At 37.6% G+C, this 62,574-nt stretch overlaps 1 long non-coding RNA gene across 1 annotated transcript; it reads right to left on the bottom strand.

Annotated features, from left to right (window-relative positions):
- Positions 1 to 3,200: 3,200 nt before the first annotated feature.
- LOC118852737 lies at positions 3,201 to 41,745 on the bottom strand. The gene is made up of 3 exons (XR_005010622.1): positions 41,535 to 41,745; positions 31,798 to 31,913; positions 3,201 to 3,351 (listed from the first exon to the last, which is right to left on the bottom strand). It is a non-coding gene; the product is annotated as an uncharacterized LOC118852737 (long non-coding RNA).
- Between the last annotated feature and the right edge of the window lie 20,829 nt (positions 41,746 to 62,574).

The following is a 62,574-nucleotide window of genomic DNA, read 5'->3' as shown; positions in this document are numbered from 1 at the left end:
ACAAATATAGAAATATGTACTCCAATATCTCCATTAAATTTCTCTAATTCTTAACATCTGCCAGCAAAAGAGCCTTTCAACATACACAAAATAACTAGTCATTAATTTGCACTCATCACTCTGAACTAATCCACCTCTGTTGGGAGTGCCATTTTCATCCACGTCAACAAGGCTCAAAACTTCACACTTATCTCAGTTCTTCCTTCTTCCTTACTACTCATATAACCAAATCCCATAAATTTCTCCTTCCATAACATTTCTCACATCTGACTCACACTGTTGCCACCTTAGTTCAGGCCCCATCACTTCTCATCTCCTTCCCACCTTTCTAATCTATTTTTTATACAGCTGTCAAAAATCATCTTCCTAATGTGTAAACATAGTCCACTTCCTCCCTGACTTAAAAACCCTCAACAGTTCCATGCATCATCACAACAAAAGTAGAAGGGACCTAGAACATGGATAAACTGAGGTCCCTATAGGACATGATTTTAACTAGATCACATGGATAGTAAACAATAGAGCCAAAATTTTAACCTAGGTCCTTTAACTCCCAATATGGTACCATCTCTAAGATAAAATGCAAATGCATTAGTCCAACAATTAAGGTCCTCTACAATATGATTCCATTCTCCAATATTATTAGGTATTCACATGCTCTGTGTTCCAGACAAACCAGAGAGTCATACAATCTCTCTGTTCATTTGTTGCACCTCCACTTCCTGGATCTCTGGCTTTTGAAATCTTTCACCTACTTCCTGGAATAGCACAAGTACCAATGAAGCCCCCTCATCCTCTCTACTGCCTCCAGCTCAGTCTAGTATTCCTTTGTTACATTTTCCTCTAGCACTTTGTCTTGATGCTTCCGTTTCCCTTATATCATTGTTTCTTTAAAAATAAAATATGCAAATCATACCCAAAAATATTGCATAAAGGATGACTTATTAAAAGACTAAAAAATTATTCAATAATTTTTTAATTAATGTGGGATGTTAAATCTCCATTGGCACATTGAAAAGAGATGGGGGAAAATAAAGTAAAATTTAAATTATATTAAAAAGAAAAGAAAAAATCAAAGAGCTAAGGACTTGGAAAGTAGAAAGATAAGGAATCAATGTGACATCTCAGTCAAGAATTCTTGCCTCCAACATAACTTTTCCTGATCCTATCATAATGCTTTGATTAACCAACACATTAACATCTAACAAAGGGGAAAAAAAGAACATATTTTTGGGACAGATCAAACTTTAATTCTCATTGGAACCTAATTCTTTCCTTCATTATTAGGAGGTGGATATACCCACAGGCACAAACTATTCTAATATTCTGGTAGATCTGTGATCTTATCAAGATGTCTTTTTCCCACGAAGCAGTAAGCAACAAAGGTACACGCAATATTCTTTGAATATAAAGGCAACCATCCAGCTACTCTCAAACAATCAGGAAATCCACAAGTCTTTATCGAGTACTTTCTACACGCCAGGAACTATGCTGTGCTCTATCGATAAAAAGATAAAGATTAAAAGAGTTCTTGCTGTCCCGGAGCTCACACTCCATTAGACAACTCTTGGATCTCCTGGCTCTCATCATGAACTAAAGAGAAAACTAGGCAGAAGCTGAATGATGACAGTAGAAGGAAACACATGTGTTTCCAGGGCAAGGGTCAAACCAATAGTTTTGGCTCTCTCTGCTAAAATATGAAGAATAAACTTGTAATAAAGAGCTTGTATTCATGAATACTAGTACCTAAGATTTATATCATTCTTTAAGCCTTACAAAATATTTTACTATATTTTAAATCACTTTTAAAATGGTCCTCACAACACCAGGGAATAGGTTCTATCATAATCTCCATTTTACATATGATGAAACATAGAGTGAGAGAAGATAAGCGACTTACTCTGGGTCCCACAATTAGGAAAGGTGAGAGGCAGGATACAAATTCAGGTCTTCCTGACTCCAAGTCTACATACTATCTATCATTCCATCTAAGGGCCTCATTTATTGAATTTTTATTGAATGAACAAACACATGAAAACGTCAAAATATTTATTCCATGCCAAGGAAGGGGTTAATAAAATAAAGTGGTATAGGGAATGAGTGGGAAAGGATGCAATTATGGGAGCACATAAATAAAACAAGGATCAGAAGAGATCAACCTAGAGCCAGAAGAGTCTTTGAAGCAGTTTAGATATATTTAAGGAATAGTTCGAATGCAATTTCATCTATAAATCTGGGGGTGGTATAAAAAGAAAATTAGGATTTGTTTTTCACCAATATTTCTTTTCTTTATTAATTTCTCATTTCTCAGGGTGATAGTGTTTTTGATTTGTAAATTTTTTTAAATCACTCAGTCATGCACTCTCTTCAGAGGACTTTTGAACACATACAGCAAGATGGCAAAGGAAACACTGGAAGGCCCATATATGGAGGTTTGTTGAGAGGAAGACTGCAGTTTCAGTTTTTGTTTTTCTAACACCTGTAGTCATTCAGTAACAAGCATTTATTAAGAGCTTACTACATGGGGGCAGCTAGTTGGCACAGTGAGTAGAGCACCAGCCCTGGAGTCAGAAGGACCTGAGTTCAAATCTGGACTCAGACACCTGACACACTAGCTGTGTGACCTTGGGCAAGTCACTTAAGCCCAATTGCCTTGCCTTGCCCCCTCAAAAAAAAAATTTAAAAAGAGCTTACTACATATCAGGCACTGTGCTAAGTGCAGAAGATATAAAAAAGGCAAAAGCATAGTCCCTGCTTCCACATTCTAAAGGGGGAGATAATGTACAAATTATATAAATATATATATATACATACACATACATATATATGTATGTATATATATACATATGTGTGTGCGCGCACATGCACACACACACACACACAGAGTATAAATGGAAAGTAACATCATAAGGAAGGGATTAGCAGCTGGTGGTGAAGGAAAAGACTAGGAAAAACTTTCAATAGAGGTGAGATTTCAGTTGAGATTGAAGGAAACCAAGGAATCTAGGAGTCAGAGGCAAGGAAGCAGAGCATTTCAGGCATAGGACAATAAGGATAGACTTCCAGTTTAAAATCTTTTTGTTTTTCTCATAACTCATAAAATAAAATTGTCTAGAAGTATCAGAACAAGATGACAAAGTACAGAGCAATAGAATCCATAGGAAAATACCAGAGAGAAACAACAGGTTTAACTCACCCAGAAATATGGTTGCCAAGATCCACAGCTCCCAAATCAAAGAGAAAATTTTGCAAGCAGCCAGGAAGAAACAGATCATGTGCCAGGGGACTCCATTCAGACTCTTCCAGTTGGCCTCCAGCTTCCCCAGGTAGCCATCTACCACTGGCACCATACTGCAGGAGATGAGCACAAGAGGGCACTGAGAGTGAAAACATAGGTTGAGTGGCAGGGAACGTTTTAGCTGAATTACTAGGTCAAGTTGTTATTGCAAAACTCCATATAGGCTACATGGTGGTAAGAAGTATAACAATACAAATACTGCTTTTCCATCTAGTAATACAACTGATAACAGGAGAAATGATCGTCTCTGACTAGCCATCCAATTGGAGCTGAAAGGCAATAAATATACGTATCTTACCCTAAAGGGGAAAGAATAAGGCAAACCAACATCATGACACATTCGAGGTCCCAACCCGATGTGAGACGGGATGAGAGGTTATGAAGGTATAAAATTGAAGCCAAAACATATCAAAGTCAAACCACATCAATGTGCTACAGCGGAGTTAGTATGGAAGTTGAAAGGAGCCATTTTTATGAGGATACTGGTTACTAACAATATGAAATTATACCCTTGCAAGAGCAGTAACCCCCAAAGACCTGCTGAGTTTGGGATTTTCCCTGCTGAATCTATCACCTGTATACATTGTTCACAAGACAGAAATACCAACTAATATGGAGCTAACATGATTTCCATACAGTACTGTGGAAGGTCTTGACTAGCACTGTATTCTCTGTTGTCAAGGAACTGTGGTATAACCTCAGTATCCCCAATCAAGTGTTCAGGGGTTGGGGGAGGGAACCTTTTATGACACATGGAGCAGTAATAAGATATTATCCCTCGATTTGGTGGGGAGTTTTCTTTACTTAAAAAGTAAAATGATAGACTGTGAGAGTAGGTGCTCTGAGAGTATTGTCAGATGACCTTGATAAGATCTAGATAGGGTTGATTGACTATAAAATTTTCTGGACATAATATTACTTGCATGAGTAGTATTGATCAGGTGGTGAGCATTCTGTTGTTCATGGTAGGGGATCTACTCACTGATTGCAGTGGCCTGGAATACTTATTATGGGGGGGAGGATGGGAATAACTCCAGGTAAAGAAAGGTGCTCTTATCTATTACTAATTAAGTTACAAGACCTCTAGCTTTTTCTAAATCTGACTTCACCTTCAAGACATGAAGTCAAACTTCAACTTCTATCTTGACATTCATCAGTTCTTTTCTCAAATTGTAAATTGTTCCTTTTAGCTACAGATAACTTCTGTGAACAAAAATATGTATGAGACCCACGTACTTTGTGTGAAAGATCCACTAGTCCCCATTGCTGTATTAGAAGTATTTATTTCCACAAATTATTTCCCAAACAGGGAAAAACAGAAAAAGGTAATAGGATTCAATATTTGGTTTGAAATATTACAAATTTCCAGAAGATAAGAATATCCAAATTCAAGTCTAAATTTTAAGAAGCCATTATAAAATAGGCAATCTGAAAATATTCTGGAATGATTTTGTTTTGTACAGATCCCCTCCGTGAGTCTGTGTATTCAAAGGTTATTTGTAATTTGACCAAGATCAGACATTGCAAATTCTGTTTTCCAATTTCCATTTCTTAGTTTTATCTCTTCTTAGAATAAGAGGCCATGCTAAGTGATATGAATTGTTCTGTGGGCATGCAGGGGTTTTACATTTATATTCATTCACTGAACTTATAAGAAGAAGTGCCCCAATGAGATTTCAGCAAAAGCTAAAGGTTTTTGGAGGTTACAAAACAGAAACTAAACTATAAAGGGAAAAGCTGGAAGATGCAAAAGACATTCTCACCCTAAAAATGGGAGGAAGCTTGAATACCTCAATTGTTTATGAAGAGGAAATAGACTGCATTCAAATCCTTGTCCCTAGTCACAGCTACTGAAGACTCAGAAAAGAAATATCTTGATACCAAAGTCCTTGTCAATGCCAAATGGTTAAACATCAGAAATTGATATCATTTTATCAGTGAAAATGACATTAAAGAAGGTTAGTATCTGCTTTGCTGCTGAATGCTAAGGACCATGGGACCTTTCCACCTGACTTTCACATGTGTTTTCCTCCCCATGAGAATGAAAACTACAACAGTAGGGAATATCTTCTCTATCTGTATCTTCAATACATAGCAGTGCTTACGAATTAATGAATAAAGCATTTATTAAGAAATAATTTTATTTATTTATTCATTAATTCATAAGATTCATAAAGAAATATGAAGTAAAATTAACTGAAATAAGTCACCCTAAGGAAACAAGGAATGCTTTATAGAGGGAAGCAGGTTTGAGCCAGGAAAAAAACTGTCAAATATGAGAGGCAAGATCTTCCCCATGTCCTGCATAAAAGTGACAAACCACCTCCAAGCTGAGAGAGTCAGAGCTTTTGCCAAAGCTATTCTAAGGTTTGCTGCCCTTGTTGAAACATTTCTGTAGTAAGCTTGCTCAAAAAAAGGCAAAGTATCACCTAACCAAGCCAGTGGATGAAACTGAGAAAGACTGCAGCTTCCCTTTCAAGGACAGGCCTAGGGAACCAATAAATCAACCTGTCTAGTAGGGATGCCGGCACTTTGAGAAGAGCCCAATGGCTGAGCTACCTGCCTGACCCAGCCTGGTAGAAGCTGCCCAGTGTCAGAGAAGTCTGCCTTGCCTCAAGATACTATATTTCGAGAACTCATAAATGAAAAATGCCCATATTAACCAGAACCCAGGGGCAAAGTGAAGATGAAAATGATTTGCCACCTCCTGAAATAACGCCTAAAATAAAAACTCTCAAGAACGTCACAGCCAAAATTCAGAGATTCCAGGTCTAGAAGAAAAAACTGCAAGCAAATAATGAGTTCAAATGTGAATGAACCACAGCCAGGATCTCAGAAGACTTGGCAGTACTAATATAAAGGAGAGAAAATCTTGGAATATGATGCAATATGACATTCCAAAATATAAAAGATGAAGGCTTAAAGCCAAGAGTAAGTTATCCTAGAATACTGAGGGAATCCTACATAGTAAAAAGTTCACTAAGTAATAGAATAGAGGATTTTTAAGAATTCCTAAGGAGAAAACAGATGTCAGTAGATGCCATAAAATGGTAAATATATTTTAGCAAGAAGAAGGGGCTAACCAACAATAAAGTGCTTATTTATATTCTAATAGGAGGAAAAGAGAAAATATCTCTTTAATATCTTCAAGTGTCACAGAGAGAGCTAGATAAAACAAATCGGGGACTGGGTATGATTTTGTTCTGTTTTGATAATATTGAGAGGAAAGAAAAAGGAAGGGAAAAATACACTAGGAAAGAAATAAAGAAGAGGATGGAATTTAGTAGATCTCATACTTTGAGTGAGAGAGAATACAAACATGGAAGAAAGGGGTAAGATTGGAGTGAGATTCACATGAACTGCTCATTTTTATCTGAAGCAGATGAACAAGGAGGGAGGGAGGGAGGAAGGAAGGAAGGAAAGAAAGAAAGAAAGGTTTGGTATAATAAATAATACAATAAACAAATCAGGAAAAATGGTCTGGATTGGGTTAGGGAGGAGAAGGTTTACAAGGTAGGGGAGAGTCAGAGAGAATTGCTGTGAATCAAAGGAACTTCACCTTCAGAACACCTGGCAGTTCACATGTGATACTGTAACCAAGTGAGATGCTCTAAAGTCATTTAACAGTTAACAACAGGATATTTACTTAGCCACAGCAGAAGGATATTCAACAATATGCAATGAGGACACCTGGAGTTGCTGAGGGAAGTAGTTCCTTTGTTGCATTGCTGGTCACTTTCTGCCAGCCAAGCATTAGTGGCTATCTTGTACTCAAGACAACCAGGAAGCAGTGTCAATAGCCTGAGACTTTAGGCTGATGAGCCAATCAAGTTGCTGGGAGGGTATCAATGTCTTTTAAGGAAAAACTAACTTAACCTGAATGAGGGCAGGTGTTAGAATATTGTTCTTATCACACCCGGCTAAGTGACTTGAGTAAGATCATATAGATAGTACACTACAGAGCAAAACTGAATCTCAAAGCTTATTTTTTTTATTAATTCATTTAATTTATTTAGTTTTAGTTTTCAACATTCAGTTCCACAAGTTTTTGAATTTTAAATTTTCTCTGCCTCTTTCCCCCACCCCCACCCCAAGATGGCAAGCGATCTGAAATAGGCTCTACGTATACACTCATATTAAACATATTTTCATATTAGTCATGTAGTAAAGAAGAATTAGGGATGAACCATGGGATGAACCATGAGAAAGAAGAAACAAAACAATACAAAAGAGAGAAAGAGCAAATAGTCTGCTTTGATCTGCATTCAGACTCCATAGTTCTTTCACTGGATGTGAATGGCATGTTTCATCATGAGCTTTTTGGAGATGTCTTAGAGCTTTGCATTGCTGAGAAGAGTGGAAGACAATGTGAAGAAGAGGGATTTGCTCCTAAAGAGGACAGAAGAAGGAGGAAGACTTGAGCAGAAGTATCTGAGAAGGAATAGATGAAGGAAGAAATGAGGGACCTGAGAGGAAAGTTAGATATCACAGGGAATAGTAACAGTATAGAAAGAATACTGGTTGAGACACCTAGAAGTGAACAGGAGACAAAAATTTTAAAAAGGAGACCAAAAAAAATCCTCAACTAATTTTGATAGACTTGGCTCCTCTCATCAGTGCAAGGTTCAAAGACAGCTCCAAAAGACTCATGATGGGAAAAGCTATGCACATCCAGAGAAAGAATTATGGAGTCTGAATGCAGATTGAGGCAACTATTTGCTCTCTTTTTTGGATTTGTTTTTCCTTTCTTATGATTCATCCCATTGCTTATAATTCTTCTTTACAACTGGACCATTATGTAAATGAGTTCAGTATGAAGGTATATACAGAACCTACATCAGATTACATGCTGTCTTTGGGGGGAGGACAGGGAGGGAGAGAAAATTTGGAACCCAAAACTTGTGGAACTGAGTGTTGTAAACTAAAAAGTAAAAAATAAATTTCTAATTTAAAAAACAAAAAAAAAATGGAAAAAATCCTCAGCCTAAGATCCATAAAGTACCAATCAATTTACAAGGTTTATTAAGTACTCGCTATGTGAAAGATGGCAGAGTAACAGGAAGCTCCCCTCCCCAAGACAAAAAAAAAAACCCTCTTCCAAAAAGATCTAGAAAATACACCAAACCAAATCCTGATGGAGAAATACAGAAAAAGCCACAGTGAGTAATTTGACCAGACAAGATCAACATATCGAAATAGACAAAGAGGTCTGCAAACACTAGGGACTAGGAGCACTAGGAAAGTGGAGCACTCTAACACTCAGAGAGGAAGGGTGCACCAGAGCAAGATTGATTCCAGACCTATTCCAGTGCAATGAATACAGGATGCAGAAACAGGTCAGCTTTGTTGCCCGCTACGCAGTTCCACATAACAAATTCAAGGGGATTAAGAAGGCGATCTGAGCTCGGGGTAACATTCCTGGACCAAGAGGTCCTGGGCAAGTTCAGAAGCAAGCAGCAGCTGTGTGGCTGAGAACCCATGAGCAAATGAGAGTGTCCCTTTCAGCATCCAGCCCACCCTGAAGCCCGCAGAGAAATAATCACAGAGCAGGAATCACTGCAGTTCTGTCACTCTGAACCAACAAAGCTATCCAGCTGTCTGATTGGAGCTGACTTGGATAAACAGCATCCTAATATTGTTTAGACCCCAACCAGGTCAGGAACTTGCAGAGCTCAGACCAGAAGGGCAGTGATCAGATTTTTCCCTGGATGAGACCCCTCTGGGAGCCCTAAAAGCTGTCGGGTCCCCAGTGTCTCCCTGTGATCCTGAAATAACACAACATTCAACTTACAATTTTCTCCATCTTCTGCTGTAAACACAATATTGTGTTCTTTTACTTTAATCTTTTGTTTTAAGGTGGCCCTATTGCCACTGACTTGCTTCCCCTCATCCCTGATCTCTTGTTTGTTACCTCTTTCCCTTTAGGGTTTTGTTTATTAGTTCCTTTTTCTATCTAGCTTTTATTTGGTTATATAATCCTTCCCCCTCTTTTTTCCTCTTGGTTAGTCAAGTAGGTTCCCTTTTCCTCTCCTTCCCCCTTCAGCTAGTCCTGTTCATCAGTTCCTTTTTTTAAAATTTCATTATGTAGTGCCCCTTTCCCAAAAGGATTTTTCTCACTCTCTTCATTATCTATCTTCTCTATTTACTCTAGATGCTCATTCTCTTATGACCCCTAGTCATGACCTTTGGTATCTCTTTTCTCTGTATTCTTCATGCAATCAAAACTTCTATGGTATCCTTTCTAAGTTCTTCCATCTAGGCACTTTCTACCACTGCTTTGTGGCACTTACAATCCATGGATTCCTTTTTTCCATTGTGCCTCACTCCCGGAATAATGTCAGTTTTAGCAGATGTCAGAGAAGACACTATTCAATGGTAGGGATCTTCCTCCAGCACTGATATATGCCCTATCTTGTTGACCATTTTGTCTACATGTGCCTAGAAATCTTCTCCCTCTAGCCATGCTTTTCCAATCCTCCAAGTGCCAGTTGCTCCTAGGGGTTCTAACTCCACTCCCTACTCTTCCTGACACCACAGAAATCACCTTCCCCTTAGTGTTAGCTCTTGATTTGACCCTGGTACATCACACATTCTTCTCCATGCCCCTGCTCCCCTTTTATGTACCTTTCCATGTTGTAAGGTAGTCCCACAAAAGAAGCATTAATTCTCCTGTAGGCAGGGTGTCACCAGGTTCTGTCCATAAACCCTACTGCCTCTTCATGTTACCTCAATTAGATTTCTACCACACCCTTGTGTCCCCCTGCACTTTTAGAAAGTCTCTCACTGGCTTCTCAATTGTCACTCTCTTGCTGTTGCTATCCTTAGTGGTTGCATGTAGTCACTCTTTCTGCATTTCTGTTCTTTAGGGTATTCAAGAAGGAAATAATCCCTTCAGTGCTCATTTCTAAAAATGTTTCAAGTTCTTCTTTATTATTGAATATCTGTCTTTTGTTCCATATGGTTAAGCTCAGACATGAAAAATAAGTCACCTTGGACTGAATCCTGAGCACTATTGCTCTTTAGAATGCACTATTTGGGGGCAGCTAGGTGGCCCTGGATTCAGGAGGACCTGAATTCAAATCTAACCTCAGACACTAGCTATGTGACCCTGGGCAAGTCACTTAACCCCTCGATGCCTGCCCCCCCCACACACAAATGAAAAGAATACATTCCATTCCCTCATTTTCTTGAGGGTGAGGAATAGTCTTGCATTATTTGGATATCCTGTCTTTTTTATTTGAAAGTTTTTCTCCTGATGACTTTTGATTGGAATTTTATTTTATTTATTCAGAAGTTCTGGCAAGTCTCTTACATTATTTCCTTCACTATGATGTTAAAATTTTTTTTTGTCCTGCTATGTTGTTCTGGGGTACTTATGATTCTTAAGTTGTCTCTACACATCCTGTCTTCAAGATTATATGTTTTGCTTACATAGTTAGCATATATTCTTTTAATGTTATTGTTTTTTGTTTCTCTTATTTTAAATTGTACTTGACTTCTAGATATTTGCATTTCCAATCTATTGTTCTCTTGTTTCTTTGGTAAGGCTTGCCATTGCAAAGTATTGTAATATTTTGGCTCTGCAGGAAATAAATTATACTCTTGTAATTCTCATTTTTCTTTTAAACCACCCAGGCATGTTGTAGTTCCATAGTCTCCTCAAATTCCACAGAGTCCTCTGTCTCATGATGTTTGATTATTTTCCCTTTTTTTCTTTCAATATTTACTCTTAGATGTCTGAACTTGTTTACTAGGCCTGAAGGATATATTTCCTTCTGTAGATACTATTTCTGTTGATATTATCTGTTGATATTATCTGTTTATGTTCAAGGTCTTTAAGTTTTCTTCTTCCTGAAATCTTTGGTGTTTTTAGTCTTATCCCTTATTTCCTTATTGCTCACTTCTGACTCCCTCCCCTATCACTGTGGTTTCCTTTGGGACTGGATCTCAAAGCATCTCAGCCTCTTCCCACACTGGGCATTCATGGTTCACCAACCTAGGGCTCTGCCCCAACTGACTTCTGAGTGGTTAGATCTGGCCCTAGCTAAATGCTATGCTGTTCCCTCAGGCTTGGTGGAATGTTTCATAGCACCCCTCATACACAGTGTGCTGTCCTGGTGACCTCTCCTACTTCCTATTTTTCTCAGTTCTCTAGCCTGGCACTGAAAGTTAAGAACTTTTGGTGCTTCTGAGTTACAGCCCCAAACAGGCTTTGACTCCTAAAGGGCTATAGCCAAGCTGGCGGTTGAGGCCCCAGCAAACTTTCACCACCTCCAGAGGCAGGGTCTGTATGGCACTGGAAACAGGGAGGTAAGACCCAGGATATAGGGGTGGGTTTTGATGTAAGCTTATGTGAGGTCCTTGGATCTGCTATTACAGCCTTGCTGGTATGGGAAATGGGGGAAGGGTGCTTCTTTTTCTTCTATTTTTCTATCTCCTATTTATTTTCTTCTATTTTTTCAGTCTTTTGACTTTGCTTTAATATTTCTTGTTGCTTCATGGAGTCCTTGACTTCTATTTCGTCCATTCTAGTTTTCAAAAACTTTGCTGCTTGGACAAAGTTTGTATGTCTTATACCAAGCTGTTAATTCCCTTTTTAATTCTTTCTTCTATAGGCCTCATTTCTTTTCCAACTTTTTTCACTGCCCTCTTATTTTATTTATAAAAACATTGCAAACACTTTTTATAACTCTTGCTTCATCTCTTCTAAGAATTCTACTTGAACTTTTGTCCAATACAATAGGTTAATACAAAATAGATACAAGATTATTTTGAAGGGAAAGCATTAGCAAATGGAAAGTAGGGGAAGACAGAAAAGTCTTCATATAGAAGGTAGTTCCTGAACTAAGCTTTGAGGGAAACTAGCAAGTCTAAGGGATGGAGGTTACAAGGCAATGCATTCTAGTCTCAGGGGACACAGAATAAATGCAAAGATACATAAAGAGGAAGAGCACTCTGTATTAATATGCTGTTTTCCCTCATTAGATTATAATATCCTTGAGGGCACCATGTATGCGGAACAGTCAGAAAAGACAAATTTGGATTATTGCCATGAAAGGCAATAATCTGTAATAAGACTGGAGGTCAAGTTATTAAAGGCTTTAGATGCCTGAGAGGTATTTATATACACTTCTAGGGAAAATAGGGAGTCACTGGAATTTATTGAGTAGGAAGCTATTTTATTGGGGCAGCTAGGCGGTACAGTGGATAGATTGCCTGGCCTAGTGTCAGTAAGACCTGAGTTCAAATCCAGACTCAGACACTAACTATGTGAGCCTGAGTCAGTCACTTACCCCTGTTTGCCTCAGTTTCCCCATCTATAAATGGGGATAATAATAATACCTACCTCTCAGGGTTGTCAATGAGGATAAAATGAGATAGTGTTTGTAGAGAACTTGGCACAGTGCCTAGAACACAGTTGGTGCTATAGAAAAATGTTAGTAATTATCATTATTAGATACTGATATTGTCAGACCTATCCTGCAGGAAAATCACTTTGGCTGCAATATGGAGATTAGATTGGATTAAGGTTTGAACCAGAAGAAACCATTGCAGTGGTTGAGACAAGAGCTGATAAGTGCATGAAGTATGACTGACAAACAAAATAAACTAGAGATGCTAGTCTAGGAAGCAATTTGACTTTGTAGGTATCATTAAGACTTAATGGGAATTCCATTGACTGAAATATAACTCTAGAAAGATATGATAGTTAAAAATTGGTGGGAGGGACAGAATGAGGAAATATGGTATATACTGGGTTATGGAGCAATTTTGCTGTTGGAATATACTAAAACCTGGACAGAAGTAAAAAAAAAAAAAAACACATAATAAGCAAAGGAAATAAATCACAAGGTTGGCACAGAGGCAGGATGTAATAACCAGGAACCAGACATCTGCTAGTGGTCTCTCTGCCAAAAGCAAAGCAGCTAATAGGTTTTTCACTTTGTTTAATGTTAATTTCATCCTCTAATGAGTAGAGAAACAAACACTGGGGGATTTTATTCAGGACCTCTACTCTTGCTCTGATTCATAACAATTCATAATAAAGGGGAAACTTATGGTAGCTTTGTGGCATGGCAGAATAGGAAGTGAACACTGCATCTTGGAATTTAGGATAGGCAACAAGAAGAAATTAGGCAATATTCTAACGTGCACTTAATTTCTGAGAAAGAACATTTCAAAGAATTCACAAAAAAGGATAAATACACCAAGAAAAACATAAAAAGGCATACATAGATGTTTAAGTGAAAGGAAATACATAGGGATGAATTGTTTATAAGTTAATAGGGAGATAAGAAATAGCTGTCTTTTCAAAACCATATCTTTCTTCCTTCCTTCTTTTCATTCTTTCATTGCTTTTTTTTTGCTTGAGTCTTCCTGTACAAAACCACTAATATGGAAATATTTTACATAATTGCACATGTATAACCTATATCAGATTGCTTACCATCTCAGAGAGTGGGGAAAACAGAGAGGAAGGGATAGAATTTGGGTCTCAAAACTTTAAAAAAAATTGTTAAAAACTGTTTTAACATATAATTGGAGGAAAAATATCATTTTAAAAAAATTTTAAGTGACAAAGGATCTGTGGATAATTTTGTTCTATTTTAATGATCTTAGCAAAAGAAAAAAATGGGAGGAACAGAGGACTATATCAAGGAAGGAAATCACTATCATCTAATAGAGGTGTATAAGAGAAAGAATATATAAACATAGGGGAAAGAAAGGGGAGAATGGGCACCTGTGAGCCTCACTTTCATCTGAATTAGACAAAGGAATATTGAACACAATTAGAGATTTCAAAATAGAAATACATTAAATTTTAAAAGGAAATAGTTGAGGACCAGAAGAGAGAAGGGAAGGGAATAACCATTTGTTAAGCATCTGCTATGTGGTAGGAACTGTGTTAGGTACTTTACAAATATTATCTGAATTGATCCTCACAAACCTGGGAGGCAGGGATATGACAACCCCCATTTTCATCTGAGGAAACAAACAGATGAAAATTATTTGCCCACAGTCACTCTGGTAGGAAACATTTAAGGCCAGATTGGAACTCAGGTCTTCCTGACTCCAGGTCCAGTGCTCTATCTATTGTACTACCTAGGTACCACTATAGAAGCAAGAAAAAGGGAGGTATAGAAAACAGTCTAGGAATGCAGGATAGGCAAGGGAATAATTAGAAGCAAAACAAATTCAAATGTTGGAGGGAAGAATAAGAAAAGAGGATTATAAGGAAAGGAAAAAAGTTTTAAGAAACCTCACAGTGATCAAAGTCAGGGTAAGGAGAAAAGATAAATTGTGAGAAAGACTAAACAGGGCATTTCACCTACAATATCACAAATGTCAGGCAAATTACTTCTCTTTTACAACTTTCTTATTTGCAAAGAGAAAGGTGAGAGCAAAAAGAGGAGAAGGTACAAGAGGACAGGATGCAGGGAAATACACAATTAAAAATCTTAATTGTGAATGCAAATGGGATGAACTCACCCATAAAATGGAAGAGAAGAGTGCAGTGGATTAAAAAGCAGGATCCAACTATATATTGTTTACCAAAACGCTTAAAATATAGATTCACTTGGAATCATAACAATGAACTACAGCAAAATCTATTATGCTTCAGCCAAACTAAAAAAAAAAAAACAGAGTAATCATGACTTCGAATATGTATATGTATCTATGTGTATAGATATATACATACACACACACGTTAAGTTAAGCAAGCTGGAGGAAAAATAGTAAAAAATATTAATTGTGGGAGATCCTAATATGCCCTTTTCAAACTTAGACAAATCTAACCAAAAGGTAAATGAGAAATAAGGAAAGGACCTGAATAGGACCTTAGAAAATTAGATTTAATTGAGCTCTGGTGTTTACTGGCCAGAAAGAGAAAAGAATTTACATATTTCTCAGCTATATATGGCATCTTCATAAAAAACTGACTATGGTTTGGGGACATAAAGACTTTGCTAAAAAATCTAGAAAAGCAGAAATATAAAATATGGCATTTACTGACCACAGTGACATAAAAATTTATATTCAATAAAGAGTGATTAAAGAATTAGAAAGCATCTTGGGAGTAAAAAACAATTTTAAAGAATTGATGGGTCAAAAGAATGATTTTAGAAGTGATAGGAAGTTCATCAAAGGTAATCATAAGAATGAGACAATATACCAAAACTTAAGAGATTCAGCTTAAAGCAGTTCTGAGGTTAAATTTTATGTCTCTAAACACATTTATCAACAAAAGAAGAAAGAACAGATCAATGAATTGGGCATGCAAAGTCAAAACTTGAATAACAAATACAAAATCCTCAACTAAATAACAAAGTGGAAATTATAAGGTCTATAGAAGATATTAATTAAGTTGAAAACAAAGAGATCACTGAATTGATCAATGAAACTAAAAGCTGGTTTTTTGGAAAAACTAATCAAACATATAAGCAACTGACTTGAATTTTTAAAAGAGAGAAAACATGAATTTTTCATATGAGAATGAAAAAAGAACTCAGTAATTAAAGAATAAAGGAAATAAGAAATTATTTTTTCCAATTATGTGCAAAAAACTGATAGAATAAAGTAAACAGATGAATATCTATAAAAATATGATACCCAGATTAACATAAAGTACAATATTTAAATAATCCAATATCAGAAAAAAATCAAATAACTCACAAATTACTTGACCAAAAAAGGGAAGAGAAGGGGGAACTCAAGTGCCAGATTTACAAGTGAATTCTATCAAACATGCAAGGAAAAATTAATTCCAATACTACATAAGCTATTTGCAAAAATAAGAAGGTATCTTCCAATCTCTTTGTAAAATACAAATGTGGTCTTGCTACATAATCTAGGGAGAGACAAAACGGAAAAATACAAATCCATCTCTCCAATGAAAAAGCATTTATTAAGTGTTGTGTCAAGTACTATGTTTGCAATGGGGATAGAAGTAAAAAGCAAATTCTTGCTCTTAAGGAGCTTACATTTTAATCGATGGAGATAACACAAGTGGGATGGTTCAGCTACAAGCAAGAATGAAAATCCCAGTGATCTTTAGGGTGTGTCAGCTGAGCAGCTAGAGAATCCCTATCCTAGATCCCTGGTCCCTTCTCAAATTGATAAAAGAGACAAAACAAAACCAAAAATATATCTCTTTCTGCATTTTTAATCTATTACTCTCTGACAAGAGGTAAGTACCATGTTTCATCACATCTAATCCTCTGGATTCATGAACAGTCATTCCATTGATCAGAGTTCTCAAATATTTCAAAATTGTTTTTTCTCTATAATGTTGTTATGTAACTTATTCTCTTGATCCTGCTCATGTCACTCTGTATCGATTAATACAAATAATATCTACCAAAGCAAAAATATTCCATAACATTCATATACTGTCATTAATTCACTCATTCCTCAAATGATGGGCATCCATCTTTTAACTTTCTGTTTTTCTGAATTTTTTATGAGGTTTTTATGCCAACAAAACATGGATGATTTTTAAAGGTTCCAGGCATGCCTAAGAAATATGTAAACTGCCTTCTATTTTGATTTATTAGATATTAGAGGTCTATCATATCTAATGTTTCTTTTTTAAATGCATTTTATTGCTATCTTTTGTTTTTACACTGTCAAAATTTCTTCCAGTATCCTTCCTCTCTCACACAACTATCCCACATAATAAATAATATTTTTCAAGAAAAAAATAGAAAGAAGAGGAAGAGAAATCAGTAAAGCTGACCAATATAAAACCCTGTGTTTGGCTTTTAAAGCCCTGACCTCTTTTCAGTATTCTTATGCCTTACATCAGATACCCTGTAATGGAAGGACACTGATTGTTTGCTGTTCTCCACACAAGACTTTCTATTTCCTAACTCTATAGACATTTTCATCGATTGTCCTCCTTTCCTAGAACTTTCTCCCTCCTCAGTTTCTCCTCTCTAGCTTTCTTAAAGTCACAGATAAAGTCCTACCTTCTGCAAGAAGACTTTCCCACTCTTCCTTAATCTTTGTGCCTTCTTGTTGAGACTACCTCCCATTTATGCTATATAACCTTGTTTGTACATTGTTTGTATGTTTGCCTCTCTCATTAGTCTGTTCTGCCTTTCTTTGTAGGTCCACAGTGCCCAGCACATAGTTGGTGTTTAATAAGTTCCTGTTGACTCAAATGTAGTGGAAAAAATCTGAAAATTTATGCAATGTTCCACCCTTGTGAATTTCTTACTTCTGCAAAGGAGTAAGAGGGGGATATCATCTTATATCTCTTCTTCCTGCTAGTTTTTTACAAGTTTGAAACATTCACTGTTGATTATTTTGCACTTCCATCTACATTTTTTTAATCATTGCATTCTTAGCTCTGTTTACTTCACTGTGCATCAGTTCATATAAGTCTGTCTAAGTTTCTCTGTATTCATCATACTCATCGCTTCTTATGGCATAGTAATATTCTATAACATTCATATACATTAACTTGAGGCCATTCACTGTGAGCTCCTCTATTCCCCTCCTTCTTACTACTATTACTCAGGTGCCTTCTGCCTCTATCTCTTCCTCCACCCTGTTTCACACGATCAAGTAACCTTATTCCTTACCAAGGCTAATCCTGTTCAAAAGATCCCAATCCATCTTGTATCCGCAAATAGATTGCCCCTCCTTTTGTCCTTATTTTTTCACTTATTTTCAATCTCTCCCATATATTGGTGTGCATTCCATATTTCCTACAAACAAGCTTACCTCCCCCAACCTGATATAACCTTCACTTGATCTTTCCATCCCTCCTAACAATCATCATATATCTCTTCTGCCCTTTGTAGCTAAATTTCTCAAAAAGGTTGTCTACAATAGGTGACTCCATTTTCTCTTTTCTCACTCTCTTCTCAGCCCCTTAAAATCCAGCTTCCAACCTTATCGTTCTACTGATAATTGTTCTAAGCTCTCTCCAAAGTTACCAATGATCTCTTAGATACCAAGGTCTTTTCTCAAACTACATTATCATTGGGTTCTCTGCAGCCTTTGACGGTGTTGCTTACTGTCTCTTCCATGATTTTCTCTTCTAAGTTTTCAGGACACCATTCTTTCTTGGTTCTTGTCCTACCTATCTGACTGGTCCTTCTCAGTCTCCTTTGCTGAATCCTCTTCCAGATCATACCTACTCTTCCTACGTATTCCTCAGGGCTCTGTCTTGGGCCCTCTTCTCTCCCTCTATACTACTTCATTTGGAAATCTCATTAACTCTCATAGATTTAATCACCATCTCTATTCTCATGATTCTCTAAAATCCTGTATTTTACTGAAAGCCTTCCCCAATCTCTATTGATACTAGTGGTTTCCTTCTGTTACTTATTTCCTGTTTATCCTATATATAGTTTGCCTTGTACATATTTTTTGCATGTTGTCTCCCCTACTAGACTGCAAACTTTTTGAGGGCAAGGACTGCCTCTTTTTTAATACCTAGCACTTAGTACAGTTCCTGGCACATAGCAGGCACTTAATAAATATTTCTTGATTAACTGATGTACTTTGGTTTAACCATTTCCCAACTGATGAGCATCTACTTTGTTTCTGGGGCTTTGCTACCCCAATAAGTGCTGTCATGCATATTTTGGCATATATAGAGCAGTGGACATCTGCTTGTGGGCATTTTAGCCACTTCATTTGTATAATTCCATATTGCTTTCTAAAAAGGATTTACAAGTCCCCAGCTCTACCAACAATGTACCAGTGTGCACAGCCCCTCCAATAGCGACCATTCCTCAACTTTAATCATCTTCGCCAATTTGCTGAGTGTTAAGTAAAACCTCAAGGCTATTTTCATTTGTTTTTCTCTTATTATTATTAATACTTTGGAGTTTTAATTATTATTGCCAGATTTCAATTGCATTGAGAACTTCTGCTGCTATAAATATTTTGATGTGCTTTGGGACTTTTTTCTTATTGATGACATCCTCAGAGTTTCCAACTTTTTCTAAAGTTCTATTTAAGAACTTTTTTCTGGTTAGATTTGTCAGAGATTGAAAGGAGGTACAGTGGAATTCCCAAATGATACATTTTATTGTCTATTTCCTCTAAGTATTTATATAGTGAATACCATTAACCTTTCCTTTAAGTATTCATGTGGTATGTCATTCAGTTTGTGATAGATTATCTTATTAACAGCACTCTCCAAAACTGGCTGGCCACTCCCTTTCATTCTTAGCTAACTGAATATTGGATTCAGCAAGGAACCAAAGTAAAAGCCAAGAGACATCCACCAAGAAGGATGAGTAGCTTGAATATACCATGGATTAACTTTTTTCATATCATTATATTCTTTAATCAGACTTACACCATGATTCTGATAAATTAAAAGTATCATGTTAGAAATAATTCAAAATGGGCTAGAGAAACCTCAGCCTTTTGGAAAAAAAAACTTGCTGAAGAATGGGAGAATGGATTTTAAATTTAAAGGATTTTGGCAGCTCTCAGCACAAAATTTCCATCCATCTGACTGCATGTCTGGTTCTTTAAGTACAAAAAATGGGACACTTCAGTATCAGAGCTTGAATACAATTTATTAAATACCACAGATACCTGAAGACTTGCTGGGCCAGAAGCAGTGTGAGCTATTGCTCTGGTTAAGAAGTTATATATTATTATAAATAAACTTTCATAAAAGTTATAGCCATAACTAGTATGTCTGCTGAAACGTTCTTTAGTTTGGGGCTCATCATTATTCCCTTCCTCCTTCTCCTCTGGTTATGTGCATGTTTTGACAACTTTATAAGACAATTTTTCATTTATTGCTCTATAAAATACAATGCTGAAAATTAGTAAAAGTATTTTTACTGGTATAAGAAAAAGCACAATGCAGTTTTCATGTTTATCTCTTTTTATCATGTCTATTTCTATTGTTACCTTCTCTGAAATCAGGATTGCTACTCATTTTTTTTTTAGTTCTCTTGAACGACAGTAGATTTTGATCTTTATTTTAGTTCTGGGTGAATATTTCTTTTAGGAATATTTCTTTTAAAGTATGTATTTTGGGATTCTGCTTTCTAAGCCATTCTACTTTCCTTTTTTTGGTTGAGTTTATCCCATTCACATTCATGATTTGTGATTTTTACTTGTATATTTCCCTCCATACTGCGCTCTTATACCTTTTTCTCTCATGGTCCCTCACTCCCCTCATTACACGAAAGAAAAATGTGGCAAAAGAGAGGAGAATTTGTTTTTTACACCACTGTTCCATAGGTGAAATATGTTTCTTTTCCATTACCCCTCTCCTCTCATCCTTGTCCTGTCTTTCATCAGGTTTTTTTCTTTTTTTTTCCTTTTCCTTTCCTTTTCAACCTCCCTCTTTGATATCTTGCCTTCCAGCTTATACTTTTCTCTTCCCTCTCTCTTTCCCTGCGTATTTACTTGTTGAGTACAGCATAATATATTTCTACACCAAACCTTTGGTGTGCATGTGTGGTGGGGGATGGAATGTGAGTGCTCAACCTTACTCTGTTCAGATAAAAATGAAGTTCGTAGGATTCACATCATGCTCCCCTTCTTTCATGTTTGTATACTTTTCATCTCATGCCCTTCTATTTTGTAAATGAGCAAGTTCCCTCCCCTTTCTTCTCCTTTTCATCTCATTTACTTCGTCCTAAGAACATTGAAACCAAACACAATGACTCCCTTCCCTCCCAGGATTTATAAGCACATTACTTAATTTTCTCTGTGACCCTTGAAGATAGTAGAAAGCACATTTGTTTCTCCTACCTTTATTAGAATGTAAATAATTTATCACTGGATATTTCTTTTGCATTGATGAAACTGTCTTTACCTTCACTTTTCTATTTTTTCTCCTCACTCATGTCTGAATTTCAAAATTTCTACATAGTTCTGGGCTTTTCATCAGGAATGACTGGAAGTACTCTATTTCATTAAAAATCCATTTTTCCCTTTAAGATTATACTCAGATAGATTATTCTTGATTCTAAGACTTTATCTTCTGTTTTGGGCAATCGCTGTTGTTGTTGTTCAGTAGTGTCCAACTCTTCATGACCCCATTTCAGGTTTTCTTGACAAAGATACTGAAGCGCTTTGTGACTTCCTTCTCCAGCTCAGTTTACAGATAAGGAAAATGAGACAAACAGTGTTAAGTGAATTGCCCAGGGCCACAAAACTAGTATCTGAGGCCACATTTGAACTCAGGTCTTCCTGATTCCAGGCCCAGTGCTCCATCTACTGTGCTACCTAGCTGCCTGACTTTTGGGCAATACTGTCTTTCAAACTCTCTTCTCATTTACAATAGCAGCTGCCAAGTCTTGGGTCATCCTGTTGGGTCTCCTTAGGCCCCAACTTGCATTTTTTGGAATGCATGTCATACTTTTTAAATTTTTTATTTGAATCTCTGGATTTTGGCTGTGACATTCATTGACACTTTCATTTTGGAGTGTCTTTAAGGAGATGACCAGTGGATTCTTTCTATGTTCACTTTGCCCTCTCGTTCTGGGCATGTTTTATTTATTTTTTCTTAAAATATTACATCTAGACTTTTTTGGACATGAATGTTTGGTAGTCTGACAGATATTCTTAGATGGTCTGTCTTTGACCTGTTTTCCAGGTCAGTTGTTTTTTATAGCAGATAGCTTACATTTTCACCATTTTTTCTGTCTTTTGATTCGTTTTAACATTCTTTGTTGTTTCATGGAGTCATTACTTTCTGTTTAACCCATTCTAGTCTTCAGAGCATTCCTTTCAGGTAATCAGAATCTGTCCTAAGTGTTCTTTCCTCTCCTTTTAATATTAAATTTTGCATCTCTCATTCATTTTACCTTGTGGTCAGACCATTCTTTTCTCTGATAATCTACTTGGAATCATTGTATGACTACACATTTCTTCTTCCCTTAGGCTTCTCTCAGTCTGAGGTATATATCTTCACTGTGTCTGGAATTTTCTTCCTTTTATTCATATCATGCAAGTTCAACCTTTGGATTGTGGCTTTGTGTTTGGGTGACACTCTGCTCTCTATATTATAGTCACATGGTGTAGGCAGGTCCTGCCTTATTCTAAATGTGGTATCTAAGACTCTGCTTCTCATTCTGCAAAAAAATTTCCTGGGTTTGGGCTTATTTTACTAGTAACCTGACTTAGATTTGGGCCTTGGTTAATTATCTGTCTCCTTCTTTAGGCAGACCCAAACCCAGAAGTCACTTTATTCCTTGCTATGACTCTGTTGTTGGTTGAGCTGTTGGTAAGCTTTCTGTGAGGCCTTTCTCCTGCTATGGTTCCTCTGGGCACTGGCCTGATCAAATGCTGATTGGCTTTGCTTCTTGCTGTATTTCCATTGTGGCTGATGAGCTTTGGTTTGGAAATGGGCTTTTTAGATGCTAAGTTGAGCTCAGGTCCTGGAAAAGGCCCCATGCAGGGTGCTGGTCTAGCCTTGTCTCCTGCAATGGCTAAACCTTGGATACTCATCTGTCCTGTTTCTTGTTATGGGATCAACTTGCTTGCATACTTTACCCTATACCTATTTGGTATTTTCTTTTCTTTGCTGAGAATTTCCAAAAGATTTTTATGGTCTTTTGGAGGCTAGACTGAATAGAGGAATAGATAGATGTCTCACTTTGGTTTTCTTTCATACTCAACTGTCAAATTGATCTTCTTGAAGCACAGGTCTGACCATTATCACTTCCTTATTCAATAAGATCCAGTGGACTTCTATTACTTCCATGATAAAACATAAAAATCTCTGTTTGGTTTTTAAAGCCCTATATAAGCTGGCCTATTCTTATCTTTCTAGTCTCTTTATATCTAACTCTACACTGGCCTCCTTACTATTACTTGCAAATGAGACTCTACCTCCTGATTTTACACATTTTTACAGGCTGTCCCTCGTCCCTGGAACACTCTCCATCCTCATCTCTGCCTCCTGTGTTCTCTGGTTTCTGGCTTCCCTCAAGTGTCTGCTAAAGTCCCACCTCCTGCAAGAATCCTTTCTCAATCTTCTTATAATCTTAGTGACTTTCCTCTGAGACTATTACCAATTTACACTGCGTAATCTTGATTGTACATAGTTGCTTGCATATTGTCTCCCCATTAGAGACCATGAGCTCCTTGAGAGCAGGGAATGGTGGCTTTTTTTTTGCTTTTCTTTGTATCCCCAATTCTTAACACAGCACCGGGAATATAGTAGGAGCTTAATAAATTCTAGTTATTAGGTTTAGACCAACTTCTTACACCATATACCAAGGTAAGATTAAAATGGGTACATGATTTAAACATGAAAGGTGATACTGGGGGGCAGAGCCAAGATGGCAGCTGGAAAGCAGGGAGTTGCTTAAGCTCTCCCCCAAATCCCTCCAAACACCTGTAAAAAATGGCTTTGAACAAATTCTAGAGCTGCAAAATCCACAAAATAGCAGAAGGAGGCAGGTCTCCAGCCCAGGACGGCCTGGATGGTCGCTGGGAAGCAGAGTGCATCCCAGCATGGGTACCGCCAGGCCAGACCAGACAGGGAGTCGGCCTGGAACAGGCCTTAGGGCCATAAATCATTGAGCTGTGGCAATTACCAGACTTCTCAACCCACAAACGCCAAAGTCTTTCACATGAGTACTGTGGAAGTGTTTTACATAATGATACATGTGTGGTCTATGCTGAATTGCTTGCCTTCTTAGGGAGGGTGGGTGGGAAGGGAAGAGGGGAGAGAATTTGGAACTCAAAGTTGTAAAATCAGATGCTCAAAAGAAAAAGTTGTTTTTGCATGCAACTGAGAAATAAGATATATAGGGGCATAGAAATCTATCCTGCCCTACAAGAAAGTAAGGAGAAAGGGGATGGGGGGGGGGGGTGGTGACAGAAGGGAGGGCTGACTGGGGAACAGGGCAATCAGAATATATGCCATCTTAGAGTGGGGGAGGGTAGAAATAGGGAGAAAATTTGTAACTCAAAATCTTGTGGAAATCAATGCTGAAAACTAAAATATTAAATAAATAATAAAATATTAAAAAAAAAAAAGGTGATATCACAACAAGCAAATTAGGAAAGCAAGGAATAGTTTACTTGCCAGATCTATGGAAAAGGAAAAAATTTGTGACCAAACATGAGATAGAGAATATTACTAGATATAAAATGGACAACTTTGATTATATTAAATTTAAAAGTTTTTGCACAAACAAAACCAATGCAATCAAGATTAGAAGGAAAGTAGGAAATTGAGGGGGGAAATTAATGACAAGTTTCTCTGATAAAGGCCTCATTTCTCAAATATATAGAGATCTGATTCACATTTATAAAAAAAATTAATTCCCTGATCAATAAATAGTCCCAGGACATGAATGGGCAGTTTTCAGATGAATAAATCAAAGCTATCAATCAGTTAGGAAAAAATGCTCTAAATTACTATTGATTAGAAAAACATAAATTAAAATAACTGTGAGGTACTGCCTCACAGTACCAGATTGGTTAATGTGACAGAAAAGGAAAATGACAAATGTTTGTGAGGATGTGGAAAAATAGGGACACTAATGCACTCTTGGTGGAATTGTGAACTGATCCAACCATTCTGGAGAGCAATTTGGAACTATGTGAACACCTTCTGATCCAGCAATACCACTACTGTATCCCAAAGAGATTTTTTAAAAGGGAAAGGGGAGGGGAGAGTACCTATTAGTACAAAAATATTTACAGCAGCTCTTTTTGTAGTGGCAAAGAATTCAAAGTGAGGGGATGCCCATCAATTGGGGAATGGCTGAACGAGTTATGGTATATGGTTATAATAGAATATCAGAAATGATGAGGGAGCAGATTTCAGAAAAACCTGGAAAGACTGATATGAACTGATTCAAAATGAACCGAGCAGAACCAAACATTGTACACAGTAATAGGAATACCTTATGACAATCAACTGTGAATGACTTAGCTATTCTCAGCAAAACAATGATCCAAGGCAATTTCAAAGGACCCATGATGAAAATGCTGTTTACCTCCAGAGAAAGAACTGATGGAGTCTGAATGCAAATCGAAGCATACTATTTTTCACTTTCTGTATTTTTTCCATGTTTTTTTTTCCTTTTGTGTCCACGTCTTCTTTCATAACATGATTAATACGGTAATATGTTTTGCATGATTGAACATGTATATTTATATCAAAATGCTTATTGTCTCAAGGAAGAGGAGGTAAGAGAGGGAGAGAAAATCTGGAACTCAAAAAAATTTTTTAAAAAAATGTTAGAAGCTGTCTTTACATGTAACTGGGGAAAAACAAAATATTTTTTTAAAATGCTGAGTCATTGTTCATTCTGGTACATTTTTAGAGTTTGATAGGAATATTTTATGAAATCTGGCTCCTTTTGGTCTTAACATATCTCCATCTTCCTATAGTTTTTTCTCTATATCTTGAAGCATCCATTGTGAAATGTGGGGTGGGAAGAAGAGCTCTGGTGCCCTATTAATCTCCAAGTCATGCTGTGCTGGGTGGACCAGCAACAATAGTCCAAATTTGAGTACAAAAAATATATATAGTTTCACCATCCAGGAAAAGAAGAGAATGAGAAATTTATAGAATATTCAGTGTTACTAATGATCATACCTTAGTTACCCAAAACAAAAAGGAGAAGGGAAATGGTGGACTACAACTGACTCTGAACCCACCATATTTCCAGGGCCTCTAGACTTTTTTGTCCCCTCTTTCCTTTCCAGGACAGATGAAAGGAGAATCACATTTTCACCTTTCACTGAGTACATCTTCACTAAGCCCACTGGTTGCTGGGGAAGGTCTGCAGAGGGAAGAATCCTGTCAAGAAGTCCTTTTGTAAAAAATATTTTTATTTGTTGTAATTAACCAAAATCTGTCTCTCACCCTCCTACTCAAACCCCTCCTTACTACTCCCCAACTGAGAACACAAGAAAAACAAACCCCTTACAAACATCTATAATCAATCAAAATAAAAGTCCACCTTGGCTACATTCGAAAAGTTTTTGTTTTCATTCCTCGTTCTGAGTTCTTTGTTTCTCTATATCCTCATTAGTCCTCTGGAATTCTTGTTGGTCATTACATTGATTAGAGGTTAGCACAGTAGTATTCCATCACATTTATAAACTATAACTTGTTCAATTCACTAATTTATGAGTACCCCCTAAGATTCCCATTTTTGCCACCTCAAAAAGAGCTAGAAATAGTTTTGCATATCCTTACAGTTTGCTTTGCTTAGGCCTGCTCTCTCCCTTAATCTACCCTCCCCTCTAATTTCCCCTTCTCCATTCTCCCCTTTCCTTCCCATTTCCATGTTGAGTGAAATGTATTCCTGTACCCAACTGTGTCTATGTTTAGTCTCACTTCTTCTGACCAGTTCAGATGAGAACTGAGTTGAAGTGTCAGCTACTCTCCCCATCCTTTCCTTTCTGCTTGTATAGATCTCAACTGGTATGCTCTCATTATGTGAGATAATATTTCCTAATCATTGTTCCCCCCCCCTTGCCCCTCAGTATATTCCTTTTTCCTCTCTCTTTCCATTCTTTTCTTAAGATCGTCAAGGCAAAACAAAATCATTCCCACATCTTGTCTAATTAGACTCCTTCTGTGGACCCTTGTGATGATAGGGTTCAGAGGGGGTATATGTATCATCTCCCCATGTTTGAAAATTAGCAGTTAACTCTTTTTTAGTTACACTGTTCATTCATGTCTACCTTTTTATGTGGCTCTTCACTCCTATGTTTGAACTTAAATATTTCTTCAGAATGCTTGGAAGTTCTCTATCCCATTAAATATCCTTTTTCACTCTGTGGCATCATCCTCAGTTTTTCTGGGTAAGCTATTTTTCATCGCAAGCTTATCTGTTGCCTTCTGGAATACTGCATTCCACGTTCTCCTGTCCTTTAGTGGGTGCTAAATCATGTGTAATCTCGTCTATGGCTCCTGTGTACTTGAATTCTTTCACTGTCATTGCTTGCAGTATTTTTCTTTGACCTAGAAGTTGTAAATGTTGGCTATCATGGTCCTGAAAATTTTCACGTAGGGATTTTTTTTTCCGGAGCTAATCGGTGGATTCTTTCTGTTTCCAGTTTGCCATCTGGCTCTAAGAATCTGGGCAGTTTTAAGATTTCTTAAAATATGATGTCTAGGCTCTTTTTTTTCTAATGATTCTTAATTTTTTTCTCCTCAATCTGTTTTCTATGTCAGTTGTTTTTTGTTTGACATACCTTACATTTTCTTCTCTCTTTTAGCCTTAACATTTCTTCTTGCCTCATGGAGTCATTGGCTTCTATTTGGTCCATTTGAATTTTCAGGGTGTTTGTTGCTTGGGCAAACATCTGTAACTCTTGTGCCGAGCTGTAACTTCCTTTTCCAATCTTTCCTTCTGTAGCCCTCATTTTTTTCCATTTTTTTTCCTCAAGCACTCTCATTCTATTTATAAAAACATTTTAAACTCTTTTCCTTGCTTCATCTTTTCCAGGATTCTGGTTGAATTTGTGCTCACACTGTGCTTTCTCTGAGACATTGCTTGTGGATGTTGTGGATTCATTCTCTTTGGCATCTGTGTCTTCAGCATCCCTGCCATGATAATACCTCTTTATAGTGAGGTTCTTTGCTTGTTTGTTCATTCTTCCAGCCCGCTTCCTGACTTCAGACTCGATGTTTGAGTTGAACTCTGCTATATTTCTGGGCTAGTCCTGTTGATGCTTTTTTAGGATATTGAATGTTGTGTAATTCCAGGATCTCAGGGAGATGCTGGGGACCTGCAATCTATTAGTGCTCCCAAAGTGATCTGATCCAGGATAAAGTCTTTTTTCTACCTGCCCCACCCCCAACTCATTGGAGTTCTACAAGATTTGAACCCGGGTTTGTGTCTATGCGAGGATAGAGTATAGCCAGACTCCCCTATCGGCCAGCTATAAATCTTGGTTGGTTCAGAGTTGCAGAATTATAGGCTTCTCTTTGGTCTGTGTTCCCTGCCTTGGTTATTCCTCTGCAGGCTTAGTTAGATGCTGGAAGTGAAATCCTGCTTTGAGTCTAGGGTCTGAGCTAAACTGCTGCTGCTTCTGAATTCCAAACTTCCTCCTTTTTCAGTACTCAGGCCAGGGCCTTCCCACCAAGAACAATGCTTACCACTGGAGAAAGATCCTTTTCTCACTCTGCTCTGGATCTGTGACCCAGACTGGGGTAGTGCATAACAAAGTTGGCATCTGTCCCCATAGCAGTGACTTGATAGACCCCCAGTGGTCTGGTCTAGCTCTTAGGCTTCCTCTTAGCTAGGCATTGGAGTGCTTGGTGTGCTCCTAGCCAGACCCCATCTCCAGTTTCACAGATCTCCTTGTCTACACCTCCTCATGCTGAGGTAGGCTGGACAAAGGGACTCAGTGCCACTTTTTTGCTGGATTTCCCCATTAAGATTCAGTCTGGTGCTATTTCTAGATTGTGGCTCACCACACTGCTTCTTATTTGGAAGTAATGCCATCTTGGCACCGCCTATAGGAAGGTCTTCCTAGAATCAATAGTCCAGGGCCCTGACCACCAAACTAAAAAACTACAATCAGTAAAAGTCAGATTGTTGTTCTTAATAGCTTCTACAAATACCAGTGGTATATTTTTGCAATTATAGGAAAATTAGGTGTACCGCTGATTGTTGTTCAGTCATTTCAGTCATATCCCTCTCTTCATGACCCCATTTGGAGTTTTCTTGGCAAAAATACTGTAGTAGTTTGCCATTTCCTTCTAATTTTACAGATGAGGAACCTGATTACATTGATGTACCACTGATTACATTTGTGCAAATCAAATGAATCTCTCCATCTCCCTTAATTTAACTATGTTTGTATGTGAATGTGTTTGTCTGCTTCACTCTGAGTTACTAACCTTTCTATTTTTTTTTTTGCCTGTCACTTGGTCTCTTTTCCCTCCTCCAATTTCTTTCTTTATCCCTTTCTTTTTCTTGTTTGTTGTTTTTCCCTTAACTAGTCATATTACAGAATTGAAGTCTTTTTAAAAATTGTTATATTAACTGAATATCCTGCTAAAGCCCAACTCTAATACCTCATCATGATTTAGAAGTGACCTCCCCCCAGCCCCACTGGTTTCCGAAGGCTATTCCCAGAAGACTACACATTTTAGAAAGTCCTTCCAAATTGGAAAAGTCTCTGAGTATGGGTCCAAGAATAGACTATGAACTATGAATCTGTTGACTAGAGTATTAGCCTAGCTAGGTTCAGAGAGACTCATCAGCAGAGTTTTGGCCACTATGCAATAATAATTTTTAGTTATTTATTTTTGCCAAAGAACTGTTTGCTAAGACATAGAAGGATTTGCTAAGCCACCTTCACTAATGAAGAGAGAATCAGAGCATTCATCCTAGAAGTACTGAAATATAATCAAATAAAGTTTTGCACTATCCTCTCACTCTGAAAAGCGGAGACATAGAATATTTTCATATATTTCTGCAAACTAATAATTAGTCATAGGATGATGGATTTGGAGGCTGCACAGTCTGGTGGAAAGAGAAGAGGAATTGGTCAAGGGACTAAGGTTCAGATCCCATATCTGCCAATTACTATTGGTGGGACCTTGGGCCAGTTGCTCATTCTCTCCAGACCTCAATTTCCCCACATCTAAAATGCGGGGCTTGTATTGACTTCTAAAGTGACCTTGGGTGACCTCTAAGGTCCCTTCCAGTTGGAATCCTCAGATAATCTAGTCCCACCCCTTCCTTTTACAAATTAGGAAAATAAGACCCAGGTCTCACTAAGACTTGACCAAGGTCACATACATAGTAAAATTCAAATATGGGATTTGAACCACATCCTTTAATTCCAAATCCAGGGCTCTTTCCACTTTGATGACCTGTGATTGTATCTGTACTGATATTCTTTGAATAGAAGAATGTCATAAATATGACTTTATAAAAGGTCATTGAGAAGGGCTATGACTTGAAAATTCATCATTGGGCAGCCATCCTAGTGACAAGCCTCTCTGAACTTCGCTATATTGATCCTACATCAAGCATACTTGCTTCATGTTCAAAGTCTTTCCAACTTGGTAGAGCCTGACAGTGGTTTTACTCCATTAGCCAAGTTTTTGGGAACCCAAGGTCCCTTGTATGGCACCAACAACACCAACATTAGCCAAATTAAACTGCCTTCAACTTACAGAATCATGAAATATTAAAATGTGCCATTTAAAGAGGCAAGTCCAAAAATAACTACCATATTGAAGTGTTTTCTCATTTTTTCCTCTGTGCTTCTTTTGTCTCCCCACCTAGACTGGAAACCTCTGGAGGGCCAGAACTGCTTCTACATCCCCACACTGAATCTATAGCATAGCGCCATGCTTATACGAAAGCTCTAGAGCCAAAGCATGTATCATGGTCATGAAAACACTTATTTTTTTCCACATAAAGCAAGCAGAATTAATCATGGATGTGGTCCAAGTCAACTAAATGGCCAGACTTTGTCAGTTTGGAGGTTTTCCCAGGACAAGTAACAGTATTATCTACAGGGGAGACCAGAGGATCATAGAGTTGCTCATCCAACCCTTCATTCTACTCGTGAAGAAATCCAGACCCAGAGAGATCAAATGACTTGTCCAATGTAGTCTGAGGTAGCCTGTGGCTGATACAGGCTTTGAACACTGGTCCTGTGACTCCAAGTCCAAGATTCTTTCCGCTTTACCATATGAAGGATTACTGCATTTACTATCCTGGCTTATTTCACAATGATACCATTTTGCACATTATACTCCCTCATCTTTTCAAGAGTCAATTTGGGGGCAGCCAGGTAGCACGGTGGATAGACCATTGGCACTGCAGACAGGAGGACCTGAGTTCAAATATGACCTCAGACACTATCTGTGAGACCCTGGGCAAGTCATTTTTCCTTGATTACCCCCAAAACTTTAAAAAAAGAGTCAATTTGACTAGGAAACATCACATATTTGAATTTTTAAATAGTATGCTTGTGTGTATGCTGACATTTTTAAGAAATAATATGATTTTAATTATTGAAATAAGGAAAAGAATTTAGACAGATAATTTTTTGTGTTTGATTTTATCAAACAGAAAAATAGAGGTTTAAAATATCCAGGGAATGAACTTTAAAATGTGATGTGACTTGTCTTCACTAAGTGCTAACATATAAATAGGATCAAAAGGACATTAAAAAGAAACAATAGCTCTACCAGGAGTGCTTCTCAGTTCTACTAGGACCTAATTATTATTTTACCACTGGAAAGTATCTCTCTGAAACCAAATGTAGTCATCTAATGATTTAACTAGAATTCAATGATTCAAATATTGAGATACATGACAGATACATGATTCTCCTCGGCAGCATATTATCAATATTATTTACATCACCATGTAAACATTTTGTCATTTGATTACCTATGTTCATTTTTAATGCATCAACATAATATGCAACATAAAGCATGAAAGAATAACTCCTCAGAAACATAGACTAAACATAGAAACTGTATAATAATTGCATACATAATTGGTATCGCATGTTCTTTAGGACCCACTTATTTCAACAATGCTGCAACTCACCACTGCTTGTGTTGTTACTCATCTATAGGAAATGGTCTTAAGTTATCAGCTTCATACATGAGGTGTCATAGTGAGATCTGAGACAGTCCTGCTGATGTAAGTTTCTAACTCTAGCCCTAAAGATAAAAAAGATACACATGCTTAGTTTCATCACCTAAACAGGAATTTTATTCCAAATAGGAAAGGAAAAAAGTCAAGCAAACTGCATTGAGTCCAAATGTCAACACTAACAAACACTCTCTAAGTCAGTAAATGGGATGCTTTGAAATATCTTTACACTGAGGTAAAAGCTGCGAATTTTTTAGTTTCTGGTGTAAGTCCACACAAAATAATATGATGATGACTGATATTTGGGTGGCTCTTTTATATTCATAAGTTGCTTCAGATACTTTATTTGATTTGATAATGGCATTTGAAAATATTAAGAATTTTTTGGCCAGGCAGTAAACATCAAATATTTAAAAAGTTATCAATCTTAAGATATTATACATACATATATATAACACAATACATATGTATGTATATATGTGTGTATATATGTGCATTGTATATGTGTATATATGCATGTGTTTACATATGTTGTATTATGTTGTGTATTCATGCATGTGCATACGTATATATGTATATATACATATCGTGTGTGTATATGCGTGTGTGTGTGTGTGTGGTGGAAAGGGTAGTAAATTTGGGATAATAGGTCCTGAGTTTCAATTCTGGCAATGCCAATTACTATGTATATAACCTTTTTGAGTCTCACTTTCTTTTGATGTAAATAAGAGGGTTTAAAAGGATCAGACTCAATGACTTTCAAGGTATATAGATATATGATTCTCTAGAGCAGGTCTGACCAAGTCACTACTTTAATTAAATAAACTCCAGTGGTCCCCAAGTACCAAGGATCAAATGTAACATACTCTTCATCACCTGAATCCTTCCTACTTTTTGGGTGTTCTTACATCTCACTCTTTACACTGACCTCCCTCACTGGGCCTCACATGATCTACAATCCTCTATTTCCCTTCCTTTGCACTGGCTTATATAATCCTAACCAGAAAAGAGTTCTATCTTTGCAGACATCTCATCTCCTCTTAGGTTCCCTGATTTTCTTCAAGATTCACCTTCTGCAGGAGACCTTTCCCGAGTCTCCTGGCTATATTAGCACCTTCCCCTCATAGATTACTATCCAAGGCACCATATGTATCTTGTATATATCTAGATATTCACAAGTTGTCTCTCTCATTAGCATGCGAGCTACTATAGGTCAGGGACTAGTTTTTTGTTTATTTGTGTAACAGGGAACTGGATAGGACCATCAATTATGATCATTTGCAGGAAACTCATCTGAAGCAACTATTTCCTATCTGCTAACCACACAGGGAAGCAAGCAAAATGGAGAAGAAACAGAGTGGCTGCTGAGAAAGAAGTGGGTGTGCATTTGAAAGGCACTAATCAGCTAAGGCTCTCTCTTCCTCTATCCCTGCTGCATTACATAAGCCTCTGGATGGGAAGGAGCCTTTAGCTCTGTGTCCCCACCTGGTTAGCCATGTGGCCTAGGAACATGGGCTTCTGTTCTTTTCCTCTGAAATTATTCTTTTCTTCTCTCAAGTGAAAGAATATCGGACTAGCTCACAACACCATGAGCTTCAAAAGGCTGGGAGAATAAAGCATCAGACTTAGGAGCTGGAAGCAATTGCAACTCCTGATAGAAACTAAACCTCGTGAGATTCAAAGTCCCAAATAAACTGCTTGACCCAGCATAGCGAGGTATTAAAGGTAGCCAATAGGAAGCAAAAACAAATCACCCGTTGGCTATGCTGCATTGAGAAGTGAACTGGTGAGACCAATGTTTATAGAAGCTACTTTTACATTTGACTCCATTCTCCCTAGGGACCAACACGGTAAATGGGAGTATGCCACCAAGCACTGGGGAGAAATGTTTGAATTCTTTTCTTGCTCTCTCTCTTAATAAATACCCCTTTTTAAAAGCTAGTTGATGTTATTTGGCTAAATTACACAGAAGTGTTAACCACTGGTAAATAATATTAGAAAGAACATATTAGAATAAAGGCTTGAGCATTAGGAAGATACATGCCTTCTAGGTTACCAGTAGAATAGAGGTTCCCAGACTTATTTGACCTACCACTTCCTTTAAAAAAAACCCAACAACTCAGTGCCCCACTGGAAATCTACTTTCTTTAACTCTTTAATGGCTTAAAAATTTGCATCATTTCAAAAAAAATAAAATTTAAATGATGCATCTTCAATTTAATAATTTATTGTAAATTTGTAGTTTTTTTCCCTGCACTATAATTTTGATGATGCAATATTGCATCATGTAATGGCTTAAAAATTTGCATCATTTCAAAAAAAATAAAATTTAAATGATGCATATTCAATTTAATAATTTATTGTAAATTTGTAGTTTTTTTCCCTGCACTATAATTTTGATGATGCAATATTGCATCATATAACCATATAGTATCCTATTGTGAAAAAGTTACATGTATACGTTCCTGCCAATACATGCTGGGCTTCCCAACAATGCGCCACCTGCTCACTTGCCAACACTTGCTTCTTAAGACCTGTCAGCAGACTTGACCACTTCTGGGTTATAACTGGCATTTTGTGTGTTTATTTGGAAAATAATGTAATCACTACAACTTTTACTTTGCTATACCACAAGTGAAACATGTACAGAAGGTTTTTCAAAATTTTCTTATCTTCTCTTCTTCCGTATTCTTCACCCATCCCCTTACTTTTATTCAATACCCCTCAATTGCACCAAAGACTACTACTGCTCCCCTGTATCATTCCAGCTCCCCCCAGGGAATGGTATCACCCACTTTGGGAACCTATGGTGCTAGAATCTTGAAGGTGAGCTGTAGCCAACCTCACTCTGGGAATCCAACCTGATAGTGTATATTTAATTCAAAAGAGTTAAGTTAAGAGTCTGTTAGCATCATGCCTTGCATAAAATGATCATTTAATAAATACTTGTTGACTGACAGATTAACTACTCCATGAGTTAAGTGGGGCATATTTATAGGAAGCTACTACACTAGGCTGTTTTTCAGTGAAGGAAGGTCCCACAAAAGAGTTGGAAAGATGTACTTTACTTTCCTACATGGCCACTGGAGAGTACCCAATCAAATGGTTTAAACTTAACTGTATACAATGCACCTTTAAAATAAGCAATTATTCCACAAATGCCTCTAAGGAGGCTTAACGGTCTTTCTCCTGTTCAAAGGCTCCATTTTCATCCCTAAAAGAAGAGTGGAATCATGATTTCTGAAGGTTTATAAGGCTTGCATCACAGAGATACGATGAAACAAGAACGCTGGGAACAGTTGATGTCAACATATTACAGATCCATTATATTAGTTGCTCTATAAAAATCTTCACAGAAGTAAGTACAGAAATTCTTTATGTCCAGGGCCTACTTTTAAAATGCCAACTTGATTTTCCACTTGACTACTAAAGAGATAGAACTAGATTCAGAGTTAAAAGACATGGCTCTAAGCTCCACGTCCTGTCTGCTATCACTTGTCTGACCTTGAGAAAACCTCATCGTCTTCATTTCCTCAAAATGAGGAAGGTTAGACAAAATTAGCTTATTTGAGCTCCATCTTGCTACTGTTCTAATGGTCATCTCACCATTTAAGGCATATAACAATACCTCTTCTCAAGGCCTACTCCAGGGCCTCATCATGTCCTGGATTCTAATATTGGATTTTGGAAGGTTGAGCTATTGAAGGGTAACTCTAACTAGTCAGGCAGGTCAACTCTTAAGAGAAAAGGTACAGAGGGCCTGAAACCTAACTCAGGAGAAGGAAAGGCATATTTAAGTGGACAAAATCACCAACCTCTCAACCTATCAGAAGTAATTACAAAACTGTAGCAATAAAACAATTAAAAAGCAGACAAATGTTTTACGGTTCTTTTGTATTGAAAACTGATCACTTAAAGAGGAACAACAAATAGCTTATGGTTTGATCAAAATTAATATATTTGGCAAATGACTTGGAATTTCCTTATGCAAATATAGATACCTACATGTAAATGTTACATACATATGGGTATATGTAGCTTGTATATGTATGTGTAACCCAGGCTTGTGCAGTCTTCCTAACAAGAAGGCACCCTGAAGGGCCTTTGGAATATATCTAGATTGCCTAACATGGAGGTCTCTGCATTCCCTACCACATGAGTAGGATAGCTTCCTTTGATTGCCAGAGATGGTTGTGTTTTTTTTTTTCTGCCACTCTGTGCTCTTCCAGAAGAAGATCCCAGTTCACTCATAACAGATACTATGAACTGAACCGGTGAGAAGGGAAGAACTTCTTTCTCCTGCTCTCTTTCTCTTACCCTGGCTCTGAGAAATGGGCTTCAGGGTGTTTGTTTCTGTTCTGTATGATTTGTCCTCAGTTTCAGGTGCTGGAGGTGGTCCTCACAGCACTAGAGTCTAAGCCATGGTGACCTTGGAGACAGGATTGTAGGTGAGATGATGTAGCCAGCCAGCCTGACTCAGTAGCCCAGAGAAGCCAAGGCACTTGGGAATCGAGACTGATCAGTATTTTGGACTTAGAACTCAGATTGTGCTTTATATGACTCAAACCAAGCTATGAATCTCATTCCCTACTAATCCCCAGAGACTGCGGTGGTTTAGGGGGCAAGAGGATTTTGGTTCCTATGTGTTGGGAGAGTAAATTCACATATTTGTGCTTGTATCTTTTGATGTAAATATTTCCATATGAAAGCTATTCTGACAGTGACCAAATAGAACTGGGTGCAGGGATCACCCCTACCATTGAGGGAACAACACTGGTGGGTGCTACAGTCATTTGCAGAGAGCCTCGTTATTGTTGTTGTTGAGTCATTTTTCAGTCATGTCCAACTCTTCATGACCCCATTTGGGGTTTTCTTGGCAAAGATACTGGAGTGGTTTGCCGTTCCCTTCTCCATCTCATTTTACAGATGAGGAAACTGAGGCAAACAGGGTTAAATAACTTGCCCAGAGTCACACAGTGTCCAAGACCAGATTTGAACTCAGAAAGATGAGTCTCTTGACTTCAAGGCCAGTACTCTAGCCATTGCACCATCCAGCTGCCCTTCGCAGATAGCTGTTAGGCTAGCCCAGATACTCAAAAAATCCCTTTCAGATACTAGAGAACCCTGGAGGAGGAATGAAATCTAATCCACTTGACCTTCCAGGTAGTGAGAGCCACAGTAGTCAACATTACATATGTGTGTAGACACATATGTATATAGATATAGGCATATACAAATTCTATGAATGTAGATCAGGACCTGCCCTAAAATGTTATTTTACAGAGTTATCCAAGGTACTGAGAGATTAATTAGCTTGCATGAGGTCACACATCAAGTACGGGTTGAATGCAGGTCTTCCTGACTCCAACACCAACTCTCTATCCATGACACCACATCGCCTATTATGAATATAGAATGTGAATATCGAACAAAAATGGATTTGGAAATATCTCAAAGTTTGGTAGCCCCAGTACTTAATGTTATTTTCTTTCAAAAAATAAACATGTAGCATAACTTGTCATCTGTGTCAGCCTTAGTGACTCACCATAGACCTTTATAACGCCAAAAAACAATATTCCAAAGACACAAGGGTACCATGATTTGTTACTAATAAGCATCTCTCCCTTGCCCATCTTCTCCAAACTTGGACTGATTCTCTGAAAAATTTTCCCCCATCAATGCCCAATCCCATATGTAGTAGACCCTCTGGGACTATTCTCCCAACCTGTACTTGCACTGAAAGGTTGGATCCCCAAAGGAGGCTATAGCCTTAAGTCTCATGTGTCAGCCTGTGGGACTTAGCCCACTACTATAACCCAAGAGTTCCCACTAGGACGCTTTCAACAATTCTAATCAGAATCGCCAGGGCTAGTTTTCTCTTGAATACATCCATAGCTAGCAATCTTCTCTGATGCTAGAGGTCACCATCCTTGAAGCTACTTCTGCCTCTCTGTATACCATCTACCTGGCACAGATGTCCTTGAGTCTTGCTGGATACTGTTTGCCTCTCACCTCTCTGCTTCAAAGCTACATGGCCAATGGATGGGGAGGCCAGACAAATCCCTTCACCCCAAGAGCAATGCTAATGCTGCTTAAGAACCAATAAACTCTCTCTAGGGCATATCTATTTAAAGCCCTTCAAAGGAATGTCCAGTTTTTGCTTTACAATGAGGCTGCTTTTTAAAATTCTATCAGAGAAAGGGGTTTACACTTCATAAACTGATTCACACTTCGTGGTATGGCCATAACTAATGTAATACTTTGCTGTCAGGCAGCAAACATTTGTTAAATACCTATCCTGTGCCAGGCACCTTGCTGAGCACTGAGGACACAAAGAAAGGCAAAAACAGGCCCTGTCCTCAAGAAGTTCACATTCTAATAGAGGAAACAACATGCAAACAACTATGTACATACAAGATTTATCTAAATTAAATAGGAAGTAATCTCAGAGGAAGGGCTGGGATTAAATCTTGTGACTACATCAACTGAGTTGAGAGGAAGGATGCAAATTGCATCCCCTCTCCCATTCACACAGATGGAACTACAGTAAGTATGTATAGAAAAATGTTGTGTTATGTTTGCGTGTCTCTGTGTTTTGAAGAAGAGGTAATGAAGGAGACTGCAGCAAATGCATTTTTCCATTTAATGGCAGAAGATACTTTTTTCTTCTTTCTTGCACAAATAAATATTTCCATTTCCAACTAAGAGTATGAGAAATTATTAAAGAGGGAATAGTGATACTGAAAAGAAATAGATACTCATTTTTGGTTTGTTTTCTTTCCTATTTAGTTCAATGACCTCTGTTCATTCATTTTTCCTTAGTGCTCTAATGACATGGCAAACATAAAAAATAAAAAGACAGGAAGGAAATCATTCCATTTTCACATTTTTGCATTCCACTGAAAGTCCTTCAACTGAAAAGGTGACCCAATGACAGAACAGGAACAGAAAGCGAGGATGGGTATGATCCCACTTAACGAAGAAATCTCTTAAGTTGTCTTTTATTATTCATCGTCAAGGTAAGCTTTTGAATTAGCTTATAAAAGAAAAAATTAATCTGCACTGAACTTACATCAAAGACAATATATGCCTTCAAACTTTAGATGAAATTTAAATTAGCAGAGACGGCCAAATTGTTCTTGCTTCTTATGTTCCTAAAGGATATGCTGACCTAAGAAATCTGACGGCGCTTACTTGTATTTAAAATATATGCACACAGGACACTACGGTATCTTTGATCAACCAACAGTTTCTTTTAACCCTGCAAATTACTGAGCACATTACAAAACGATTAAATAATAATGGCTTCAGACATGCCAGACAAGAATAGAGAAAATACGCTCAACCCTCTGGGATCTGCTCACAAACATCTTCCAGCCAACACACACATATACCTCTCAGCAACAGAAACACTGTATCAAGTACAAACATCAAGCGAGAAGGAGCTGAATTTTCCATAATAAACATTTTCTTGCTCCCTGCCTGCAACATTTCTTTCCTGGAATGGACTAAAAAAAATTTCAAGAAGAAGACTGGCCAATTAAACCTGTTCTGCAACAAGAAGATGGAGGGATGCAATATTAAGAAAGCCTGACAGCTTTTCAGCACCCTTCCTAAGTCACATACCAACCACCTTTGTCATCTGCTTTTCAATTCCCATTATGGAGCAGAAAAAAAGCTCAGTTGCTCAGTGTGATGAAATGAGTCAGTATTTATGCCAGTTATATAAACATAATTAAAGTGCACAGGATGCATACTAGAGACAGCCAAAATTGCTGCACATGACCCCCAAAGTCCCTGAAAATCCAAAGGTGGAGGCAAGCCTGTGCACTCATTCATCTTTCCTTTTCCCTCTAAAGCAGGGCCCCATAACCTTTGTGTGTATTATGGACCCCTCTGGCAGTCATTCTGGTGAAACCTTGGGACCCTTTCTCAGAATAATGTTTTTGAATGTATAAAATAAAACAAATGTGATTACAGAAGAAACCAATTAGTCTTAGAGTCATCAAAATAGTTTTTGTACAAGTTCACACCCCATGTTAAGAACCTCTGCTTTAATGCAAATAAATTTCCCTGAGTCAGAATGATAACAATTTAATGTTTAAAAAACATTTTAAAAACAATTTAACAATTTAAACCATCCCAGGGGGTATTGGACAGGCCCATCATGTCTTATCCTGTTGAGTTTGGTTATCAGCCCTCTACCATAATTCTGTAACCATCAGAGTTGGAGTGGAAGTGGAAAGGATAATGGGACCATGAATACATGATGTCTATCTAGTGTATTTTCTTTCAAATATTCCCCTTTGCCCATTTGGTTAAAATCTGACCTCCAAAACCACCTTCCTTTGCCTGTATGCAATGTTTTTCTCAAAGTTAGAGTCAACAAACCAGAGGAAGAAAAGGCTGCATTAAAGAAGCAGTGAGCTTCTGCTGTGGAAGTCCTTGTAAACAGTTTACTTCTCTAGCAAGATTACAGGGTCCTAGGAAGACATCTATAAGAGAGAAAAGGGAAAAATCCCAACCCTCATTCTTTTGATATGAAAAGAAGAGAAACTTTTTAAAAATCTAATTCTTTCCTAATTTCTGCAACATTTATTGGCCAAAGGTTTTCCAAGATATGAATATATATACATAAATATATATGTATGTGTGTGTTATATGTATGTACATTTGTATACACATATAAGTATATATGTATATATTGCTGCAGTCACAAATAACTGTTGGATCCTGACAGATTTACTGCAATCCACACCACCACTGAGTTTACATTTGGGTAGGCAGTGGGGTTGTTTTGCTTTCCTGACAGCATCTGAGCCTTCTAAGGGTCATGCTATTCTAGCACATACCTAAAGAAACCTTGTGATGAAGAATGCATCTTGCTATACTGAAGAATCATTTGCTTCGCTGAATCCCTGACCTGTGCACCTGAAATTGCAGTGATTCTGATTATCTCCTAATGGAGTCTCTCACCTTTCTCCTTTCCCTTGCCCAAATCTCTCCCAGAATCTCTATACAAGGACAATACCATTACTTTCCAACAAGCAAGTAGGAGAGAGACAGAGACACAGAGAGAGATTGGGGAGAAATGCAATGGAGAGCTAGAACTAGCTAGATGGATGGATAGGTAGATAGAAATAATATACGTTTGTGTATGTCTATGTATGGCTAATATTTATCTTCTTACTATATACAGTGTACATTTGGAAGGATTTAAGTTACATTATCCCAGTAAATATATGGTAAACATTGTTTAAAGCCATGGTTTTATTTCCTAAAAATATGCATCAATTTCAGAGGGAAGGCTGAGCATCTCCCAACCATTTCCATACATCAGCTCTATGACTCCTTCCTTTCCTGTCACAGAAAGGCCTTCCGCTTCTCCTCCCATACCCTCTCTTCTTACCCCAAAGAGAAATGCTTCAACACACCCAAGTACAGGAAAAGATACTCCTCTGACCATAGATTGTCCCAACTTGCTGTCTTCTTGCATCCCCAATGTTTTACCTCATTATCCCAGTTTTCCCCCACCCCAGCTTCTTCTCCAACCCATCTCCCTACCAGTAGCAATCAGCAGTTATCACCGTACCCTGCAAAGACACAAACATACACAAGGCACACGACAACAACAACAACAAACAATAGCAACGACAAATCATCATGACCCCAAATGAGCAGTCACCTACCATGCCGTGCCTGAGAATTAGGATCCTGGTCCAGCACTGTTTGCACCATCAAGTGAATCCCTACTTGCTTCTCATAACCACATTCCAAACTGGAATGAGGAAGGGCTTCTTTGGGGATTGGGGAATTGTTTAGAATTAATGATAAGAAGGTGATTTCCAGAAAATGCAATCTTAAAATTCTTCAGGCCCCAGAAATTGGAGGTAAAGCAATTTGCAAAAAAAAAAGAAAAGAAAAAAAGAAAGAAAAGAAAAAGGAAAAAAGGAAAAAGAAAAAAATGAGCTTGTAGCAAGTATCACCCTTAAAATCAAAATAAAAGGAAGGGGGGAGGGAGAAAAAAAAAGAAGAGTGCTTGCTGAATCACCCTCTTTCACTGCTTGGAAACCATTGTGCAGCGTGATGCTGCCTGTACCATTGTGGAACCTACCAGAGGCAAGGGACAGAAGGCTTGGGGAATGGGGTTGCTATAGCAACTGAAAGGAGCACATGTGACGTCAAAGCTCATAGAGGTCTCAGGAGGGATTGGGGGGCGGAAGGGAGGGGGAAAGATAGAGAGCCAGAGAAAGAAAAAAAAAGTCTGATCTGTGGCTACAGCTACTGTATTTTCTAGTGGACACTGTGGACCAAAGCCAGGACAAAATGCAAAGACATAATTCCTGTGGCAAAAAATACCAGCAATTCTGAAAGCAGGTTTTCTGGTCTGCACAGTTTGGTCATATGCCTCCCTCCATGCAGCTCTGTCTCTCTCTCTCTCCCCTCTTATTTGCATTGCCTTTCTACTCCTCAGGGCAATCAGGGATAAACAGAGAAGGACCAACGCACCATTTAAAAACCATATTCCATCTTTGTTCCTCTACTCATTCAGCTGATCACAAAGAATAGGGAGGGAGACATTCTTTGTCCAGAAAGGTGCCGACAAGGAAAGGATTCTAACAACCCCAGCACAGATGCCATCTTTCAAGCCACCGCTTGGAACAAGGGTGTAAATTTTTTTTCCCTCTGTTTCTTATTACTCTTTCAAAAAATATATTGGTTTTGTTTCCTATTTCCAAACTCTATAATTAGTGCATGGGCAAAAATTGCTGACATTTGAGCTACCGGATGTTGATTTCGTTTTCAGAGATTCCTCTGAGATACAAACAATAAAAGGTGTTCACCTTGTCAGTGTTCTACTAGCGTCCTGGCCTTTAGGGGAAGAGAAAGGCAGACTGGCTGCAGCAGTGGCAAAGGTTTTTTTCTTTTCCTTTTCTGGGGAGGGGGGGCGGGGGCGGTGTTGGAGGTGGAGAATGGGGGGAGGGGGTGGACAAGGGGACGGGATCTTGGATTTCATTGGTGCCGGGAACTCTGAGGGAGGAAACTCCTGAGCTGATGCGGTTCTGCACCTGCTCTGCAGCTGAAGTCTTAGAAAAATGCCCAGAGCACTTCTAAAACCCGTGAAAAGGGTTATATCTTGCAATATTAGCAGAGGAATTTATACTTAACAATAACAACAATCATGGAATTTGTAGAGCTTTTGAAGGTTTGCCAAGCACTTTACAAACATTATCCCACTTTATCCTCACAACAACCCTGAGAGATACTTGCTATTACTGTATTTGTTACAATTTTTATTATAATTGTTAATATTTATTTCATTTTATTTATTGTCATTTTAACTATTATAAATGCCCAAATTAACTATAAAGCACAGGTGGAAAAAGTCACTATCTGCATCCAGAGTAAGAGCTGATAAATAGATGCATATAATGATTTTATATATACATATATGTATGTATATTATATATACACACACACATACATATTTGTGTCTAATGGTACCATCTCGGGTGGGAATGGGGGAAAAAGAAATTTACATGCTTTTATTATAATACCTATTTTGCAGATGAGGAAACTGTCCAGGCAAGTTTCTGGGACTGGATTTGAACTGCGGTCTTCCTGATTCCAGGTCCAGTGTGCTATCCACTTGGCCAACAAGACTCCTCAAAAACATTTATATTTTTATAATCATCCTTATGAAGGTATGGGATTTCTCCTGCACCCCATTAGTTTCCTTATTAGGTATGAATTTCTTTAAGTGAATCAAGAAATAAAGCCACATGATTGGCTGAAAGGGTCACAGCACCCATTGAGACTACAGCTAGGTCCCAATTAGTGCAAATAATGAATCCCCTCAAGTGGTCGCATTGTTAGAATTTATACTGCTGTCCATCTGTAAGCTTAGTTGAGAGAGGTCCAGCTCACTATTGGCAGATTTAATTTCTGGAGTTGAAGACTGCAGTTTAACTCAATTCACTGAGAGAAAACTGCTTTTGAGGGGAAGGAGAGAATTTTTCCATGTACACACAAACATATGCCTGCCATTGACTGTGTCATCTGAGAGGAGAGAGAAATAAGAGATAATTCATCCAACCCAAAGAGAGACACATCAAGAACAAATTTAAAAAAATACAGACATAGATGGATACAGAAAAATAGCTCTTATAGGAAGGCATCAGCTCCAAAGTGCTTGCCCTCTTGAATAATAATTCTGTGGATTCAAGATGGACTTCCAGTAACTAGGAGTTATGAATTTTGTTTATGTTCTCTACATGTGTGTCTCGTTACCATTGTATTCTAAGTTTAAACCCATGATTTCCTGGATTTTGTACATATTTGTGGAAGAGTGTGGAAGAGTAGTTTTTTTTTTAATTTTGGGAACACAGGTTCCTGTCAAAATTATTTTCAGAAGAATAATAAGATGGTGTTTGCCTATTAAAATACATCTCCATCTTCCAATTATACATCTGTATATGGCTATATTTTCTTCATATACTTCAGCCAAAATAATATATTGCAACATACTGAATACAGAAGCAGATAAGAAAATATGTCTTCAATTAAGCAAAACATTAAAGAGATTTGTAAAAATGTGCAAAACAATGATCTCTTATTATTACACTTTTCTTTTCTGGAAAATAGGGTTTTTTTGTCAAAATATTATTTAAATTACATGTAAATGTAATATAGTGGGTTCATTTTTATTGTAATGAATAATTAAAAATTTTATCTATTTTAATATCTAATACAGTAAATATCAATAGATATAATCAACGTAATCAAAAGCTCTCTGGCTCAATAATTCTCTGCAAAATTTTTTTAAATATTAATTAATTTATTTTTAGTTTTCAACATTCATTTCCATAAGATTTTGAGTTCCAAATTTTCTCCTCCACCCTGCCCTCCCCCCACCCCAAGACAACATGCAATCTGATATAGGCTCTACATATACATTCATATTAACATATTTTCACATTAGTCATGTTGTAAAGAAGAATTAGAACCAATGGGAGGAACCATGGATCCCCAATAATTTTTAAGGTGCAGAAGGATCCTGAGACCAAAAAAAATTTGTTCAAGGGTCCCTAATGTGTTTCCTCCAACCAGCCAACATCTCCCCAATAACAATCGGTTATGATCAATTTTTACAAAAGGACTCGACTGAAAAAAATGTAGCAAGACGATGTACGATATCATCTTACCCAAACAAGGGTGTGCTCTCCTTTCTCCATACCTACATTGTCTTTGGGGAGACTAGTGGCTGTTATACAACATTGATCCCATCAAGTTTGTCCCATTTCTGAGGTTTACAGGATGAGATGTCTCAGCTGCAAGATCAATCCATTTCTGGGCTGGGTTGACAGGTGGCTATTCAGTTGGTTCCTCACGAGACTCGGCTACTGCTCCTACCAGCTCCAATTGGGGAAGGAACCTTTGATGGCTCTTTCAACCTTTTGAAGCTCACAAGCTCATAACCCAACATGCTAGAGGCCTTCCTCCAGGTCTTTTAATGTTTCATGTTCCATGGATACCAGATCCATTCAGCCTGTTGATCTCAGTGCAACAACATTCAACTTCCTTTTCTAAATATCACTTCTCACTGCAATCCACCATGTGCTCTCCTGCCCTTTGGGTCACCCACAATTGTGGTTCTATAGAGATTATGGTATTCCCTGGTTCATAGCCAGACAGTATCACCAATGTTGGAAACATGGAGTTTCTTTTTATCAAGGAGTAACTTGGGATTGTCGAAATAATGATAATAGCTAGCATTTAGCTATCACTTTAAGGGTTACAAAGTGTTTTACAAATGCCATCTTGTTTGATCTTCACAGCAACTCTGGGATTTGTCTTCATTTCACAGATGAGGAAACTGAGGCATCAAGAAGTTAATTGACTTGCCCAGGGTCACATAGCTAGTAAGTGTTTGAGGCCAAACTAGACTCAATTATTCCTGACTTCAAGTCCCATAGCCAAGCCACTATAATTTCCCAAATCCAACTCAGTCCTCTCTCTTATTGAATTCTGAGTCAAAGTGGTTGTCCATCTGTAGTGCCTATATATGCATATGTGTGTATAGTGTGTGCGTGTGTATCCCAATAGATATACCCAATGGCCAATTGTCGGTCAATAGTCATTCCTTTGAGAAAGAATATTGGCCTAGAAGTCAATAGGCCTGATATTTACTTCTAATTATGTCACTGGCTAGCAGTTACACTTTTTTTTATTGTTATTTTTTAGTCATGTCTGATTCTTTGTGACCCCATTTGGGGTCTTCTTAGCAGAGTTACTAGATTGGTTTGCAATTTCCTTCTCCAGCTCATTTTACAGATAAGGAAACTGAGGCAAATAAGGTTAAGTGACTTGCCCAGGGTCAAATAGCTAGTAAGTATCTGAGGTCAGATTTGAACTCAGGAAGATGAGTCTTCTCAACTCTAGGACCAGCGCTCTATCCTCTGTGCTACTAGCTGCCCAATTAAACTTTGGCCAAGTGATTTAACCTCTTCTGATTTCAGTTCATTAATACAAAGAGGACATTGAAGTAGATGATATCTGTAAGTTCCCTCCTGTTCTAATGTTCTGTGCTTCTATGAAACAGCTAGTAATAATTATCTTCTCAAAGTTGTTGAGTATAATTGTAGGATATAGAGTTAGAAAGGACCTTCACCATCACTGTGTCCAACACACTCTGGTGTATGTGGGGAGGGAATGGTTCAGATGAAGAGTGACATCAGCCCACAGGAATGGCAGTTCGCAAAACTTTATTACTGCTTAGAAGAAAAGAACAGGTGCCAACTAGATAAAAGTGGAGCCCCTCACTGGTACAGGGACTAGCAGGAAGTATAGTTCTTCCCATCTAGAAGGATGGATTGAAAGATGATGAAAGGGGGAACCTGAGGGAGGAGGCAGGAGACAGGGAGAGGCCCAAGAACAGAAGAACTCTGCAGACAAGATGACAACAGCCAGCCAGCAGTAAAGGAAAGGCGTTACTACAGTAAACTAAATATGAGTGGATCAGCTCACTATTCCACTTGATGAATGAGCTACCAGGACAGAGTTTTGTATTTATCCTTTCACTATTACTGGCAAATTGATCAGCTTTTTGCTTCTTCCCTCTCCCTTCCCTCAACATTGACTGGGCACTGGAATCTCTCATGCTTAAATCTTATTTATTTGCTGTCTATATTTTTATAATAGATTTTGTCTCCAGATATAGACAAGCTGATTTTTATTTCACCCTGGGTAAGTGTTTGCTATAGAGGAATTAAGCATGTAATTGGTGGGGGACAAACAAGAACCCATGGCCCTAGACTAATTTCAAGCCTATAAGCTTAGGCAATGAAGTTTGTGCTCTCTCTCCTGCTCCCTCTCCTTCTCTGTCTCCTCTCTCCCCCTTCTCTCTCTTTTTCTGTCTCTCATTCATTCTCTCTCTCTCTCTCTCTCTCTCTCTCTCTCTCTCTCTCTCTCTCTCTTCTCCCCCCAAAGGGAAGGATTTCACACCATCACCTAGAAATAATCATGAAAAACACACTTGTTTTCTGTCCTAAATATGGCCTGAATGGACATTAAATTGTCAAATACCCTTAACAGAATTAACTTGTGGTTGAAAGAAAGCTGATGCTCAAGGAACCTGTAACAAGAAACAAATACTGATATCAGATCCCAATTTGTTACTAAAGAATTGAAGCAAGCTGAAAAATTTTTGAGGGAAAAATTGGTATTCTGGGAATACTGGAAAAACTTGACAATCAGAAAAGTTTACATGCATATTAGCTGAAGAAAAAAAATAGAAAAGTGAAGCAAGGCTAGGGACTATTTGATGTAGAAGAGCTACTAAAAGATGCTCAAAAGGAAACTTTAACACCAGCTCAAAAATACTGAAGTCCGAGAGATGGGAAATCAAGATAGCAGGGTAGGAGGAAGAAGTACGTCTGAACTCCGCTACCACAAAGATCTAGAAAACTCACCAAAACCCAATTCTGATTGAGAAATCCAAGAAAAAGTCACATTGAGTCATTTTTTCAGGCCAAGTCAGCATAGGGAGACAAAGAGATCCAGAGACACTAGGTCACAGATCCAGGGCAGACTAAGTAAGGCACCTGTAACTCAGGGTGGCCAGACGTGGGCTGATCCTTCTAACTCCCAGGGACTGAAAGAGTTCCAAGATTGGGCACTAGGACAGGAAGCACCCGAGCAGGAAAAGATCCAAGGGTATCCCTGAACTAGCACAAGGTGGAGGAGCAGGTGGCATTTGGCAGACCTGTCACCCACTACCCACTTCCAGGTCACAGATCCAGGAAGGACTGAGGAGAGGACCTGCTTGTAGGGGTGGCAGAGAGGATTGTGGGCCCTAGCTGTGCTAGGAACAAGTTCAGAAGCAAACAGTAGCTGTGTGGTTCTGATCCCAGGATCAGAGCAGGGACTCAGTTCTAGCCTCCAATCTAGGCTGAAGCCCTCAGTGGAGTAAGCAGGGGGGAAAATCCCAGATGAAAGTGGATCCTAAAGTTGTCACCTTGAACCTATAGAGCCTCCCAGTGGCTGAGTCAAGCAGCAGTCTACTGAAAATTCTAAACAGCCACAATCCAACAGAACCAGACTTGAGACAAGACTTGCAGAGCTCAAGCCAGGAGGGCAGTGAGCAAAACTCACCCAGAGGGCTTGGGGGGGTGGGGCGGAGGCAAGATGGCAGCTGGAAATCAGGGACTTGCCTAAAGCTCTCCCCCAGGACCCTCCAAACACTTATGAAAAACGGCTCTGAACAAATTCTAGAACTGCAGAACCCACGAAATAGCAGAGGGAAGCAGGGCTCCAGCCGAGAACAGCCCGATGTCACAGGGTAAGGTCTATCGCACCACACTGGGAGCTGAGCAGAGCACAGTCCAGCATGGGCTGTGCCCGAACCAACCAGACCAGGAGCTGGGCAGAACAGGCCCTAGCTCCTGAATCAGTGAGCTGTGGCAGTTACCAGACTTATCAACCCACAAACACCAAAGACAACAGAGAAGGTTAGTGGAAAAAAACTGCAGGGACAGAGCGAAGGAGTTTGTGGTTGGCCACCACCCCGGAGGTGGCAGAGGTGGTGCAGCTCTGAGGCTGCTTACAGAGCTACAGCTGCAGTTGCTTCTGGCCCCACGCCCATCTGGCGGGAGGAAATAAGTGGCAGATCAGAGCAGGCATGCAGAACCTGCTTAGATCTGAGTCACGGTCTGGGTTGGTGGGTTCTTGGGGGAGAAGAAGCATGGTATGGCAGAGCTTGCTATATAGAAATAGCTCTGAAAACAACAGCACAACCCTCAAGCTTGGGACAAAGTACTCTTTACTCTACAAGCAGTCATACCCCCAACAAAAAGCTCAAAGGTCAAAGAAATTGGCTGGGAACATGGCCAGGGAGTGAAAATGGACCCAGATGCAGACCCAGACTTGGAATCTTTCTTTGGTGACAAAGAGACCAAAACATACAGCCCAAGAAGTCAACAAAGTCAAAGAGCCTACATCAAAAGCCTCCAAGAAAAACATGAACTGGTCTCAGGCCATGGAAGAGCTCAAAAAGGATTTGGAAAAGCAAGTTAGAGAAGTAGAGGAAAAATTGGGAAAACAAATGAGAAGGATGCGAGAAACCATGAAAAACAAGTCAATGACCTGCTAAAGAAGACCCAAAAAAAATACTGAAGAAAATAATACCTTAAAAATAGACTAACTCAAATGGCAAAAGAGCTCCAAAAAGCCAATGAGGAGAAGAACGCCTTGAAAGGCAGAATTAGCCAAATGGAAAAGGAAGTCCAAAAGACCACTGAAGAAAATACTACCTTAAAAATTAGATTGGAGCAAGTAGAAGCTAGTGACTTTATGGGAAATCAAGATATCATAAAACAGAACCAAAGGAATTAAAAAATAGAAGACAATGTAAAATATCTCATTGGAAAAACCACTGACCTGGAGAATAGATCCAGGAGAGATAACTTAAAAATCACTGGACTACCTGAAAGCCATGATCAAAAAAAGAGCCTACACATCACCTTTTAAGAAATTATCAGGGCAGTTAGGTAGCACAGTGAGTAGAGCACCGGCCCTGGAGTCAGGAGGACCTGAGTTCCAATGTGGCCTCAGACACTTGACACATGTACTAGATGTGTGACCTTGGGCAAGTCACTTAACCCCAATTGCCCTACCAAAAAACAAACAAAAAAAGAAATTATCAAGGAAAACTGCACTGATATTCTAGAGCCAGTGGGTAAAATAGAAATTGAAAGAATCCACTGATCGCCTCTTGAAAAAGATCCCAAAAAGAAAATTCCTAGGAATATTGTCGCCAAATTCCAGAGTTCCCAGGTCCAGCAGAAAATAATGCAAGCAGCCAGAAAGAAACAGTTTGAGTATTGTGGAAACACAATCAGGATAACACAAGATCTAGCAGCTTCTACACTAAGGGATCAAATGACTTGGAATATGATGTTCTGGAAGTCAATGGAGCTAGAATTAAAACCATATAATGCATATAATGATGGTTTCCTTGAACACTCAAGAGTCAACTATAAAGAACTAATTAAAGCAATTAACAACTTCAGTAAAGTTTCAGGGTATAAAAGAAACCCACAGAAATTATCAACATTGTCAGCATATTGCCAACAAAATCCAACAGGAAGAGATTGAGAAATTCGATTTAAGCTAACTACAGATAGTATAAACCACTTGAGAGTCTACCTGGCAAGACACATACGAACACAGTTGCAAAATAGTCTTCAAATAAATTGAGATAGGATCCAATAACTGGAGAAATATTAATTGTTCATGGGCAGGCTGAGCTAATATAATAAAATGACAATACTATCCAAATTAATTTACTTATTCTGTACCATATCAAACAAGCTATGAAGCATTATTTATTAAACTAGAAAAAATAAAATAAAAATTTTTTTAAAACTAGAAAAATAATAACAAATTTCATCTGGAGGAATCAAAATTCAAGAATATCAAGAGAATTCATTTTTCAAAACATGGGAAGGAAGGGGACCTAGAAGTCATGAGCTAAAGCCATAGCCATCAGAATAATTGGTACTGAATAAGCAGTAAAGACATTGTTTAACCTCTAACACTAACATTTTGGTACACAATTTACAGACACAAACAAGCATAAATGCCCAGAATTTGATATAAACCCAAAGGCCTCAAATATTAGGGCAAAAATTCATTATTCAACAGAAAACTATTGGGGGAAACGGAAAATAGTCTGGCAGAAACTAGGGATACCCCAACATTTCATAATGTAAACAAAGAAAAGCTGCAAATAGGTATGCAATTTAAATATAAAGAATGACACCATAAGCAAATAAGAAGAACATGGGAAAAAAAATCTGTCAGATCTATAGATAACAGACAAGTTCAGGACCAAAGAAAAGACAAAATAATTTTCGCTACATAAAATTAAAAATGTTTATTATGCCCAAGCAAAACAAATGCAGGTAAAATATAAGTAAAGCATGAAATTGGGGGGAGGGGTGAATCTTTGCAGGAAGTCTCTCTAGTTAAGGTCTCGTTTCTAACATATGGGAACTGGTTCAAATTTGTAAGAAGAAGAGCCATTTCCCAATTGATAATTGATCAAAGAATATAAATAAGCCGTTTTCGGAGGTAGAAATCCAAGTTATCAATAGCTATATGAAAAAATACTCTAAATAACTAACAAATAGAGAAGTGCAAATTAAAACAACTCTGAGGTACCACTTTACACTCATTAGATTTGCAAAGTTGACCAAAAAAATGCAAATGCTAGATGGACTAAAGGAAAACAGGTACTATAATGCAGCTAGGTGGTGCAATATATAGAGTGCAGACTCTGGAGTCATCCCATTTTGTTTAGTCATTGCCTAATTAATGGGCATTGTCATTGGCCTACCCAAGACCAAGTGCTACTTCTCCAATTATTTAGCTCTGCCTTTATTTGTGTAAAAAGTGTTTTGTAGCTGTGTTCATACAATTCCTGCCTATGTTTTGGCAAATAGATTCTCAAGTATTTTATGCTATCAGTTCATTTAAATGGAATGTCTCCTCCTATTGAATTTTGTTGGTAACATATCAAAATGTTGAAATGCTGATGATTTATGGGGGATTATTTTATATTCTGCAACTTGGGCTCAAGTTGTTAATCATTTCAGTTAGGTTTTCAGTTGACGCTCTAGGGTTCTGTAAGGAAACCATTACATCCTCTGCAAAAAAAGAATTTTATTATTCTTTGTCTATGCTATTTCCTCAATTGTTTTGTCTTATGTTATAGCCAGAATTTCTAGCACTGTATCAAATAATAATGGTGATAATGGACATCTTTTCTTACTCCCATCTCATTAGAAAAGCCTCTCTGTTACAGGAAATGCTAACTCTTGGTTTGAGATAGATATTACTTAGTATATTAAGGAAAGCTCCATTTAATCTTATACTCTCTAGTGATTTTAGCAGGAATGGATGTTGTCAAAAGCTTTTTCTACATCCGTTGATACAATAATATGGCTTTTATTATTAATACAGACAATTATATTTATAATTTTCCTAATACTGAACCAACTCTGCATTCCTGGCATTAATCCAGCCTCACTTGTAGTCTCAATCTTTATGACATATTCCATTATCTCCTTGTTAACATTTAAAGTTTTGCATCAGTATGCATTAGGAATATTGTTCTGTAGTTTTTTTTTTCTATTTTGACTGTCCCTGGTTTAAGTATCAAGAATATACTTATATTAAAGAAGGAATTTGATAAAACCCCCTTCTTTTCCTATTTTTCTTTCAGTTTATGCAGCATTAGAATTAATTGTTTTTTAAATATTTGATAGAATTTGCTTGTGAATCTATCTGATTGACTTTTTTTTCCTCTGAGATTTCATTTATGGCTTAATCAATATCTTTTCCTAAGATAGGATTATTTAAGTCCTCTATTTCCTGTTCTATCATTTCCCGTTCTGTTCAATTATTTTTAAAATAACAAAATCTTATCTAACAGGACTTCAATAATATTCCAAGAAGAATCATTCATTATAACCAAGGGGGATTTATACCAGGTATGCAAAGATGGTTCAATATTAGGAAAACAATCAATAGAATCATGTTAAAACCCAAACCCATCCTAAAACTACATGATTATTTCAGTAGATGCAGAAAAGGCCTTTGACAAAACCCAACACTCCTTATGCAAAAAACTCTACGAAGTATAGGCATAGAGACTTCTTAAAAAATTATAAAAAACATCAAACTAAAACCAAAGCTTCCACCACCTGCAATGGTGATACAGTACAACCTTTTCCAAAAAACGGAGGCATAAAACAAGGATTCCCTCTCTGCTCACCATTATTTTATTAGTTGTGGAAATACAAGCAATGGTAATTAAATGAGAAAAAAAATTAAAATCATGAAGATAGATAAAGAGGAGATAAAACTATCCCTATTTGCTGTAGATATATGGTTTACTTGGAAAATCCTAGGGAATCAGCAAAGATACTAACTGAGACTAACTGTAGGCTGCAGGCTACAAAATGAACCCTCAAAATCAACTTCATTTCCATATAATAATAACAAAACACAAGAATAATTAATAGGGAAATTCCATTCCAAATAACTAAGAAATGCATAAATTATCTAGGAATTGATCTTCCAAAGCACACAAAAGGCTTGTATAGATTTAGTTGTAAAATGCTTGTAAAAAAATAAGGAACATTTATAGCTTATGAAAAATTCATTGTTCATGGCTGGACCATGCCAATAGAATAAAAATGGCAATATACTGAAGTTAATTAATATTTTTAATACTATACCAATCAAATTGATAACATATAGCATTTAATAAAATAATAAAATTAATTTGGAAAAACAAATGATCTAGAACATCAAGGAAAATGATAAAAAGAGATAGTGATGAAGGAGGAATAGCACTTCCAGGCATCAAAGTATAACTATATAAGTCTAAAACAAAACCATCTATTGGTTAAAAATAGAGGGACATCATCTTCCTTGTGTTTTACAGAGGGAGGGGAAGGGATTTGCCCAGGATCATCTTGTGTCGCTAACCCTCCTTTAGTTAAGATACAGCTGCTACATATACCTACAAGAGGTATAATCTGTATCTGTTCTAAAATATATTTTATAGTATAATCTCATATGTAGAATGCGGAATGTGATAAAGGTGAACGTGGAACATGTTAGAATATAATACATTAATATATTAATATTGTTAAATATATTAATATATTAAATAATATAATATTTCTCTAAGTCTAATTTCTGCCAGACTGCTTTCCAGTTTTCTCAGTAGTTTTTGTCAAATAAGGAGTTTTTCCTATATTACTTATGTTTTCCACTTTGTCTAACACTGGATTATTGAGTTCTATTGTTTTTGATTCTCCCTTTTTTGGTCTGTTCCATTAATCTACTATTTTATACATTTACATTTATACAGTTTATAAATACATTTAATATTTTAATAAAATTAATATTATCGGGACAATTGGCATTTATTATTTACTTGTTTTTTCCTGTGTGGATACTTAGTCTGAACTTTTTTGAGTGATTATGCTTTCATTTAGGAAGTTATGCATTGTTCCTCTACACTCAGCTCAAATTTAGCCATGAAAAGAAGTATCAGGATGACCCCACCATCTTTAGAATTTCTCTACTTTCTCAACTCTGTCCTTTATATCCTCCATGACAATGGCAAACATCTTTAACAAGCATACTTCTGCCTGTTTATTATTCATTTGAGGTCATTGAACAAAGCTGTCTCTGTAAATTGTGTAACCATGACTACTCTTCCCTGCCTCCCCACTGTCTGAAGTCCATCTCACACCTCACCCGAGGTTCTCCAGTACACTTTAGTGGGATTGAGGGAGCCTCTCATTTATGTCATTGGCTCGTTTCATCAAATATGTTCCCTCAGTTTTTGGGGTCCCGGCACCCCAGTTCCACTTAGCAGTTAGATTAACTTTCACAAAGCAATGTTTACTTCAAAGGTTTAGCTAGAATAAACATACAATATTTTTCCCCAACACTTCAGGGCATAATCTCCCTTATTCCCTTTTTGACCTCTTGGGAGGGGAAGAAGATTGGGTTCACAATTTAGCTTAATTCCTGTGAAGCATTAGTTCCATGAAGTTCCATGTCCAAAGCTTTCCTGGGATTATGTCCTGGAGCCCTGGGTTCTCAGGCTTCCTTGATGGCTAGTTGCAATATCCAACTGGGAATCCTGGCTCCAAGGTCCTCATGGCTCAAGCTCCTGGGTCCATGGTCTCCCTGCAACTAGAACTGAAAAAGGACAAACCCCAAGCCTATTTCTCAGGGCTGCAGGGCTTAAGGGGAAGGGAAAGGAACCCTTTCCCCTGCCCAGATTATGCCCATGGTTTCTCATACTGTTGGTAAATTAGAATTTTACCCTTGGATGCCACTGGAAAGAGAGAGCAACTGTCTTGTGCTGGTACCCAAATTAATTACAAAGGACATATGAAGACACTATCTGTATTCAGAGAAGAACTGATAATAGAACTATGTTGCAGAATGGTTTTACACATATATACACATTTGTTTCTAATGATAGCCATCTTGGAGGGTGGTGGGGAGGAAAAAAACTCTCATGATAACTATGATATATTTAAAACAAATAGCAAGTTGTACATGCTAGATTTGCAGTTTCATGTGCAATCATCTTTTTTCTACTATGTTATGGAAATGCTTGTTCTATTTCATAAATTAAAAATAAAATAATATTTTTAAAAGAGAAAAGGAAAATGCAGGGTGTTCTATGTTGCCAATAAAAAAGGTCTGCTAGTACCCATATATTAAGTGAACTGCAGAGAAGCAGGTCTCTGGAGTTTCACACATGGGTGTCTCCAATACAGGTGATCCAGGCATGGACCAAAACTCCATTATATTTGTCTTTCAGAGAATCTTGTTTCTTGAGAAACCCTTTATTGGGGGAGAGTGTTCAAAAGCCATATTTTGCCCTACCATTCAAATGTAGGTTATTATGGTTTTTTAATAGTCTCCAAGCAAAAAGTTGTCATATTTTCTTTACTTTTTTATGTGACTGTGATTTGTGGTCTTCTGTAATCCCAAATTCAGGGAAGACTAAAGCTAGTGAATCTATTGAACTCAGGAATTCTGAGCTGTAGTGGGCTAATCTGATCCACACCAAGTTCAGCATTAATATGATGAGCCTCTGGGAGTGGGGACCCACCAGATTTCTAAAGAGGGACAAATTGGCCCAGATCAGAAATAAAGCAGATCCAAGCTCCTGGCCCAATCAGAGTGGGCCCAGATCTGTGACTGGTTACTATACTTCTAGCCTGGATGAAATAGCAAGACCTAGTCATACACACATACACATGTATATTATTTATATACATATATGTATGTGTATTCGTAAAACATATTATAAATATTTATATTACCATAATATATCACTATATTTATATAAGAAATATAACATATTTGTATAATAATATCACATTATATTTAATATAATAATATAACATTATATTCCATAATAACATAACATTATATTTATATAGTATAATAAATATAAAATTATATTTATATAATAACATAACTTTATATAATATAAAATATATATAATACAAAAATAACATATTAACTTTAATTATAAATATATAATAAATAAATATAACACTATGTAATATCTATGTAATATAATAAACATATAATATAATAAATATGAATATCAATATAAAATATATTTAATATTAATTTATTAAATATATTATTTATTTACTATTTGTGTGTTTTAGTATATTTATAAATATATAAATAAATATATAAATATAAAATATTATGTTTATAAAGGTATGATTTGCTGTAGAATTTCATTTGTGAAAGCCTGTCTGTACACTTCTCATATATTCATCAAGATACACTTGATGCATGTGTAATTTACTTTCATATTTTGTAATTATGCCATGTATATGACCCTTAAAGTTTACAAGCACATTATCTCATTGAGTTCACAACAACCTCATGAGGCAGGTGTTATTATTGCCACTTTTTTTTAATGAAGAAACTGCAGCTAAGAAAGGTTCTGACTTGTTTCATGTCATATAGTAAAAATCAGAGGCAGGATTGAAATTCAGACCTTCCTGACTCCACCTTCATCACCCTCTGTACTCCACTCCACTGCTTCCCACAGAGAGGTTGGAAATAAGAATACATTCTGCTACTTTAGTGAAACTTTCTTCCCTCCAGCATACTGGTCTTTTTTTTTTCCTGAGTGTCCTGGTATCTTTCCCTCTTTTAGATATACTGAGAATAACCCTTCAATGTTCTCAAGGTTGTATTGCTCATAGAATGGTTTTCCAGCTGTGATCCTCATTTATTTAATCTAGTTTCATTTTACTTTCTCGGGTAGCACATTAGAACTACGATGTCAGTCCAAATATGGCAATTCTACTGGGATCAAGAAATCTTTTCCTATTTTCATCAGTTTGTTGTCCTGCTTTTGTCCATAAGTTCTTTCGGGATGATCCGGTATAACTGAGTCTCATGCCAAGCTTTCTATAACGATCTAATGGGGGAAGACAAAAGGAAGTTGAAAGGGGAAGGTAAAAGTCACAGGGGCATAATGGAGAATTCCAGAGGAATGCAGCTGGGTGGGAAAAGAAGAGAGGGCCTGCCTGGGCTCCCTTCTTAAAAGGATGTTCTGAGAGGAAAGCTCTCCCTCCAATTGGAGAAAAGGATCCCAGAGCCAGAGGGTGAGATTGTCTAGGGCTGGGATGACCTTGTAGAATGAAGAGGGTCTTGGGTGGAGCACGATGGGGAAGTCATAAGGAGGGTGGCCAGTAGGAAATGAAGAAGAGCACAATGACATAGGAAGGGTAGCAGCCTCCTGTCTAATACAGAAGTTTTCTCAGGAGTTGGGAAAAAACCAAAACCAAAACAAAACAAAACACTGGGCAAATGTCCTCAAGACACTAAGGGGAAATGAACAGTTAGGTTTTTTATCTGCTTATCAGTAGGACCTGATATGAAATTAATTGCTTGGGCTTGCTGTGCATTCATACTAGATTTATTAAAAATTATTTGCCTTTATTCATTCTAATAGTCTGATTAAAGATACACAAGTGTGCTGGTATATGAATTTTTAAGGAAAGCATAACAGAATTCGAGTTGAAGAGGGAAAATTTTCCTGAGGCAGCATAGGGGTTGAATCATGATCTGATTGAAAAATCTACACCATGACCTTTGGTAATGAGACTAATGAAAGAAAATAATTACTACCCACAAAAGGGAGGAGTTAAGTAGTAAGCAAAAGCTAGGTTTTGGAAACTGAGAGAGATACACTGAAATGAACTTATACCTCAGAGCACCTCTGGTGTTAGGTAATATGCATGTCAGGTGGGGTGAGGACTTGATTGATAGCACTGATGCTTACTGCTGAATACTATCAGGCATTAACTATAGGGCTTCCCAATATCACATTTATAATAGATATTATATATAAAATATATAATACATTGTATAATATAATATATAATTTTATATTATTTTTGTATATTATATACTTATTACATATTGTTTAATTTATATATGATTATATATTATATTATATAATTATATAATATAAAATATATAATCTTTCTTAAAAAGAAAATGTTGCAGCTTCATACTAAATATGAAAATTGTTGTTCCAAGAAGGTTAAAATAACTTTCTTTCTCAGAAAATAAAATGGGTGGGCAGGAAATTATAGCCTCTTACAAAGTAGATTTTGTAGTACATTGGAAAGAGTAGAAGCATACTACTTAACAGTAGAGAAAAAAGTAAGGTAGAAAGGGATTCAGAATTATCTCTCATGCCTGAATGATGCCTCCTCACCTCAACTTCTTAAAATCCCTAGGTTCTTTAAAAGCTTAGGTCTAGTACCATCGCAATTTTCTTGATGCCTCCCTATTTCACTGCTCCTCTCCTTCCAGGAAGGAAGGAAGGAGGGAAAAAGAGGAAAGGAAGAAATTAAGAAAGTGGAGGCACCTATTATAGGTCTCCTTCTTGAGGAGTTTAGGTACAAAAGGCAGAAGACATATAGGGCCAGAGATGAAGGACCAAGTGAGAGGTTTTTGAGGATGGGTGAGGTATGAGCATGTTTGTAGACAATGGGAAATGAGCCAGCAGTCAGGGAGAGACTAAAGGATCTAAGAGGACTAAACAATCATATGAAGGGGCCACGATGGCATAGTGAATTTCTAGGATGAGAAGGCTATTGTAACACGATAAAGTCCAGAGAATCAGAGAGGAGCTCAAAAAGGAATAAAGACATACCTGGCTTGTCTATTCTACAGAATGACCTAGCAGAACAAAATTAGTATAATGAAAACTGATCCAAAAATGATGTTTCAACTTTATAGCATATATTTTTCCTATCCCTACCCTCATTTAAAGCTTAATTGTTCTTTTCTTGCTTATTCTTATTGTATTCGTCTTTGCTTCCACTAGAGGGAGTCTAAGGATGCAGCTGAGAAAAATCCAATAACCTTTTCCACCTGTGCTGGATCTTCAAAGATTTTTCCTACAATGTCTTTTATTTCTCCTTCCTAACTTTGTCCGTCTCCCCCTTCACCACCAGCCCCACTCCCATTGACTTCCTGAAAACATTTGACCCTAATGCTTTAGACTGCCAAGAAGTCGGATATATAGTCTTATAAGGATCCCATAGACCCAGTAAATGTTACAGATAATTGATGATGATGACATGGCAGCCATCTAGCATCTCCTTTATCTGATATACAAATGCAATCATAACAATAATGATCCATAAAAACTTAAGGAAAATATATTTCTAGATGTTGCCATGCTAAATCTTCAATCTTGAAGCTGCATGTAATGGAGGGCTTTCAAAATGGAGACACCCAGCAAGGGGGGACAGAATCATATGGGAGAAGCAGTTTTGCTTCATTATGCACATTTGTTATGGGGACTTTGGTTTCTGTTTGTTTGTTTGACATTGGAGAATTTATAAGGGAAAGAAAATGCTTGTTAATTAAAAAAAATAAAATATTTTAAAAATCATATGGGAATAAAATGAGTCCTAGATCATTCCTGCTTTCCTATCAGCAACTAGAATTGTGAAGGATGTTTTAAGTGAGCCTAGAGTGGATGAGCTAATATACTAATAGTTTTTATTCAGTTACAAAAAGGACCTATTTTATCCACCTGTGTAATAAATCAAAGAATATTCAATATAAAAGAATAAAATAAAGGGCATAAATTGTCCTTTGCCTGAATCCCATTGAAAGATGAGAAAATGAAATAAATGATAATGATGATAGTAATCACCTCAAAGCTCAACCCATAATCCACACCATAAAGGGCGGGAGAAGGACAGAGGAGACAAGCAAAGCAGGAGAATGACAGCAGGTTTACTACAGTGCAGGCTCTACATGCCCTGAGGTTGCTATGGTAGTTTTGAAGGCCTAGAAGGAACCCCAAAATTCTAGGCATCTGAGAGCCGGAAATAATACTGACTGGGTTAGCATCCCTCCTAGTATGTATAAGGAAACTGGTTCTATGGATTTAAGAAACCAATGGGGATACATAAGGTTGCACTCTGGCTCTACTTGAAACTGTTAAAATCCCCTTTGAAAGTTTGAAAAGGTGAACAGAGCAAATGGTGTACCTTCAATGTACTCAACACAAGAAGAGAAGAGAAGTCATAACAAATTCTTCAGTCAATAAACATTTTTTAAGTGTCTACCATATTCCAGGCACCATAGTAAGTTCTAGTGATAGAAACAAAAAAATAGTCCCTACTCTCAAATCCAGCCTCAGACATTTACTAGCTGTGTGACTCTGGGCAAGTCATTTAACCTCTGTAGGCCTCAACTGTAAAATGAGCAGGAGAAGGAAATGTATTTCTGCCAAGAAAACCCCATGGATGATATGGTCCATGAGGTAACAAAGAACTGGACAGAACTGTATTACTGAACAGCTCTCAAGGAGCTCACAGTCTAATGGAGGGGACATGTAAACTGTGTACAAACAAGATATAGATGGGATAAATCTGAAATGATTTCACATGGAAGGCCTTAATATTAAGGGAGATTGAGAAAGGCTTCTGGTAGAAGTAGGGATTCTAGTTGAGACTTAAAGGAAGCCAGGAGATGGTTTGATGAAGAGGGAGAAGATTCCAGGCATGGGGAATAGCCAGTGAAAGTGCCTGGAGTCAGGAGATTTCATGTCCCATTCAAGCAAGCACCGGGACAGGGGTGGGAAGTCAGTGCCATCAGATAGCAGATGAGTAGGTGAGAGAAGACATAAAAAAGTGGAAAGGTAGGAAGGTGCCAGATTATGAAGGGCTTTTAAAGCCAATCAGATGATTTTAAATTTTAACCTGAAAGTGATAGGGAAGTCCTGAAGTTAATACAATAGACATGGTTATCACTTGTGTTTGAAGAAGATATTTGATATCTGGTTGGGGGGAGGATGGTCAGACTAGAAAGAGACTTGGGCCAGGGAAATCAACTGGGGGGTAATGACAATAGTCCAGGTGTAAGTTGATGAGGACCTGTACCAGGGTGATACAGGCAGTATTAGAGCAGAGAGGGGGCATCTACAAGACATGAAGAGAATTGACAGGACTTGGTGAGACAGAGTGAGGAAAAGTAAAAGTCAAGGATGAATGTCTAGATTGTGAGCCTGAGTGGCTGCAAGGAAAGTGTTGTCTTCTACATGAATAGGAAAGTTAGAAAGAGGAGGGGATTTGGGGAAAGGATACTGAGTTTAGTTTCAGATAGGTTGAGTTTAAGATGTCTATAAAACATCTAGTTTTAGGTTCCCAACAGGTAGTTGGATTCAAGATTGAAGGTTAGAAGTGCTGGACAAATAGATCCAAAAACAGTCTGCAGTGAGATGATAATTCAATCTGTGGGAACTGATGAGATTACCAAGCAAAATAAGATGGAAGGAGAAGAGAAATGGGGGGGGGGGGATACCCAAGGTGAGTGATGACCTGGATGAAGATCCAGCAAAAGAAACTGAGATGGAATTGTTGGACATGTAGAAGGAGAACCAGGGGAGAATATTGTCACAAAAATATAGAAACAAGAAAGTTATCAAAGAGAAGAAGGTGATCAACAGTGTCAAAAGCTAAAGAGAAGTAAAGAAGGGGAGGATTGAGAAAAGGCCATTAGATTTTTTTGAAAATAAAGTCATTATTTATTTATTTTTTAACATTTTTCAAAAAATTAAGTTCCAAATTCTATCCTCCCTTTCAGTGAGCAAGGAATATGATATCAATTACAAATATGAATCACACAAAACATATTTCTTTTCTCTTTTTTTGGATTATTTACGTAGTTAGTTAGTTAATATTTTTAGTTTTCAGCATTGATTTTCACAAGAGTTTGAATTACAGATTTTCTCCCCATTTCTACCCTCCCCCCCACTCCAAGATGGCATATATTCTGATTGCCCCATTCCCCAATCTCCCTCTCTTCTGTCACCCCACTCCCACCCATTCCCTTTTCCCTTACTTTCTTGTAGGGCAAGATAGATTTCCATGCCTCATTGCTTGTATATCTTATTTCCTAGTTGCATGCAAAAACTTTTTTTTTGAACATCTGTTTTTAAAATTTTAAGTTCCAAATTCTCTCCCCTCTTCCCTCCCCATCCACCCTCCCTAAGAAGGCAAGCAATTCAACATAGGCCACATGCATATCATCATGTAAAACCCTTCCACAGTACTCATG

This window comes from Trichosurus vulpecula, chromosome 6, assembly GCF_011100635.1.
Source record: "Trichosurus vulpecula isolate mTriVul1 chromosome 6, mTriVul1.pri, whole genome shotgun sequence".
Lineage (NCBI taxonomy): Eukaryota > Metazoa > Chordata > Mammalia > Diprotodontia > Phalangeridae > Trichosurus > Trichosurus vulpecula.
Note: the sequence above shows the minus strand (reverse complement) of the source record. Positions and strands in the feature narration are given on the sequence as shown.